The sequence below is a fragment of the Marmota flaviventris genome, chromosome 3, assembly GCF_047511675.1.
Source record: "Marmota flaviventris isolate mMarFla1 chromosome 3, mMarFla1.hap1, whole genome shotgun sequence".
NCBI lineage: Eukaryota > Metazoa > Chordata > Mammalia > Rodentia > Sciuridae > Marmota > Marmota flaviventris.
This window is the reverse complement of record NC_092500.1, coordinates 28,961,692-29,033,780: the sequence shown is the minus strand read 5'-3', so window position 1 is coordinate 29,033,780 and position 72,089 is coordinate 28,961,692. Positions and strand designations below refer to the sequence as shown.

Sequence of the window (72,089 nt, the reverse complement as noted above, 5' to 3'; positions counted from 1 at the left end):
ATACTTTTAATAACACAGACTGGAAGACTTAGATTCCTATGTATGCAAACTCTGCATAGTTTCACATCTGTCCTCCTTTCCATTTTTCCTTCCGCAACTTTTCACGGGTCTGAAAACTCTCTCAGTAACTGTATCCAAAACCATTAAGTGTTCTATGTTTCTCCTCCTGCATATTGCCATGAAATGAAACTTCCTAGAGTGTTGTTCATATTATTCCCTTGCTCGAAAACTTCCAATTGCATTGAAGGGTACAAGTTTTTCTATACACTTTTTCTGCCTCTAGTCTTCCCAAAGTTTATAATGAAATCAAAATGAATGCTCCTCTTTTTTAATAAGTATCTTACTTTCTTAACTTTGGGCATGGCCTTTCCAAATCTGCTAGTACAGTATATTTCTATGAAGTTTTGCTGATTCTCTTCTCCCTATCACCAAGTATGATTTCAATCACCACTAAAACCCTAAAAACTTTAATCTCTTCTTTTTTACACCTCATTATTTAATTTATATCATGTTAAATAATTATCTTAACCTCAAAAAAATTACTGGACTGTAAATTTCTTGTGGGCAGGGCCTATATTATCCATATCAAACCAAAACCATGCATGCAAAAGTCTTTGAACAAAGATTGGATTAAATTGAACTGGATGTGCCCTATGTATTCTTTCAGCTTAAGTTGCAGCTGCTCCATTACAGATGAGAGTGCACAAGCAAATTTCTGCCTGCACAACCACCACTGTATTCATCATCTGTAAAGATTCAACAACTACTAACAAATGCAAGATAGGCCCCATTTGGTAGACATGTATGTAGTAGGCACAGATTCAGTGTGCAGATAATAACATTTTTGTTAAAACTTCATTAGCTAAAATGGTTAAAATAAAGTATGGCTTGGAAATACTGACAATGCAGTTTAATCACATCTTCTGTTACCCTTCATATTGATAATTTGGAAGGTTAGGTTGTATCATGCTTTTGTTTGGAGATGCAGCTCACTTCTTGTTAGTCTAGCATTTTGAATTGCTTTCTTGTTTACCAGCTGGCATATTGCACAATATGTGGTTGATTTTCATTATTCATGGTAGTTATGTTCAATAAATTTACCCAAAATACTGAATTAGTAAAAGCTTAACCATTGCTCCTATTTAAGTTTCTGCAAATCTGGTCAGAGCATTTTTGGCAGCCAATCAGTACATAACCTTATGCTGTGTGTGTCACTGTTCAAAGATACCTTATTTAATGTACATTGTACTCACATTGCACTGCACTTTAACATTTGCATAAGACAAGCCTATCTTGCATTAACATTTTCTCCATAAAGAAAATCATTACCTTCTTGTGCTTATTAACATAATACAGCATGTTAGAACTATTAGGTGCCCTTTTAAGCCCAAAAATCATTGATGAAAAAATACAAAAATACAAAAAAGAAAAATAAAAGATGGCAATAAATAAGTGTCTAAAAAGATATTTGTTTACCATAAGAAAACTGGAGCAAAGAGGCAGAATGTGCAGGTTGGGTGATCAAATTTTTCACTGCTCTCTGCATTTCTGTGAATGACACAAAATTGCAGAGAGTATTGTTTGGGGGATTAAAAATAAATTTTAGCATTTAGAAAAATTTGCAAATATGAAATCTATGAATAATGAGGATTGACTGTACTAAGAACACTTCAACCAGACTACCAAAGATTATGTAATATTAGTTCTTTAGTGAAGTGAAAATGGTGTTTATTAAATTTCTTACTATTTTTCAGCTTGCATTTTGCATATGTATTAATATAATTCTTTAGTTTCCCAACATACATTTATTCTTAAATGTCTCTAAAACTTTAATCGAATAGTTCCTTCTGCCTAGAAGCAGTACCTCCTATCTTCCTCTATGGAATTTCCATTTAATCCACGTAGTTCAATTTAGCATCATCTCTACCAGAAGCCTATCTTTGCCTGACCCAGGAAAGTCCTTTGAATTAATATGTTCCTCTATCTGAGCACGTATGATTCAACACATTTTATGTCACTTCTATATTAATAAGGCTGAATTTACCATTTAACAGCCTAAAAATCTAGCACAATTTCTGTTTCATAGTCGGTGCAAAATATTGTAGTGAATTGAACTGAACTAAACTGAACTGAACTAGGAAGGGAATATAGGAAAAATCACTCACTTAAAAAAGAATGAAAATTTGACTCAAATTTCTAAAACAAAAACAAACACAAACAAAACAGACTTTCACAAAACTGGAACTGAATATATTTTAGATGAAAGATGAATATATTTTAGAAGAAAGAATCCAATGAGGTACAAAGTCCAGTTCAATTGTTTTAAGAAAGTAAAGAAGTTGTATGCTCAAATATTGAAAGGGAAAATGCTTTAAACTAATAATATAAAAGAAATCAGATGATTCAGCAGTATAAAGTAATTATTTTAAAAGCTAACATTATTTTGGAATGTATTAATAGGAGTTTGACTACCTTATCATAAGCAATAATCTTTCTTCCATATTTGGCAATAATTAAGCCTTTTCTGAAGTATTTATGAAAGTTGTAGAGAAATTGGAATTCATTCAAAGAAGAACAACAAAAATGAAAATAAGACTATTAGAAAAGATGAAAGGGACTCGGGGACTCCAGGGAGGTCAGAGAACACCAAGGAGGATCATGAATTAAAACTTGTCATCAAGCCCAACCCAACACTTGGCATAAGGCTCAATAAAACACTTTTTGATTAATTAAAGTACTTAAATTAAGTCTCAAAGGACAAAGATCAGTAGTCCTCCGTTAGTGTACTGGCCAAAACTGGATAAAATAAATTAGAATTCTAGAAATAGATTAAAATATACTTAAAGGAGAATCTCCTGATTTTAACAAGTGACCAAACACTAGAATAAATTTCAGTGGGAGATCTTGAAGCATTCCTGTATTCATATCTATTAGAGTCATTTGGATGGTAAATTGCTTTGAGCTACTTAAATTCAGCCTAGATGCTGGGGCCTGGGTTTGTTGCTTGTTAACCACTTTACCAGAATGATAATGCTTGTTAGCAAATTTCATTATTAGTATCTTCTGATGCAGAAGTCTGTAAGAATAGTTGTGTTTGATCTATTTAAACTGTGTCTACCATGACTATTTTCATATTACTCACTTTTTTCATATATATTTTCCTAGGAATGATGAAGTGTATCCATTTATTTTCTCTTCCTTATTCTCACCTGATGATAGATTTGAATTAAGCTACAAGAAAGAAAGAACTCTTGATATAGAAAACTTTATCACATATCTTGCATCAAAAGTAACAATAATTATTTCATAACAATTATTAAGAACTTAAATTTCAAACCTTATGAAAGGGCTTTTCATGATTTATCTCACTTCATTCTCCCAAAAAAATCTGTCTGAGAAAGGTAACATAACATCTTTCATGGATTAGAAAAATTGATTTTTTATTGTTCTAAGTCACAAAAAGTAAGAGGGAGAATGGGGATTCCAAAACAGATCGTTTGGACTATCTTCTTTTGAACAATTATTCTATTGTATTCATTCAATCATTCCACTCTCCCATTTTTCAAAAGGCATTTATTTATTTTTAACTTTTAGTTTAGTTGATGTACCTTTATTTTTTATTTATTTATATGCAGTGCTGAGGATCGAATTCCGGGCCTCATACATGCCAGGCAAGTGCTCTGCCACTGAGCCCAAGCCCCCAAAGGCATTTATTAAAACAACCACTGAGTGCCATGTTTTCTTCTGGTGTTGAAGCTTCAACTGGGTTCCCCAGGTAACAAAGTATGAGGTGAAGATTTGCCCGTAAGAAGTTCATAGAGTTGTGCTCACAGGAACATTTGGGAGTAAATAAAAGAAGCAGAACTGGGCCACAAGAAAAGCTCAAGAATAATTCAGTAGAAAAGAGTCTTCAGTGCATCTCTGGGGAAATCTTGAGCTCAGTGGCTCTTCAGAGTTGCCTCAAATTGTGGCAAGGGGTCAGGACTTTCATACTTCCATTCACCAACTTCTGAATGGAGTCTCTCCTAGGAAACTCACCTTGGTGAGACAAATCCCCTTTGGACAAGGGTAATTACAGAAAAGGGACTCAACTATGGGTCATCATTGGGTAAAGTTACACACAAATACATGAGTACCTTATCCTCATGATGGTCACATAGCAGTAAGGAAATAGTAGGAACTATCAATACTTTACTATTATTTCCGTGGCAGATGGTGACATAAAGAGAAAATTAAAGCAGAGATGAGGAAGTTTCAAGGGTAAGGGTAAGATATGGTACCATTTAAAGAAATCTTCATTAAGTATGTGGATTTTGAGCAAAGTTGAAAGAGATGAGGAGGAGATACGTGATAACATCTAGAGCAAGACAACTTTGGGTGGACAAAGCAGCATCATGCAAAAGCACCAATGACGCATTGCAGAAGGGGCAGCTGGCCACTGGATCACAGCCTGCAAAGGACAGGATAATAATAAAGTCAACGACAGAAGTCCAGATAGAGCAGAGGCTCTAAAACACATTAAGGACTTTGACATTTATTCTGAATGAGTTAGGAATTCATTTGAGGGTTTTGAAGAGAGGTGTGAATGATCTGCCACATGTTAAAAGCTCCCCTTATGTGTTAAGAACAGACTGTAGTGAGACAAAGGCAAAAATAGGGTAAGAGCGAAATCACTGCAATAGTCCAGACAAAAACTGGTGGTAGTTTATTTCAGGATGGCAACTAAAAGTGGTTAGATCCTGGATACACAAGGAAGATGGAATCAACAGAATTTTATAATCAAGTCTTCACAACTTTCTATTTGTCCTCAAGAAAACTCCTTAATTTTGTAGATCTTTTGTATCTTTTTTTTTAATAAGGACAGTATCCCTTTTCTACTGAGCAGATTGTGAGAATTGAATAGGAAATGTGATATGTTTGACCTCTCTAGAACATAAGAAAGACCCAGTAAATACTACATCCTCTTGTCTCTTGCTTGTATTTGAATGTACTTTTATTTTTGTCACTTCATGTTGTCTTTAAAACCTTACTCTAATGTAACAGGGAAAGCAGTATTAATATTAATTCTAAATGAGAAAATATCATACCTTTAATTAGAATAATTTATATCAAATTGCATCAGAAGATAGTGAAAACATCTCTGGACTTAGCTCCTAATGCAGTGTACTCTCAAGTGTAGCGTGAAGTCCCTTATTTGATGACATCTGAATCCTTCCAGATAGCTCAAAGTCTCATAAGAAAATTTATCTTGGTGGATTTTTAAAATATGCTCTCCAATTTTTAAATTTAAAGGTTTTTTTTTAAAGAAACATATGCTATCCCAGCTGTCTCTGTCTAATAAAGCAGCCACTGACATAAGGGAATGGAATATAACATTTCAGAGGTTCGTCAGACACACTGAGGACTTCTGAATAATATGAATGCAGTTAAATCTGGTTAACATGCAAATGTAAAAATCATGGAAGAATGAAAGTCCCTGTAAGGCACACAGGATCCCAGATTTTCAAAGGCAATACTGTCTACATCACAATTAACCAGCCAGAAAAATCACGGATTACAAAACATATTTAGTGACATATTTAATCTTGCTTTGTTTGTAAGATTTTTTATGTAGGATTTTATTTGTAACAAGAGTTGACATCTTGGTGCTCTAATTCATACTCATAATGTGAATAATTATGGAGAGTAATCAGTGCCTGTCTCCATGTGTGCCTCTTGTTCATGTGTAGTACTAAAAAGTATTGTCAGTACTGTTGCTCACTTAAAAATTTTTATTGAAGATTTCAGTGGTCAAAACTAATGAAATAAGAAAAAGCATTAGACTTGCTAATAACTGATACTGTGCTTTCAAACTGAGTCACTAACTTAAATAAAACTACTTCATATAACTGTATAATCCGATATTTTACATTATTCATTTTGTGATTTATTTTTCAAATTCACTTTGGTTTTGGAACAAGTAAGTCTAATCTTACTTTGCTTGTCAAATGACAATAGTAACAGATTAACATGAATCTTGTTACAACAAAGTCTTACATAAAAACCTTATAAATAAACATATATGTTAAGCACATCACTAGTAGGAACAACTCATATATATTTTTTTAAATAGCCTGCGATATTTCTGTCTTGTTAATTATGTGTGAGCAACAGACCCCCCTAAAATAAAATGGATTCTCCAAGTTGCCTTCTCCTTTTAGAAAGTCCCTCCTCTAGCAGGGGAAGTTTGAATAAAGAACAAATAAAAGGATGGCTATAGAAATCTCAAGTGTATCTTGCTTTCATAGTCATCTGGAGAATTTGTTTAACTGTGCCAAATGTAATCCTTCCCAAATCAGAATGTCTGGGGTTGACCCAGAAATCTTATTAAAGATCTCTGGATGATTATTTTTACACACTAAATTGTGAGAACCACAGATTCTAACTTAAGAAATAATGCAAACAAATTATTGAATCATGTTGACCTTCACTTTCTTTATATGTAAACTGTATAAATTATATTTACATAGTCAAGTCATTGTGAAGATTAAATTAGATATAACTACAATGAAATATATGAAATAAACTATGTTTGGTGTTGTTTTTTATCATTATTTTTTACCTCTAGGGGTTATAGTTTTCTGGGCTGTTTCAAATGAAAGAGGAGGGATAGTAAGATATTTTCAAGAAAGCATTTCTAGTAATAGATCATGAAACTTAGACAGATTACTGATTACAGTGAAGCCAGAAAAGATTTAGCAGAGAAAAAGAAAAATGAGTGTTCGAGGATGATAATTTCAGTGAAGTTAAAGAAAAATATGTAGTGAGCTTACATGAAGTTTGGCAGGATAAAGAGTGGAAAAGAAAGATGGTTCTTCTGGGCATCAGATTCCCAGAATGGAAGAGTACATATGTGTGTGCATGTGCTTTGTGTATATAAAATTGTTGGAAATGTGATAATTCGATCAAAAGTGTATGAAATTAACTGTGAAAGTTGTGAAGCATACAACATTGGACAATATGTATGTGACAATTTAAAATCCCCAAGAGAAAATGAAAACTATGTCTACTGCATCCAAAGAATTCATTTTTCTACCCTAAAAGGTAATGTTAAACTTTATAAGGGGTTAGAGAATAGAATAATGGGAAAATGCTAAAGAATGCCTAGTCAAAACTTAAGATTTCATTGTTCTAGTGGCTTCTGGTTATGGAAAGGCCCAGGACATGCCTACAACATGGAGGGATCTACATGGAATTGAGAACCAGTGGGGTTGAGTTATGGGCCTGTGAGAGAGATTGCTATATGGGTAGTTAACACTCCTAGAGGATGGTATTGTTAGAGGATAAAGATGAGGGTTTTACTCCAGAGATGGTAAAATCATCAACAGAAGATGGGTAGTCTACAGGGACTGACAGATGGGAAGAGTAGGGAAGCCCCAAGCATGATATACACATCATTTATAGGAGATTGTGTAATGCCTTCTAAGTAAGGCAGGATTGTGGAGCTAGGAATTGTACCTCCAACCCCCACCCTAGTTCTTATGAACATGAAAAGTAAACAAGGTATGCTCAGCCAGCTTCAAAGGCAGACAAGTCCCTCTAGGAGCTCCACATTTCATGAGGACACAGTTCTGATCTTAGGTGAAGCATGTTGGTGAGGGCTGGTGAAACACGTAGAAGAGGGCTGGCCCAGAGTCAGGACTGAGTTCTCAATGTATTCCACTAGGACCTCAGTTTCATAAGGGACCCTCAACTTGGGGCTTAATGCTCCATGAACATTGTCTTGAAATTCTAAACAATTTTGTTTTGAATTTGTTTTGTAAGTGATGACATCTGAAGCCATGCTGGAGATGTGCCAACGCTCAAGCCTTGGCCCACATGTGCTCTTGCCTTGCCTCCTTCCCAGGACAAAATCTCAGCTACCTGCTTCTTAGCTCTTGTACAAGATCTGTCTTGGGCATGGGGAAGGATGGGCTCAGGATGTAAGCCTCTCAGTTGAATTTGTGGGTGAAACTCAAGTAGACATGAGGGCCTGTATTTACCTGATGCATATCTCCATACCCAAGGGAACATGGAATTAAAAAAATAAACATCATAAATTGTTTAGAGAGAAATCACAGAAGGAAGGACAAAGCTTCCTTTGTACAAGGAAATCTTCATTGTCATTTTTGCCCTGGGACCCATAGATTATATTGCTAGTCCTGACTGGAGATGTCCAAAGGTTTGAGCAGAAGGAATATTGAAGGAGGCTGAGGGTGAGCCATTAGCCAGGACATCAGTGAAAAGTTAGGGGAAAATGTGTGTGGAGGGGAGATAATAAGATGAGGAATTTCACATTTTGAGAAGTGGCCAAGGATACATTTGTGAGAGACAAAGAGGTTAGCCTGTCAAAGATCCAAATGGAAATCTGGCCAAAGTTTTAGTGAATGCCCTGAACTCTAGTGATTAACTTTATTGCTGAGGGCCTCTACTCAGGGTACCAAATAGAAAATTGATCAATTGTCATAAGTTGGCTCAATAAATCATTTCCAAGGAGCTCTTTAGAGAAACTTTACTTCAAATTTGAAACGGCTCCTAATGTTGAATTGAGTAGAAAACTCCTGGTATGAGTGTGCAGGTAGAGGCCAAAGCAAGGCAATGGAGACTAAGTATTGGGTCTCATTTTTTGTGTGTGTGTGTGACGGGGATTAAACTCACGGGTATTCAATCACAGGGCCACATCCGCAGCCCTATTTTGTATTTTATTTAGAGACAGAGTCTCACTAAATTGCTTTTGCTGAAGCTGACTTTGAGCTCCTGATCCTCCTGCCCTAAACCTCCCTAGCCCCTGAGATTGTAGGCAGGCCCCACCATGCCCGCCGTGGGTCTCATTTTGAAGTTATAAAAAAAAAAAAAATCATTCACAAAGAAAAAAAAAGAAAAGTCTTTAAATCTTCCTTTCCATTGATGAATTTTTTAACCCTGATGAAAGACTTTAGTGTCTTTGAGGTCTATATGTAAAATGGGGATAATTGTAATTCCTGCTTTCTGAGTGCTTAGGGTCTTTGAAAGCTTCAAGGTGCATACCAAGTACATAATTAATGTGAAGTTTCTTTGCAAATAGCTACATTAATATTTGTACTTTAATTTGATTTTTTTTTTCCTTTTCAAGTATTTATAGGATGCCTCGAAATACTCTCTACGTGCACTTAGGAAAGAAGCTGCCATCATGCTTTATCTTTGCCAGGTTAAAATCTTAGGGTGGAGCAAAGGAAAGTTTAAAAACAAAGAAAAAAGCAAAAGGTGAAGTCCCAAAGCAGAGAAAGGCTAAGTTTATGTTCACATATATATATATATATATATATATATATATATATATATATATATATGGTTTGTATGGGTGAATATCTTAGGAGACTTACATGTTGGAATAAGAAGACTATGAAAAAGGAAGAAAGGTCTGATTTTTCTGAATTGTTATGGTAGTTTTCAATCCGTATCATTCATCTACATCTAAGTAGTCTGATATTCTTTGTTACTGTCTCCTTCTTTCAATATATTATAGTTAAGTGTGAGAAGTATGTGGGCTCAGCCCTCCCCAGTCACCTCTCCTCATTTTCTAATGAAACGTCCCCATGTAACAGATGTTACAAAAGAGCAGCTTGATTAAGCATGAAAAAAAGTGATTGTCGGTCTAAATAGACTAATGAAGATTTTCATTAAATAACATTTTCACGGTTTTACAAAAGGAGCTATGGAAAATTAACCCAGAAACTAACTTTTGAGTATAATGTTTCACAGCTACTTCCATAATTAACAAAATTCCCAAACTAATGATTTTGAAATACCTTTTCTCAAATATATATTTAAGTATTTAAAGTAGATAACATCCATCTCTCCAGTTTTTGAAAACTTTGGGAACAGACCTTAAAATCATATTGTGTCTCAAAATTGAAGTTTCCTCTGCTGGGGAGATTAAAAAATGTAGCTAGAATAGGGTTTACTTATGAGCTCAATTCTCTTAGGCAGAGGAGCCCTGCCTGGCTTCTTTGAAAAGATCGCCACCTAGGGGAAATTGAGAGGTGTCCACGCAGCATCTGCTATGTTCCACACTTTCTGCATTAAACCTAATGACCTGTTTAAGAAGAAAAACACACAAACTGTGTTCAACTTTCAGCAAATGAGTTGGGCTACTGAGGAAGATAAACTACCTACTGGAACTAGAAAGTGTATTTGTACATAGTTCAATTTTATTCCTAACATTAAACCTGCATATAGCTTTGTTTATGCATTAGGGATTGACTTCTACTTTTCTTCCTACACAGCTAGAAAATGTTTTAGAAATAGATAATTTTAGAAAATAGACATATATTTTAGCATGAGACTAAAACTTATATTTTATCAACTTTTTTAACTTAAAAAACAATCACTGCTTTTATTTAACACCTCCCAAAATTTAGCACCCCCCAAAATATAACAGGTAGAAGAATTTCTAGCTGAATGAAGTCTTAGAAATTAACAAAATTATTTCCTCTTAAACTCTATTATTTGTTTCTAAGAATTCTTGACTATGTTTCCAAATAAAATGAGGTACAGTGAAAGATAATTTAGTTGGCTGACTCAGTTAAAAATAGGCTATTTTTCTTTGCTTCCATTTCTGATGTTTTGATAAATATCTTAGAGAACCATTGCATTGTCAGAAAGCATATTTCACATGAAATATGATCTATGTAATCTTTACATGCTGTGTTATAGATACAGGAACTTTACAGAAAGCAACAAATCTTTACATGGGTTTAAATTAACATTTTGTCAGTAAAAAAAATGAAATAATTTGTTCCAAATATAACAATTTTGGGTTAAATAGATGTCTCAGAATTGTGAAATTTTTATGCATCAAGAATTATGGAATAGGGAAAAATCTAAATCTACATGAGGAGAAAAAAACATCATGAATTATTTGTCAAAGAATTCTATAGGTTGTGTTTACTCAGTATGTGTGTGTGTGTGGGGGGGGGTGCTCGGGCTGGACCTCACACATGCTAGGCAAGTGCTGCACCTCTAAGCTATACCCTAGCCCCTGTGTTTAATATTTCTCACTCTCTCTCTCTCTCTCTCTCTCTCGTGTGTGTGTGTGTGTGTGTGTGTGTGTGTGTGTGTGTATAAATTTTAGGCCATGGAATAGAGAAGATTAGATGAATTGAAATGAATCTATGTATTTGAATAAGTAAATCTGACATTTCATCACTGTCTGGGAAAGCGATTTGAATTACATAGCAGTCCATCTTTAACATGCCAAATTTAGTAAGCACTGATTATCTTTAGTGTTCAAGATGGATAAAGATGTACTACAAGTCTTAACTTTAGTGCTCTATAGTTTTTGCATAAAAATGGCTAATAATGAACACCCTAAATGCTGAAAAACTCTTGATTCTGAAATACATTGGCTCAAAGATTTTACCAGAATCCAAGAGGGTGTCCCTCCTGTCCATTGCCTGGACCAGCCATCTTCCTTTCTCCAACTCCTGTCAGCAGTGTGGCCTCACACCCAGATCTCTATCAAATTTTATCTTATTCTGTTTCTTAAATTCCTTCTTTACCTCTAGGTCAACAACTTTGTTAAACTAGATAAATTAATTGATGCTAATATATTCATTGGGCATTAATTTCTCTTGATAAGTATTAAATCTAATAGTGTCAAAATAAACAAAATCTTGAACTAAAAGAATGGTATGCCGTTGGCCATGAGAAGAAGAAAGAAGGACTTTAAGATCTGCAAAATTTGTAGCTGGGCCCAGTGGTATACAACTGTAATCCCCAGTGGCTCTAGAGGTGGGAGGATCAAGAGTTCAGATTCAGCCTCAGCAATTTAAGGAGGCCCAATTTATCAAGGCCCAGAGCAACTCAGCAAGACCCGGTATCAGAAACAAACAAACAAAAAGGACTGGGATGTGGCTCAGTGGTTAAGAGTCCCCAGGTTCAATCCCTGGTACCAATAAATAACTAAATTATTAAAAAAAAAAAAAGACCTGACCAAATTTAAACTGTCTTTTACCAGTACTTATTGCTGGGAATGAAGGTAACCTTGGGGATACTGGAGATATATTTTACTTAAAGTTATTACTAGTTAAATTCTTAAGTCATCTATATTTTCCTACTCTGTAATTCTTGATGCTTTCCTTATGTCAGAAAGTTCTCAGCTTTTACATTTTGACTCTTCATTATATCATCATTTTCCTACCAACCTCTGAATAGTAGCTATGACTTCTATTCTTTGTACTACATATTTTTTTTCTAACTGTGATTGCCATGTGGCAGCCCTTAGGATCCTCTCCTATCAGTATACAGCAATTTTCTGTCTCTGTCCACTTCCATTAGTGACAGCTGATTCCTAATTTAGAGAATGAAGATTTCTATAATCAGACTCACCTTTATACTTTTACCTTAGAAGGAAAGCGAAAGGGGCCAGAAAATTGTTCTAATGATATGAATATTCTAGCAGTTTTGCACTCTGCCTCTTTTCTCTGTCTAAAGTATCTCATCTATAAATAATTTATCACAAAACTTTTGGACATCAATTACTGAGGCTCAGCACTTTTCTCAGGACACTATTTCAATTTGCAGGATGACTATGAAAGCTTGGCTTTGATTATAGACTCAGAATATGTCCTTGAATAATCTGAACAAATTAAAGATTTCATCGTACTCTCTCCATTTCAAAACGGAGTTCATATTACAAAGAAACATACTGTGTGGTTTCCAACCCAACATCTGTTAGTTCTGGACCCTGAGCAAGTTACTGGAGAGCTCTAGGTCTTCATTTTTTCACTGCTTACCTAAGAATATGTGCTTAGTATAGAACCTGGAATGGGGTAATAGTTCAGCAAAAGTGAACACAGGAAAAAAAAGTGTTGCTTGTTTCAAATTTCTAAACGAGTTTCTTTAAATTGTAGAAAATAATAATGCTAAAGATGTACTTTGAAAGGAGGAAGATTTATGTGAGATTGTTCATACTCAAGGTGAGTCTGTGGCTCCAAAATGACCAAGACTGTGGAGGCAAGAGCTGCTTGTCATATTAAAGACATCTGTGTTCAGTTCTATGATGAGCTGTCTATCCACAAGGACCTGACTACAGAGTGCGAGAGATGTGACGTTCCTACTCTTCCCTAACCATTCCTTCAGAAAAGTACACAGGGATAAGTCCATAGGATCCTGTTAGAACTACCTAACAACCACCATTTATATCATAGATTTTGTTTTATTCATTTTTTTGTAATATTGAAATTATGGAGAGTTTCTTGTGTACATGACTCAATACAGGATGAACTGTTCTTTGTAGACTTTTCTAGGCAGAAAAGAATCACAGACAACTATAATTTTAAAAGTATAATGACAGTATCAATAAATTGAAGTGTTAAGTAAGTACAAAGTAGGAGTAACTGTTCTTTCCAGAGGTGTTATGATGAAAGCATTACTAAGAAAATTGTAAATGCAGAAATTGCCTCTCAGGTTAAGGAGGAGCCCATCTTTACCAATGTTTTTTGCATTTTTAGTGGGTGAGCAGCTGGAAAGATCTGGAAATAGGGCAGTAATCGAAATATTAATTATTCTCTAGATCCCAGACCCACAAAAATGCAGGTTTGTTTCTTTCCCTAATAAATTGTTGCTCTAATTAGTGACTTTAGGCATTAATAAATTAAATGATGTTTAAGTCCCACAGCTGACTATCACATATCCTGTTCTTAAATGGAGGCCAATGAATACACACTCTCATTTTTGTTTCTTAGGATTAAAGTATTAAGTATTATTTAGTTTAGCAATTTGAATTTAAAATTTAAGAACATAAATCACAAATTTGCAAATTGTCTACTGTCACTAGTAAAAGCAAAATAAATATATTGTCCATGTGGATAGAGGTGTTAATGGCAAGAGGAACTCAAAATATTGTAGGTGTGCATTAAGATAAAATATAATTAATAGTATAATCCAAAGACATCCAAGGACTTGGGGGGGGGGGCTATCTTTTCCCTCTTTATATGCTTTGATAGTTTATATTTATGACTCAGGCCTGTGGGTCATTAAAATCTGTATTTTAAACAGAGAGCTGTATACCAACACATTCACATAAATAAGTAATTATCTTATTGTAGTTCTTTGTGCCACTACCATCATAATAGACTTTCACATGTAATAATGTATACTTATTCCCCCCAAAATGTAACTATAAATATAACACAGACACAGCCATCATGATTTTACATTTAATTTTTTATCTTTGCCACTAGGTGGCATCTAGATATTAATAAGGCAAAAAAAAGAGAAATTAGAGGTAGTTTTGCTACTTTGTTTTATATTTAGATATTTGTGCAGGATATAGTGTGAACTTTAAAGAGAAAAGAAAAACATTGCATATTCTATTTTAATTTTTTTAAAGATGAACACTGACTTTGTAAAACACAGAGGTGGAGGAAAGGACATATAAAATCAATCTTTAGCTTAGTTTTTCATTCTATATTATAATGTCCCAGATCAAAGAATTTCTACAATGAATAAAAAATCAGCAAAAAATAAAATTCTGTTTTGATTAGTACCACTTAGTGGCAAATGTCACTTGAAAAGATAATCTATAATGGGTATTAGCTTATTATTTCTTACAAAAACCCATTATAGATTAATACCATCTCAAAGTCTTAAATTACTAGAGCCAAAAGTGTCATGCTAAAAATCTAAACATTCTCATTGATGAATGTGTAATAACGGAATTGTAAATAATAAAAACCCAAATGTCACTGGAAAACATCATAAGATGCCAATATTAATAAGAAATAATAGATAAAAATTCCAGTTAATGTCAACTAAAAATTTTAAAGAAAAATATACACCTCTAGATATTAAATATCATAAAAATAATTTCAAAGAAACACAAAAATAAAAGAACATGGCAGCAATCACTTTGGTACTAAGCTCTCTTAGGTATTGCATTGCAGTTTTTAAAATAACAGTACTGAATTTCTATAGCACAGGCTTTATAGTTTAACACAGCTGAATAAAAATAAAGAATCAAAAATAGGAGAGGAGTGAGTTTATAGTCTGGGACTGGAGATATAAATTTAGAATAATCTAAAAAGCAATTATAAGAAAAAAGGATTTAGAATAAAGTAGCCTAGCATGATTGTATGTACAAAACCAAATAAGAGAAGTAGTGGTATAAATAAAAGTGCTTCAGCAAAAGGGAGTTCCATAGCTTCTCTGACCTGTGTTTGAAATATAATACCTTTATTTTCCCATAAAGAAAAACTAGAATTAATTGGTAGTCAAGGGCCCATTTTTGAGAAATTTTAAAATTGGAATTCTCATGGCTGGAAATAGGACCATGTATTTTCAGCATGTAAAAAATATTTCTACATGGGATCTTCACATATGAAATATTAACATATTGTTTCCATAAAATGAAGGAGAGATTCAACTGATAATGTTTCAATACAAATTTTTCAAGTCTTTGATTTAAAGTTATTTGTATTTTAATATTCTACAGTAGTTGGAATTCAGAGTTAGAAATACTTTCATGATCTTCAAGTTGGACATCAGTTCTCATACTAATGTAGATTCACTCTACAAGTGGAGAGATGGCCCTAGAAAATTCTTTAAAAGCACTAGGGGCTACAAATTCTAACTATTCTTACGTAGAACATAGGTTCTAGGTAAGAATAATGGGCTGTATCAGCCCATTACTCAAGGAGGGCAACTCTCATTTCCTCCTGTGGGGCATCCTTGTGACTATAGGGTTTTTTCTTTTGGAGGAACTCTACTGTGTACCTATATTTATATATAGATGTAAGTATTAAGTAGATTTTCTAAAATGGTTGGCCACTGAAAGTTAAATTCTGTAATTATTATATGGAAGGTATTCGTCAGTGCAAGTATTCTTCATGTGCAGCATTTCTAAAAAATTATTTGAATGTAGTTTGTTTCAGGAATGCAATGGTCTCCAATACTCCTTCCCTGTCCCCAGTAATAGAACAACTGCATATTACAATGGAACCATGAATAAGGAGAGTAATACATCCTAAGCTGTACTTCTGGGTCTTGCTTGCTGCAAATAAATTACTTTTAGCTCCTCTTCACCCATTAAAAACTACTCCCATTTTAAGACATTTGATCCCAGATAAGCAGCCTGGCAAGAGTGAGGTAACCTTACATATGAGCATATGAATTATGACACAGGGATTTCAGTATCTCTTTTTGCAGTGCCTTTTATAAATTTCACATTGAAGGGATCACAATCTTGTTCTATCCTACTTGGAATTCCGGTCAAATATAAATGAAGTTTTTTTTTTTTTTTTTTTTTTTTTTTCTGGATAGGCTGTTTTATGTAAGACCACAGGAAGATATGTTCAAATGACATGGTGAACCCATAACCTTGACATAAAAATAGAGAACTTGGGTCATGAAACAGTTTTCTTCAAATTCCACATCCTTCATTTGTAAAAGGTAAATAAGGAGTTAGTTCTCAGAGTGGTTATACATTTCAAAAATGTTAATGTATGGCAAAAATGCTTGTTGTATATGCTCAGAGGTTTTTTTGAAATCCAAGGTCTGTATTCTGAAAGTTTAAAGTGTTCTATAGATGACTTATGGCAGGTATTTAACATCATTTTGCCTTTATATGTATGTTTATAATTAGCTTACTTTAATTGTAGCATGAAATATAATTTTAATTAATTTGTAAGATTAATCATATCCAGTTATACATTTATAAATTGCCTATAAATTCTTATCATTACCTCCCTAACATAAAATTCTGATTTTACTTTTTTTAATATATGACAAGTACCACAATTAAACCAATTTATTCCAATTAGGAATTTTTATCAACCAAATATATGTATATTGATACACATATACATAAATATTAATCAATGATTGTCTTCTTAGGACTTGCATATATTAACCTCTAATACATGATTTCTTTAAGTATTACAGATAGATGCATGCATTTCAATTTTGAAAAACTAAATTCTAGTATTCACTGCTTATTGGGGGAAAATTATAACTCTTAGCACCAGCCATTAGGACATTAATGTCAGCTGTCAGCTATAAGAATAAAGGACACTTAATTGACCTCAAGGCAAGAATGATGGGGTGTTTTAAAAGACATAAAATGTTATGTGGGAAAAGAGTACAGCTCTAGAAATTTAATTGTTTCTCATAGTTTGATGTAGCTCAAAGTGATGTAGCTCAAAGTGATGTATCTGATTGCAGTTATCCCAGGGAAAACAGTAGAGTTCATAAGTAATGGTGTTAATTATTTTGAGAGATTTCTAATTTATAGTTGCTATGTAGTCATTTATAGTCACTAACAAATAACATTTAGGCACCACATATCAATGTACATTTGTGCATTTACTGAATACTTTTAACTAATAACTGTTGAATGTCACTCTTCTGAGTCCTTGGTAAGTATCTGCTCATTTATTCTCATGTTGTAGTTACTATATATAGATGGAAACAAAATGCAAAGAAAAGAATTGGGGTAATATCCTTGAGGTCACATAGGTTGTAAATGACAGAACCTTGAATGCACAAACTACCATCTTAATCATTAAATTCTCATGAGGTTTCTAGAATAGACTTAACTGTAAACCATGTTTTTTAGGTCTTCAGTGGCATGCCTGTGTCTTAGAGACAGTTACAAAGCATATCCTAATGCAATAGGTCTGGTGAACCTAAACTTAAGTATTTCTAACAATTTCTCAGGCGGTACAAATTCTGCTGGTTTGTGGACCTTACCTTTAAGCATCAAAGCAGTAGGACCCTGACTGCATTTGTACAATTTTACCAGAAATGAAACTAAATTTCAGGGTTCATGCTTAGTTCAGGGTTTTCACAAAAATATCTGAATATCTCAGTCCAATAGAATTGCAATGAGATGAGATTTCCTAGGCAGTGCTATTGAATCTAAATTGATCTTGTTCTCAAAATTGCAGGGTTTTCACAAAAATATTTGAATATCTCAGTCCAATAGAATTGCAATAAGATGAGATTTCCTAGGCAGTGCTATTGAATCTAAATTGATCTTGTTCTCAAAATTTAATTGGGATAATTTATTATAAAAAGCAATTCAGAATATAATGATTAACACTGATTTATAGACAGTAGTACAGTTCTTCATCAATATTGGGTACCTGGTCTTGACATAGACCCAAGTGATAGTGAAGTGTTATTTGTTACGTGAGAGGAAACAGACTTAAGGCAATTGGCTACTGCCACAGGGCACTTGGTCAGCAGTGCAATACACATCCTGGTCTTCCTATCACATGATCAAATCCTCCTCTTCCATCAGCTGACCTTGATATTGAACTTTGTTCTGTCAACTATCTAAAACTAAGGGAATACAGGGAAAAAATGCTATTACCAAAGTAGCTAAAACGCAGCCACACTTTGATTTTGATAATACACTGAAAATCAAGGCCTAAGGGATTCAGAAGCATTAAAATTGTTTTACATTAATACAAATCTGTGTGATACCCAACAACATAGCTGAATGCACCATTTTTTATACCACTAAAACAGCATAAAACATTTAAGGAAACTGTTTCCTTCATATTTAGTCTGACTCAAAATTACCTTTGAGGTGAAGTTTATATCACCTATTTCCCAGATTTGTAGAGTTAGTATAGCTGGCAAGAGATTGGTTATTTTACCTCTTGTGTTTATTTTAATGGCACTAAATAAGATAGAAATACTGTCTTCTTTATTTACAGATGTTATAAAATTTTATGAAATCATATTCAGAGCTCAAAATTGATCTCTAAATGTCAACTATATTTACCATCTTTAGAGGGTTAATATTTTCACAGAAAAAAATCCAAGTTACTGTGGAGACAAAGTAAAGAAGGTAAATTTAAAAAAAATGCTGTCAGTCACAAGGAAACAAAAACCCTCAGAAAAGTAGCAAAAATGCTTATCTATTTTAGGCCTTCTAAACCTTATTTTTTGAAATACCTAAGTGGTACCTCTGTATCACTGTATCCACTCCCATCGACTTTTGAATGACTTTAAGAATAATGATTCTTTTGGAAAACTGTTTCTTCTTCAAGAGGATACTTACTTCTAAAACTAAAGACTGGGTTTATTCTGAACCCATACTAATATTTCAGTGTCTACTGAATTATCAAGTTGTACCAAATAAGCTTTGCAGAGTTTTCACTAGGAGCTAAGAACTAGGTGCTCCAATCATGCTAAGCATCAAACCCTAGGATCCCTTCATTAAAGATAGTGGGAGAGAAAGTAACTGAGAAGGGTAATGATGGGGATACTGAAATGCCAGTTCCTATGTTCTGATTTGGATCTGGAATGTGCTCCCAAAGCTCATGTGCTATGCAATACAGCAATATTCAGAGGTGAAATTACTCAGTTGTGAGTGCTCTGACCTCATCACTAGGTCAATCCATTTGATGGATTAGTAAATTAAATGGATTAACTGGGAGATTTTAAAAGCTACAGGCAAGCCAGTCTTGGCTGAGGAGGTATGTCACTGAAGGTGTGGCCTTGGAGATTCTCTGCTTCCCAGCTATCAGGAGCCGAGCAGCTTTCCTCTTTGGTGTCCTTCTGCCCTGATGCTTCTGCCTTAGAACTAAAAACCATGAAATGAGACTTCAGAACCCGTGAACCAAAATAAACTTTTCCTCCTCCAAGTTGTTCTTGTCAGGTATTTTGGTCACAAAGATGCAAAATTGATTAAAACACTCTTAACCCTTGTGATTTAATCATTTCATAGTCCATAGGATCAGGAAAGGGATCATAACAATATTTATCTACTAAAAAAATAGGTGATGAATCATCAATGACTTCTTTAATTTTTGCGAGTGTCTATTTCAGAAGGCATGAGTAGCACAGGAATGAGAAGATATGGCTTCTGCCTACCTCTCTTACTTTTCATTGGCTGCTCCTTCCAGAGACTCTAGTCTTTCTGTCCTCAGTTCCTCAATGCCCCCCACTCTCTCCCAGCTATTGGCCTTTAGATTCAGTGCTCCCTCTTCCCACAAAGTAGACATCCCAGATGCACTGTTGGATTCCCTGTGATTTATGCTTTCATAGTGGTTTGCTTCAGAATTATTGCAATGGCCAATTTGTCTTATTTTAATGTCTCTCCTTTCTATTTTGTTGATTTACCGTTTTCTCCTTATCACTATTCATAGTACTTGGTCCCTAGCAGTTCCATGTATGTTCAATCATGGTCAATGGTAAAAAGTGTAAACTCCTGCAGCATTGTTAATGTTTATATCCCTTACAATGAATAATGAATAATGCTTTGTTATATTTTTACATTTTTTAAAGTGGAATCTTTTGCCAGAAGAAACTGAATTGTCTACATGTGACTGTTAAGAAATTCAATCATAAATTAAAGGGCTTCATAAGAACATACTTACATTTAACCTAGTGATTATTTTGGTGTTTTGAATATTTGTTAGGATTTATTGACCAGTATTATCAGTAGCATCATTCTTGGATTGCCTCTATTTGTATATATTAGAACAGTAATAGAAAGGCACTTTGATGGTCATTGAAAAACTGAACATTGGAAAATATAAAACTGGTCATCCACTGCTTTAATTTGGAATATTTAGTGCAATTGTAAGATTCCTAAAGTATTTTAATTTCATTTCTTTTGTTCATCCTGTTGGACACCAAAGCACTGCTACATAGATTTTTGATAAAATAAATGAGAATGTGTACTTTATTTTTATTCAACAGCTTAAAATTGTTTTCTTGAAAGCTGCAAAAAAAAAAAGTGAAATATATGAGTGAAAATCAACATCTGGTAAATATCAATGTAGTCTTCTCTTCAACCAGCAATTATTAAATGTGGTTCCAACTAAGCAGCATAGTTCATCATGGTATTTGAGAAGGCAGGTTCAAATTCTTCATCAAGGGATATTCTGGAAGTATGCTATGGATAGAACATTTTATTAAGTGTCTAGGAAGAAATGTGTTACTTCCTACAAGTGTTTGGGCAAAAGATATCTTTATGATATATTCTTCACAAGTAATTGTTAGATATCAGAATCTAGCTCATACACGTCTCATTTTATTCATCATTTTTTTAAACTGGGAAACAAAATAAGGTATTCCACCCCCAAAAGGTCGATAATCTTTTCTTATAAATCCATTCTGCAAAAAACCTAGTTTTATGATTCCTCTGGACTTAGGCAAGGAATATATCCAGGAACAAGGTTTCAAAACCAAAGCTATGTTCCATTGTTTGCAGTTACCTTGGATTTTAACTAGATGTGCAAGTTGACTTCTGACCATGGGGAATCCTCTCCATGCATGGATTATGGATTGTTGAGGCCATGGCAGATAACCAGTTCCACAGAAGCAACTTCATGTTCTTCTGAGGAAGATCCATTGCACTGTTGAATAAGGAATATAAATGAGCAATGCCACAAATGACTGAAAATGGGGTTACCAAAATACAACCCTCAAAAGTGAACTCTGAAGGTAGAAAATCTACAAGGAAAAATAATGTAGAAAAATTGGGTTTTAAAATGTCTTTAAGAGCACAAGTAGACATTCAATAGCCATCTTATGTGCTTAACCACATAACAGTCGAAATATTTGTTGATACCAAGGTCATTTGATACCAAGGTCATTAAATTGCATGAATCAGATCAGCATTGCCATAATAAAAACACTCAATTGTCTAGAGGAGAAAAGAGCAAATGAAACTATTCAAACTGTAGCAATAAAATATTTGGCCTTTAATCACTTGCAATAAAATATTTGAAAGCTCCCCACCCCCACCCATAGTCATACACCAACACACCAATGTTTAAGCATTTTATAGTGGCCAAAGAAGGGGTTTACATAGATATGTTTATTAATGGAACTCACTTTTAAATTAGTTTTTAATAAGTTGCTAATCGATCTTAGCCTCAAAACTCAGTTCCATCCCATTCCTCAATTCCCTTCCAGATGTCTAGTGGTTAATGTCTTGTACCGTGAAGAGAGCTTCCTGTGGCACTTTGGGAATAATCTGTTCTGTGCTTAAATAAGTATAGTCTATAAAATTCTTTCTCTCTTCTTCTTCCCCTACTAGGATTGACAAAGGCATTTCCAGATTCAAGTGATTTTCATCCTCTCTCTGCTCTTCCTCCTCCAGGCCCTCCTCTTCCATTCCCTCCTCTTCATCCTCCTCTCCTTGTTCAGACTCATCCACCTCCTCCTCATCCACCTCTTCTTCTGTCTCTCCATTCTCTGCCTCCTCTTCCTCTTCCTCCTCCTCTTCACTACCCTCCTCCTTTCCATCACACAGCTCCTCGTCACACTCCTCCTCATCCTCAATTTTCTCCTCTTCCTCTTCCTCCACCAGCTGCGCGTTGGGAGACTGCTTTTCCTCCTCTGGGGCAGGACTGAAGACTAGAGAGGGATTCTGCATGAAGCTATACAAAGTTTCCTGCAGCTCCGAGTCCTCCTCACCGCCGCTAGGGGGCGCGTCATTTCCGGTGGAGCCGGCCGGGGACGCCAAGCCTTCAGCCTGGGCTTGCTGCACTCGTAGCGCCTCCTGCTGGCGCTTCATCTTCTCTTGCTGCCGCATGTCCTCGTAGATCTGGTTCATAATGAACTGGGTGGTGTTCCGTGGCGCTCTCATGCCTGGCGCGCGCCACCCATACAGGTTGACAGGCCGCAGCAAAGTGCTCGCATCGGCCGGCGGGCTCTTTGGGGAGGAGCGGCTAGGGTGGCGGCGTAGGCCGCGGCCTCTGCGGCCCCAGCGCTTCTTCCTGCCTGGAGGCCTTGCCCAGCCTGGATTCCAGGGCCCACGCCAGCAAGAGCAGCAGCAAGGGCAGAGTGGGTGCAGACCATACACCCGGATCATGTGCATCTGGTAGGGGGGCTTCCGGAATCCTGCGGGAGGTGGGCACCAGGGCCCTCCGCAACGCCCCCAGTTGGAGTACATGGCCCAACAGGGCCGTCGGGGAGGTTGGAACCACGGGCCTGGACCGTAGTGCTGCTTGGGCTTTTTCCTGGGAGGCTCATACTCGGCCTTGGGGCCATAGCGGTACCGCCGCTTGTAAATCGGAGCGCCTCGGCGCCTTCCATGGCAGGATGACCAGGTGTGTAAGGGGGCAGGGGATGACCAGCCGCCGCCCAGGTTAAGAGGGTCCTCCTTGTTGTAGAGGGTCTGGGTCATGGTTCAGGGAGCCCCCAAGAGGTCTAAATAGTAGCGTCCTAGAAGCTGCCAAGTTTGGCCAGATCCGATGGTTTGAAGAACCTCCTCAGCTTGCGTCTGAGGATGACCACATGCCTGTGGCTGGGATCCTGCCTTCGTCTCTTTCCAGGAGGCCCCCCCTCTTCACCGCTTGCTCGTAGTTATCTCTTGTCCTTCGCACCTGGGTTGTCTTGCCCAGGTGGGTTGAGTGGGACTGGGGCTGGGTAAGGATGGTGGGGGAGGAAGGTGTTGGTTGGTGACACGCAGTGACAGCTGCTCCCGGGTCCCAACACACACCCGCCTCAGCAGAGGCCTGGGCTGGGGACCGGGGAGCTAGTGGTTGCGCGTTACCTTGCCACTCCCTCTCAACCCAGGTGCTTCACCGTCGCGGTCCTGGCCGGACTGAGAGGCCACAGCCAGCCACAGCCTTTAAATACCGGCTGGGGGGCCCTCACGGCCCACCGCGTCCTCGGTTGCCCAGGACGACAGCCAATCGGGATCAAGAGGGCCATCCGTGCGTGTGGAGGCGGGGTTCCGGCCTGGACTAGGTGTGCCTTGAACATTCGCAAGGGGCTTGTGACGCAGTGTTTGAGGGGTGTTGGGGGAGAGGCTGGGACTGGTTTTATGCTGCCCAACCCAAGCAACACTTTAGGGAGTTTGTTTGATCCTTTTGTATCATCTTGCGGATCAGGGATGTGGAAGATGGACTTTCAACTGAACCTGGGCAAGGGTGGGAGAACTCGGGTATAGACAAATAAATATTTTTACATCTTTTGGGGGTTCGGGATTCATCATATTTGAACAGATTACAAACATGTATTGAGTGTGTGTACTGAGTGCAGGTGTGCTTATGGCACTTAATCTTCTTGTCTTCTGATACATTGTTACCATATTTCAAAGATTAGGGAACTGGGGGGTTATTTTACCCCAGGTTGTGGGGCTAATGAACTTCAGGGATAGTATTTAAGACTAAATCTTTTTTTAACTCGGAGTTCTTAATGACATGGCTATACTACCAACCCAACTTAAATAGGATTTTTATGAAAGTAAATGTAAAACGTATTGGAAAGTATTTTGCGAATTGTAAAATACCATATGCATACGTTGACTAAAGAAACATTGTTACATCATGGGTTTGTTCTTGAGAATAGGAATATTCTGATTATGTCTCCGTTTGTCCCTTCACTGACCTTATAGTATACTTTGGGAGTTTTAGAAGTATTATCGTTAAGCATGTGAGTTTTGATTTAGCTAGATGTAATTCAACTTCAGCTCACCTTCCTAAGGCTCAGGTTCTTTGCCCATACCATTAGTCTGGTTCTGTTATATTAACAGGATTGTGTGAAGGATTAAATAAGGTATTTCGTTAAAGCACTTCGTATAATACCCATAAATACATCATTACTTAGTTATCATCATTACCATACTTAACTACTTCAGGGCTACTTCAGTATATGTAAGAACACTTATCTTTGTGGATGATGTAACAATAGGCATCCCTACCACCCTGTGTTCTTTCCTTGTCCCACTTTGTAGAAATATCAAGGCTCACTAAGTGTGATCCTAGAGAAAACGAACCCAGAGTATTTATCTCCCTTTATTACTTTTCTGTAGTGAATAAAATTGTGAAAAATAGAAAACTGATTACTGGAACTTCCATCCATTAAATCCTAGGGAAGCAAAATTTGTGAAAGTCCTGAAGCTTGCAAAGGTCATTTATGCACTGCTGGCTGGAAACTGAGAACAGTATGGGGGTTCTTGGATCAGGAGTCCAGAGTTACCTTGGGACCTCTGGACTCCACAGGCTTCACTCAATTGCACTTGCTCTTTGGTTTGCTGAAGATAAAACTTCTTGACTCAAATGCAGAGTGCTGACCCTAGTAGCCTTCAGCTACCCCTTCTAAATGCAGACTCATACCTTTGGCAGTTTAACCTGCTCTACTTACCTCAAAATGAATTGTGGTTGTCTGGGCTTATTTTTCTAAGGACATATGTCATACTATAGGGGTTTTAATTGAGACCTTTAAGAAATTGACCATATTACTGTAATGAAATTCTCATTACTCTCTTTTTGTTTTTTAAAAATGATGATTAGGGGCCTGGAGTTGTGGTTTAGTGGTAGTAAGCTTGCCTGGCATGTGTGAGGCCCTGGGTTCAATCCTCAGCCCTCATATAAATAAATAAATAGATAGAAAGATAGATAAATAGAAAGATAGATAAAAATAAATAAAAGATCCATTGACAACTACAAAATATTAAAACAATCATGATTGATTGATTTTACAGATGATTAAGTGCATCATGTTTTGATCAGCTGACTTTTCTACATACAATATTGGCTTATCTTTGTTATTCATTTTCCCTATTAAAATCAATATTGTCATACTCAACTCTTCTTATGTGAATCAGCTAGGTGTGATTTATAATTTTTACATTTTTATAAGATTGGGATTATACTACAGATTTTTTTAATGCTCTGCTATATCACAGTTTACCACCAGAGTATGTTAAATATAACAGAAATCCAATTGAAGAATTTTTAAAGACACACTTTTAAATGACCTATATTCTTATTATACTGTTAAATGAAATATTCTAATTCAATATCAAAATGAAATATATTTACTATGTTATTATATTCTGTATTAGTTTTCTGTTGCTGCATTAAAAGTTACCATAAACTTAGTTGCTTAAAACAACATACATTGTTTATCTCTTCCTTCCCAGAGGACCTAGAATAGCTTAGCCAAGCTCTCTACTCAGGATCTCAAACAAGCTGTAATCAAGGTGTTGGCTATTTTGGGTCCTCTTCCAGAGGCACAGTTTGGGAAAATATACTCCCAAGATCATTCATGTTAAAGGAGAATTCATTTACTTGTGGATCTATGATGAGGGCCCTTCCTTTTTGCTGTCTGTTGGCTGGAAGCCACATTTAGGATGCAGAGGCCACCCACAAGAGATCAAAGTTAGATTCTTGATATTGCCCATAGTTCCTTTCTATAGGCTTCTTTAACACAGATGCTCACTTCATCAAGCCCTGAAAGAGTATCTCCCTAGTTCTTCTTCGTCAGATGAAGATGCACACATAGATACTGTGTACGTTTTTATCATAATCATGGATGTGACATTTATGCCATTCATCATCTTTGCCATTCTTTTGGTTCAAAGGAAGGCTCAGAGATGCCAGCACAAAAGGTGCAAAAGGTGGCATGGGTGATTGCTGGGAAACACAAAACTATGAACACTGGAAAGCAGAAAATCATTGGGGGCGGTGACCTTCTAGTCAGTTTGCCATATATGTAAAGTAAATCCAGTAAAATGTCTAAAATATATCCTTTATAGTCCCCAATCACCAATTTATTTGGAAACTTTTAATGATGTTGGCATTGTGAAATTCCAGTAAATGCTGTATGTTGATATAGGTTATACTATGCTTTATGATGTGCAAAGAGAGCATTAAGCTCATGTAAGTTAAAAACATTATAATCTTGGTGTGGTGTCTTTCTTTTTTTTTCTTTTTTGAGAGAGAGTGAGAGAGAGAGAGAGAATTTTAATATTTTTATTTTTTAGTTTTCAGCAAGCGAGCTCGCTACCACTTGAGCCACATCCCCAACCCCTCTTTCTTTCTTTTTTCTTTTTTTTTTCATTTATGTGACTTGAATGAATTCAAACACTTGGTGGCAGTAGTAGCTCAGTCAAAATTCAGCCAGTAAGCATCCATACCCAAAGCAAACTATGACAAGTGAACTCCTCACTGAAAAATTTTATCACAAATTCCATTTTTAAAATATTCTATATGGACAATAGTAATTATCATTCTTATGGCAAAGTGAAATTGGGCATACCTATTAGATTTAAGCATTTTAAATTTGACTTTCAAAGAAACTAACCTCAGCTGATTAAATCTATAAATGAAATTCTCCAGAAAGAAATTTGGTATAAGTGATATATTTTGTTAGATAATGAAATTCGATAAATAATTTTTAGATCAACCTATGCAACTAATGCTGCTCTATGTGATACAAATATAAATAAGTGATTAGAGCATATTATGCATGGTCAGAGGCTTACCTTTTTCCACTGCAGCCCCATACAGGAGTTTTTAAAAAGGTTGGCCCCATCTTGTGGTCACAGAGACTAAGTGCAAGATAGTAAGCTTTTCTAGCTTTTCAAAGGTGAGCTAAGGAATTTCAAAATTTTCAATTTCTTTCTCTTGTTAATTTGGGAAGTAGAGGGGCTAGTTTGCAATACTATGAAGTGTTTTGTCTATCAGGGAACACTATTATGATATCTCCCACTAATGAAACATCAAATCATTTTAAGGAAAATTTTAAAGAGAAAGTTAGTTTTGTGATAATTACAAAGAGTGTTTTGACACCTTTAAAGAAAAATGAAGAGGTCAATTTTAAACTCGTCATATTACTGTGTGTAGGTATTATTTGCTGGCACCTTCTGATATTAGTAATCCTACAGCAACTCAAGATTTTCAGAGAACTGACAAAAATTATACTAGTTATAACACCTCAAAACCATGTGTACTCAGTAATGATTAGATAGAAATTGTAACCTGGACAAGTTTGCTTAATTTTAAAGTATAAAATATTCCGGAGCAGTAGAATGCACCTCCTCCCCTTGGAAAAAAAAGTCTGCAATATATAAAGGAAAACTGACATGTAGCAATTTAGGGCAATAAATAGTATTATTAAGACACATACATTGTGTTTGCTTAGAGGTCAGTTGTAAAGTTAGAGCTGTCAAGGAACAATGTGATATGTTTGAAATGGCCACTTAAGTATGATTAGTTAGAAAGATTGCTAAAATATAGTCATTTCATTTCAAGGCTCTAAATAAGCACTTCTCCCTTCTACAGTTCTTGGTAAACAGCAACTGCAAAGTAGCCTTGTGAGTGTGTAATCACATAAACTTGATTCATTAAATGTTACCAATGTTCCTTATTATTGACATTGCTACCATTGATATTTTCTGTGCATTTCTAGGAAGATTTAAGGATAGAAAAAGAAGTCATCACCCACGGGGAGTTACCATTTGCTTACTACTACTACTAGGACTTGGAGATATGATAAGCAAAATTTTAAAGATGGCTATTTAGGATTCCTGACCTCTGTTCTTCAAACATTCATCAAAGTATTCTTAAAATTTTTTTTGCAGATATAAAGTCCCAAAGCAGTTGACCTTAAGTATGAAGGTTAACCAGGTGGGTGTAACCCTAACAATGAGAACTTTAAAGAAAGATTTTGTCTTTGAATAGAAGAGTACATCAGAGAGATTAGAAAGCTAAGTAAGATTCAAAGTGCTATTATTAGATTTTTGAAGATGGAAGTTACCTTGTAATTAGGGATGGGTGTCCTCTAGAAGATGGGAAGTGCCTTTGGCTGATAGCCAGGAATTAGGAACCTCAGTCCTGCAACCACAGGAACAAATTCTTCCAGCCTTTTAAATGAGTTTGGATGTGGGTTGATTCCATATCTCCAAGAAAGAGCTCAGCCAAGGACACTTGCATTTCAGTGTGATAAATTCCCAAGTAGAGAACTTACACAAGTCAAAAGGAACTTCAATCAAGAGAAGTGTCAGATAATAAATGGGTATAGTTTAAGCCAAGAGTCTTGTTGTACTTTTTGTTATATAACATATAACATATATATAATTTTGCTATTTTTAATTCTTTACGGAATTAATATTTTTTATTTATTATTAATATTTAGTCTGGTTCACAGTAATGTAGCTATGAGGGTGTGTATCTAAAATGACAAAGCAAAAAATCAGTTTTTAAATGTCACTGGTTTGTGGTACTTGATGTTTGGATTGTTAAGATGTTCAGTTTTGGGGGTATTCAAAGTCTGATTAAAGTCATGATTGGGCTGGGGATGTGGCTCAAGCGGTAACGCGCTCACCTGGCATGCGCGGGGCACTGGGTTCAATCCTCAGCACCACATAAAAATAAATAAAAGAAAGATGTTGTGTCCACCGAAAACTGAAAAATAAATATTAAAAATTTCTCTCTCTCTTCTCTCTCTCTCTCTCTTTAAAAAAAGTCATGATTACTTTTCCTCCCTAGGGTTCAAGAAAATTTATCACATACTTTTTCATTATTAGACACATATTGGCACCATACTTTTAGATTGAATCAAGAAAATATTTATATACCTAAAGTGGATATATGTTAGAGGAGTATTCTCTAATTGTTACATTATAGAAATTTTGGATTTAGCTCCAGTAACTATAAATAATGACATACAGCAAATGATGTTGAGCAATAAGAAAAAATTCAGATAATTTAGATATTGTAAAGTAATTGATTGAAAAAGAGACAATTGAAAAAATAGGGTATTTTTAAATGTTTGAAGGTACTGATAATTATCTCATTTTAACTATAATGTATTAATTCAGAAATAAATTATGCAGTGGTAGAATAGTTTGATATTAAAGTATTATAGTAAGGTAGTACAGAATCAGGTATCATTCCCACACTGTAGATGAAAATGTGGGTGTAATATTTTAAAGGAAATTTAGTAACATTTGTTAAAATGTAAAATAATAATATTTGACTCCAAATTCTACTTTATGTATTCTTACATGTGCACAAAATTATTTATTTTTAAGCAAAGAGAATTTTGACAGTTTTGATGGTTTTAAGTGCAAATACATATATTTCTGTAATGGAATTATGTATAGTTTTCAGAATCAGTAGAGTTGTGCTGATATGGAAATATCATCAAGAACTATTTTAAAATGAAAATAACAAGGTTCAGAATAGTTAGTAGTTAGTATCACTTGTACTTTAAATGCATGCTTTCATACACACACACACACACACACACACACACGTGCCGTGGATATATGTATATTCAAGTGGCACATACACATATCTATTTGTGTACAAATGAAGATATTAACTTCTATATAAGTTTTTGTTTCTCAGGGAAAACTTTATAAGGGATACAAGAAAACATTATTTTCAGTAAGTGGAACTTAGTATTTTGCAGCTGAAAGGAAGCTCACACTTTATAGATATTTTTTTGTTGTGTTTCAGATACCGCTTGAGCCACATCCCCAGCCCAATCATGACTTTAATTTTATAGAAGCTCAACTCATCTTGCAAAGTATTCCTTATTTCCTGGTGTGATTATCATCTCTTTTCCATTTTCTATATTTTACTTTTTTGCAGACACAGAAATAGACCAAATAACCAGTCAGGTGGGCAAAAGTCTAAAACGACTTAACAGAAAATTTAAATGAAAATATCACCATTCAAAAACTGGAGTTATATGTATTATTTATGTATATAATTGGAGTATAACAGCTATTTTCCCACAAGGCCACTGTAATTTTCAAACATATTTATTATTTTTCTTTATGCTCTTTAACAAAATAGGAGAAAGCATGTGTTAGTGAAAACTAAAAAAGGAATAGAAGAGTTTAATGAAAAAACATCTAAATTCTAGCTACATAGCTAATGTTCAATTTAAAAATTTTCTTTATTATATACTTAATTTTGAATTAACATATGCATTCCTAACACTTGTAAGTTATAATTGATTTTTAAGAATATCTATAAAATTGGTTCTGTCATTTAGTTTTGCTCTTTCTGAATAGTTTGTAGGTTTATTCCTTATCTGATGTTTTCTTAAATTACTAAATTTTCATCATATATTAACACTTTGAGTTGCATTTTGTGTAATCATATCAGCTTTTGGAATGCAATTTGAAAGTTTCATGCTGAGCTTTGTTTCTGAAGAAAGCAGAAAAAAATATTTTGTTGTGGTGAGCATCATAATTATCTGAAATCACACAAGGCTCCCGATGGGCAAACGAGGTAGACACATGTATGCCTGAGGAGTTCTGCTCAGGTTGATAGGGTTTCCATCCAACCGAATGTCCTCTAGTGCCTTACGGATGTAAGTCAGATTTTTAACATTGCAGAAGGTATCTTCATGCATCTCCAGAATGTTATTATTCTAAAAAGATGAAAATAAATAATATATTGCATATCATTAGTATTGATTGATATCATAGTCTATTTTGCCTCACCTTTGTTTTTATTCTGTTCCTTCCCTCAGTAAAATGTACATATTATGCAGTTACTATATACAAGCACTTTCTAAGGAATGAGGATGCATCAAATAACAAAGGAGATATTCTCTTGTCCTCATCGAACTTATACTTTAAAAAGGATGCTATAAGTAGGTAAGAGCAAATTTTTAAATAAAATTTTTTTCCCAAAATGATGAGTACTATGAAAAAAGGAGAAAAATATATTCTCAGAAGTATCAATTGAACTGAGAATAGAATGACTAGAAGACATAGGAGGAACCAAGCAAAGGAAATTCAAGAGAATATGTGCTGGGAGCCATTAGCCAAGTAGGTATGACAATTTCCTTGCCAGCGTACCCCATGTTGCTGACATGTTGCAGCGACATTGAATGTAGGTGACCTTGCTCAAGGACCAAGGCAGATTAGGGTGTTCCCGGTTTTAAGATAATCGTGTTTAGGGCGTTCCCAGTTTAGGTTCCAGGTTTAAGGTTTAAGATTATTCCTCCTGGGAATAGGGCGTATCCTGCTGCCTGAGTTCCCCTTGAGTTCTCACGGGATTCAGACAGTATATTTTGGAGATAGAAGCACAGTGGAGGTGGATTTGGGCAGAGAACGTGGATTTGGGCAGAGAACGTGGATTTCCCCAGAACGTGTTTGTAGACGGCTGGTGTGAGTTCGGGAATAAAGAGTTGCTGTTTGAATCTACAAGCTGGGAAGACATAGGAGGAACCAAGCAAAGGAAATTCAAGAGAATATGAAGTTCAAAATCCTGAGGAGGCAGCATGGAATGTTATTCTTAGCATTTTACCTTTAAGTCAGCTGGGCTGAAGGTAAGTAAAGGAATGGGAAAGAAAATAACAGAAGGATGCTCAGGGCCCAGGACTGAGTTTTTAAAATAGTTTTATTGAATGTATTTCATATTATCTACACTTAAAATGTTCACTTGTATGATTTTTAATATATTCACAAAGTTTCACAACCACCAGTTCAAACAAATTTAAAAACATTTTCAAGATTTAAAAAGAAATGTCGTGTGTGTGTGTGTGTGTGTGTGTGTGTGTAGATTTTAAAACGTGTTGCAGAAATACTTTATTTGTCAAAAGTTTAGTAGATTTATAAGGATTTGTTGAATTCAAAATCTGTTGCCCAATTTGGGGAGCATTTTCATCTTAATATTAAATCCTCTGATCCACCAATATAGGCCCATTTATACTTGAATCTTTTTACTTCCAACAATGTGTTATAATTTTAACATGACATGGCTTGTACTTCTTTTTTATATTTATTTTTAGGTAGTTAAAATTGTGATTATTATAAACAAATGTTTCTTAATTTCACTTTCAGATTATTTATTGCTTCTCTACAGAAAAACAATTGATATTTTATGTTGATCTTATAACTTGCCACTCTACTGAACTCATTTTCTAGTTCAATTTTTATTGGATTCCTTAGGATTTTCTGTGTAAAAGATCATGTTATTCGAAAATATCAAAACTATTTCATTTCTAATATGAATGGCATTTTATTCATTTCTTGTATTTGTTTTTCTTCATTGGTCTAGCCCATGTTTGAGGTGCATGTTTAATAGAAGTAGAGAGATTAAACAGTATTTTAAACTTCTCTTGTTTCTAATCTTAAGGGGGATATATTCAGTATTTCTCCATCAAATATAATGTTAGCTGTGGATTTTTTTTACAGATGTTCTTTATTTAATTGAGGAAGTTCTATTCCTAGAAGCTTTTTAATGATTTTGTAATAAAAGGGTGCTGTAGTTTATCAAGTGGTTTTTATGCATATATTGAAATAATTATGTTCCTTTTATCCTTTATTCTATCAATATGGTATATTACATAGTTCCATTTTTAAAAACTGCTTTGCATTCTACTTAGTTTTGTTGTGTATTCATTTTTATCACTTGGTGGATTCTGTTTGTTATATATTACTGAGAATATTTGTATTATATTTATAAGGTATATTGGCCTATATTTTTCTTTTCCAATTATATCTTTGACTGGTTTTGTTGTTGAGGTAACTCTGGCCTCATAGAATGGGTCAGGAAATGTTTCTTCATTTTTTATAATTTGGAATAGTTTGTAAAATATTGGTATTAATTATTTAAGCACTTGATACAATTAATCAGAATCATATGTGATTGGACTTTTCTCAGAAAATCTTCACAAATAGCTGTGTTCATATATTTTGCTTTTTATATATTGATTCAGAATTGCTGTTTATTCTTTAGTCAATTCTGTGTCTTTTTTGAGTTTTTCCATTTTATTGATCCAATCTGTTGACATTTATAGTTGTTCATAGTATTTCCTATTACTCAATTTCTGTAAGATTGGTAATAGTGTCTCCTTTTACATTCCTGACTTTATTAATTTGAGATATTTTTCTTGATAATTGTAGTTCAGATATTAGATAGTACTGGTACTTGAAATTCAACCCAGAAAATGTTTTTGCCAGAAACTTCAGTTGTAATTACTATGCTTTCAGCTGACCAAACATTTCCAACTTTTAGTTTTGTTTATTTTCTCTATTATTTTTCTGTTCTTTATTTATTTCTGCTCTAATTCTTGTTATTTTTATCTTTTTTGACCAATTCCCTCTACTTATTCCAGATGGAAGAGCTGGTTTTTCTTAATAATCATTCAAGGCTAAACATTTTCCTTTATGCACTGCTTTAACTTCATTCCATAAGTTCTAATATGTTGTTTTTATGTTTTTATTTTCTCAGATATTTTCCTAACTTCCTGAGGATTTCTTTTTTGAAACATTGTTTAAGGAAAATATTATTTCATATCCAGATGTCTGAAATTCTCAAGTTATCTATGAGATTGGTTTTTAATGTAACTCTTTGGAATCAGAAAATATTTTGTGTTATTTTTAATTCTTTTCAATTCATTGAGATTCATTTTGTGGTCTGTTAGTGTTTTATCCCAGGATATATTCCTTGTGCACATTAAAAGAATGCATATTATGGGGTGGAATGTTCTGTAAATGACTGTTAGTCAAATTGGTTTTTAGTGTTGCTTAAGTCTTCCATTTATTACTGATCTTCTAGATAGTTGGTCAGTCAAATTGATTTTTAGTGTTGCTTAAGTCTTCCATTTATTACTGATCTTCTAGATAGTTGGTCAGTCAAATTGGTTTTTAGTGTTGCTTAAGTCTTCCATTTATTACTAATCTTGCAGATAGTTGGTCTTTCCATTGTTGAAAGTAGAATATTGAAGTATCTATTTGTGTCTTCATTTCTGATAGATATCATTTGATGAATTTTAGGGTTCTTTTGCTAGGTGAATGTGTGATTCATCATACCTTCTTAGTGTATTAACCACTTTGTGTTATAATATATTTATGACTAATTACACAGATTTAGTGTCTGTTAGTTCTACTGTTCCTTTGATAGGCATCAGCCGGCAGCTGGATTGCTGGCAGCTGGAATTTACACTGTTGGAAAACGCTTCAAAGAAGCAAATAACTTCCTGTGGCCCTTCAAATTGTCTTCTCCAAGAGGTGGAATGAAGACCTTACATTGCATGGGGGTACCCAAACCTGAAATCAGCTAGATGTTGCTGGGGCCGAGGAGCCAATCAGCTAGATGTTGCTAGGGCCGCTGTGAGCCAATCATCAGCCGGCAGCTGGATTGCTGGCAGCTGGAAGTTTGCTGGGGCCCCTTCGGCTGTGGCTCTCAACATCAGGTTATAGACATGTTGTAAGTAAAACTTATGCCTCACATTTAAGTTTTAATCATGTACCAGTAATTGCAATACTCACTTTATAAACTGTATCTTATTTAATCCACCCAGCCTTCCTACACAATATATTATCTCTATTTCAGATAAGAAAACTCAGAAGCAGAGAAGTTCAGATATTAGATAGTACTGGTACTTGAAATTCAACCCAGAAAATATGGTTTTGCCAGAAACTTCACTTTTAATTACTATGCTTTCAGCTGACCAAACATTTCCAAATGCATCAAAAGATAATTTTTATGAGTATTAAAAGTGCATGTAGATTGGACACAAGAGTAATCTAAATTAAAAACAGCTATATTCTTGATGTTGCTGAAGTAGTCTTTATAGTGAAATATTTTAAAATGTGTACTTTTACCTTTCAAAACGTCAGAATGTGAAAGTAAAGACTAGTAGTTTAAAACTTCATATCATCTTGTACATATAAGCACTCTAAATTCAAATATAACATCAGAGATTTTGATTACTTTATAGGGTCATTATCATCTCAGACATTAGCAATAATATTTAATTAATAATTGGAAAATAAAATTCAAAATTTATTTTGAGGCTTCCCTTGAAAAATCATACATTTTATCACAAGGCAAGAACTCTTAATATATACAGAAATACACCTTTCAAGAGGGAAAGAAAGAAAGTACAGTCATCCAGAAACAGAATGAGGGCAAGAAAGAATATACATTAAATGATATTGATTATAGAAGAAAATGATTAGACAAACTGACAAAAGAGAAAAATATAGAAGACCAAGACAGATATGCACAAATACCCTAAAATGTGGAAAGATTATGTAAGTATATATGTATATGATATACAACACACATATATAATAGATAATATATATTAATAGAAAAAAAAGAAAGAAATGGAAGTAAATATTTATAGAATCCATAGAGAAAAACACAAGAACTAGACACTTATTCTTGCATAGCAAAATCTCTTCTTGGAGTGGTTTATGCTTTTTGTGCTAAAAATTTATAATATTGGACTATGACATTTATTTGAGCATTTAATGGATGTCTTCTCTGCACATTTATCCTATGGAACAGATGAAATTATGAAAGAGTATTGATTATACTGTAGAGTAAAAGTCATATGTGAATAAGAAATAATTTATTTTTAACCAAAAATGTTTCATTACAGCAAATTTTAATCACTTAGATGAAAATGAAGTATATTTAGAAACTATTAGATCATAATGTTTTGCAAATGTGTTTTCACTCATCCCTTCAAAGATCAAATATAACATAATGGGAGTAAAAATAATCCAAACTTTTAATTATGTTAGTTAAAAATGAAAGAAAAGTACCAACTATTCTTTTTTATGCAGAGAAATGGATGTTTGTGATTTCTGAGTGTATGGGAATGCCTAAGGATTGAATTTAATATATTAAATTTAAAAGCTAAAATTCACATTTTCCTGAAAAATAGAAGTCAGCTTCAATTTTTCTTTCTCTCTTTTCTCTTCCATTTCTAATCCTTACACATTCCTTTGTTCAAGGTCAACCTCAGCAATGTAATGAGACCTTGTCTCAAAATTTAAAATAATAATAATAACAACAAAAGGCTGAGATTTAGCTCAGTGATAAAATATCCTTGGGTTCAAGCTTTAGTACTGGGGGAAAAAAAAAGAGGAGGAGGAGAAAGAGGAGCAGCAGTAGGACCACATAGAAATCAAATGGGATAGATAGGGCCATGGATGTGTAAATACTTTGTGTTCAGATATAGGACACATTTTTTTTTTCTTCTAATTGTGCTCTCTAGAAAAAAAAAAAAAAAGGTTAAAAAAAAATCACCAGAGAGTGTCAACAGGCCATTCGGGACAGATTTTTGTGTCCTGACTTCCTTCTATTTGGTTTTCTCTATGGAGCTTTGAGGCTCACCTTACTGTCAGAAGCCTACCTGGAGATGAAGGGCTCGCAGGTTTTCTGGGAGTGGTAGAGGAATGTGGTCCAAGTTGTTATCAGTGAGGTAGAGATGGTGGAGTTCATACATATCCTGAAAACAGTCCAAACAAAGGGACTTAGTAGAAATTAATGGTGTCACAGCTGTACCCTTCATTCCCTCTCCAGGCAACTGTTGCTAAAATAGCATGTGCCTATTCAGGCCTTGTTAGCTGAGGTGGTAGGAGATCCAGTCAAATTTTAGAAAAATTGGCTGTGAGCAAAGATTTCTTTATGAAAATTGAGAGTGTTTCTCCATCTCTAGGAAGAACCTCTCTCTTGTCTGCTTTTCTCAATTTAAGCAAGGTAGTGATTCCCATGGAAGACATTCTACAGTGAGACTCTGAGACACAGCAAAGACTTGTCTTGATTTTATAGGCATGGAGAAATAGCATTTCTCTCCAACACAAGCCCAAAACTTAGACAATATTTCATCTCCTCCAGCCAAACACCCTTGAAGAGCTGAGGCACCACCACACAGGCCAACTGATTTCAACTCTTATAGGAATAAAAAAGATATTGACAGCAAAAGAGATGGGAAGATAAAAGTTCTTCATATGAAACCTAAAACCTACTTTAAATGCTTCTTGCTTGATCCCTTTCCTTCCAAGTCTATTGTTGCTAATATCAATAAATGTCAAAGTGGTTGGCAGTTCTGGGAGCTGCCTTATTTTGTTGTCACGCAGGACAAGTTCTCTCAGTTGAGGCAGCTTTCGGAATGCATCTTCATCAATCTCAGATATTAAATTTGATGTTAGATCAATCCTTTTTAAATCATCTAGATGAAAAGAAAGAAGGAAGTAATCAAATTATCTTGAATATGATTTTCCTCAAGTAAAATATGAATGTAAAATTTCCCACATATTAAAAATGTAAATATGAGCTGAGCATGGTGGTACAGGCATCTAATCCCAGCGGCTCCAGAGCCTGAGGCAGGAGAAGGTTTTCAAATTCAAAACCAGCCTTAGCATAAGTGAGGCTCTAAGCAACTCAGTGAGACCCCATCACTAAATAAAATACAAAATAGGGCTGGGGATGTAACTCAGTGATTAAGTGTCCCTGAGTTCAACCCCCAGCACCCGCCCCCCAAAACGTAAATGTGAATTTAATTAGTAATAGAGAGTTAAAAACATAATTATCTCTCTACTTATTTTATAAAACTTGTTTGTTTCCTCCAAACACAATGTGTATTCATGTGCTTATAAGAAATTTTGACTTTAGCAATGAGATTTACATGTTATATTTAAAATAACTTTTCTATCTCTTTACTCTTCAAAAACTTTGGATTTTACTACTAATGATGTTTTTCTCAGTGAAGAGTGTCAGATATTCTAATAGCCAAAAATACAGGCATTGAAAAAAATCTTCAAGTGATTAAAATGTTTTACAACGACAAGTACAGAAATTCTTCTAAGTTGGCAACAACCGTAAAGTCAGAATTTTGGCTTGCATTCATCAATCACAAAACTACTATGCTTTAATGGAAGCTTTGCCAAAACCACCAAATCTTCGTAAATACACAGCCATGACATTTTATTCTTAATGTCACAATGAAATACATTCTAGCACATAAATATGATTACTCATGATTTATATTTAGTTGAAAATGGCTCACTTGAAAATATTAACAACTATATAGTTTTATAATAGCCATTAGTTATTCATTTTTATTATCATTATTAAAGTAATCTCTCAAATATTTAAATGGGAAAAATAATTGACTTATGAGTCATATTTTGGCATTCAACTTTCATTCTCCATGCCTACATTTTATATTATCAAAATCATCAGGGAAGTCTGAAAAGAAAAGAAGGACATTAATGCTGTCATCCATACTTAGGCTTGCAAAGTCATTTTTGTTGATCTTTTTAATTCTGTTAAAGCGAGAGTAGAAATAGGCAGTCTTCCTGGGCAGTGGAGGAATAGCATCAAGTTCATGGTCATCACAGTACACTGTGGTGCTTATACAGGTACACAGAAGGCAGGTTGGAAAGTCTAAAAGGTAAAGGTAAATAATTATATGAAAGTAACTATTTTTCCCCAATAACGTGGTTAATTATATTTAGTAAACAAGATTAGAATCTCACACAGACCATTATGTTCCATTTTATATTTTCTCTCATAATTTTATATAAAGGGAATATTAAAGTCAAGTATATCAATTAAAGCTGTGCCCAACATATTTAAAGTATATTTTAAATTATGGAGGATTTGAAGAGTATTTTTTTAGGTAGTGGGCATTTGCCAAATATTTATTATTTATGAAATTAAATTTAAAGACCTCTCTTATAGAATACCAAAAGTCTTATTATCCACTTTTCTAGCTGTGAGTAGGAAGTAATTATGTTCTAATTTTTTTTATTTCTTTAAATTATAGTGAATTTTATATTTATTAGAAATTCTATTTTCAAAATATAAAGATTATATTTTACAAAGTTAAAATCACATATAATATTTGTATTAGAGTTTGAATTCCATATTTAAGTATCCCGTTGAAACAAACGTGCTGCAAAAAAAGATATAATAATTAATATTTATTCATTCGATACATATTATCGAATCCTTTTTGTGTAAGTGGCACTGTTCTAGCTGGTGAAATAATGGTAAGCACAGACACAGTTCTATTTTATATCTGCTATGTGAGATGAATGTTAATAATACAAACAAGCAAGATTATAATGGCAATGAATGGGATGAAATGTATGAGCAAAATCTAGGATGATTTGCCCTAGTGGGGAGTAATGGAAGGAGGTCTTGGAGGAATAATAATTGACTTGAAACCTGCAGGAAGAGAAGGAATTGGCTGTGCAGGAAGGGAGGGAAGAGTATGCCAGGCAGAGGAAGCATCATGTGCCAAGTCCTTCCACTTCGGAGAGACTGAAAAATGGTCCACGTAGGCACAGCTCAGAGAACAAGGGAATAGGTAGGCCATACTATGCAGGGGCCTGGTAGGTTGTGTTGCAGGTTTTATTCCTTATATTAAGGGTGATCAGGGGCATTATGCAAACTGATTTGCATGTTTAGAGATCATTGTACATGAAAGTGTGGTGGAAGACTGAAGCACAGCAGATGGGAGAGTGAGCAGAGTTGTATTCTACACAAAACATGATGGTAGCTTAGAAGAGTGACTATAAGGAAGGAAACAGACCCGAAGATGGCTAGGTTGTGTTATATCTCAACACACTGGCCAATATATGTCTGTCTGTCTCTCTCTGCCTATCTATCTATCTATCTATCTATCTATCTCTATCTCTATTTCTATCTGTCTCTCTCACTGCCTCCCCTCCTCTACTGTTTGTTTAGTAGCTGTGTAGAGAAGGCCACACTTCTTAAGGAAATAGAGAAGCTGTGACAAGCGGGATGGATGAAACTCGGGGAAGGGCACTATATGGGGCCACCTGGACAGATGTTTGAAGTAAATGAAATCATCAAGAGTCTAAGGCTGCTGAGATGTCAGTGAGTTATGGACTGAGAATTGTTCTTGGATTAGCTGTTACAGTAGTTATGAGAGACTTTATAAAATATGTTGAGTGATGAGGTTGGAAAGAAGATGGTGGTTTATTCATGAGGACGTTGGAGGGAAGAGAAAAGTGACAGCAACTGTAGATAATGCTCTTGATGTTTGTGGTGGTATAGGATAAGGAATGAGAGTAGATGTAAGAAATATTTGGACTTCTTTGGATGCAGGGAAGTGATTAAAGTGGGAGGGACTAGAAGGAAAAGTTCCCAAAGAGCAGAGGTAGAATATCAAAGGGATCCTGAGGGAGAAGTGGGAATGGTATTGAAAGTACAGTGGGAAGATCTCGCACATGTGGGAGGATAGACAGGTCCTCAGTTCTACTAGGAGTAGAGGGAGGTAGGCTATACAGATGTTGTCCTGGAGATTATAAATCATCAGACAGAAACCCCATGGAGCTTGAAACCTGCAAGAAGAGAAGGAATTGTAATCTTAAGGTAGAAAAACATCTTATAATAACCCCAGGAATTAAAAAAAAATTTAACAATGGAAAGTCAGAACAAATTCCTTCAAGGGGGAGCTGTAAAATATTTGATACTTGCTAATTTCTCCAATCAGTATACATTAACATTTTCCACTTACCACATTTTTTTTAAAGTAAGGCATTTGATTTTTTTAAATATTTCTTGGCCTTGCTAATTTATCAATAAATGCTGAGGATAATTCATATATAGTCACACCTGTTATAACTTAATTTTGGTTTTTCCACTCACAGTTTCAGCCTATATGGATTTAAAATATTCCCACAGAAATTATTAATAGTAAAATATATTTAGATTTTTTAATGTTCTAAATATTCACTAGTATGTAGTGTTTCTGAAAATCTTCAAAGAGATCATGTACATAAAACACCTTAAGTGGCTGACATATAGGAAGCATTTGATAAATGGTCACTTTTTATATTACTTCTTAGTGAAGTAGTGTTTAGGAGTTAAAAACTCGTAGAGGCAGAGAGTAGTACAGTAGTTACCAGGGATTGATGGGAGAGGGGAGGGGAATGAGGAGCTTCTCAACAGCTGTAAGGTTTACTTAAATAGGATTAGTAAGTGTAGAGATACGCTGTGTGTCTAGTACCTGTACTTAACAGCACCATATTGTACACTGAGAAATTCATTAACAATTAAAAAATGAATCTACCCCTCTATCAATAAAAGAATATTGTTAATAACTACTATTTGGTGGATATATCAGAGGCTACAACTCTATAAGGTCAATTCTATTACTTATTAAATCATTTTTAACTGAGAAAACTAAGGCATAAAAACACTGAATGCCTTGCTCAAGACTGGATATAGAACAAGTTGCAGGACTGGGGTTTAAATGCATGTAACCTGGACATTGTATTTCTCCAAGACACTCTCAGTGCACTGCCTTGAATCTTGCCTTATGTCATTATGTTCTCCCCTCATTTCATCTCCCAGTGTACTTGGTACAGGCTTTTCTCAAAACACTTGTGAGACTTGATAACATTTATGTCTGTCTCCCTGTACTAGACAGACATATGTGTGAGAACAGTGGCCATTTAAAATTAATGTACAGAAACCCTCAACCCTTTCTCATTTTTTCCCACAGTCCCTCACTACAGAATTCTGTGTAAAATCTTTCTGGTGTGAGTTCTCTTGAGGAAAACCTTCTCATTAACTAAAAGTGAATGGTTCCACCTTCATGTCATTGTAAGTGGTGTCTCATGTTATGGAATGTTTCACTATCTTTTCCTCTCTCTTGTTTCCTAGAACTGAGTTGAGGAGAAAAAGCCTCTTTTCCAATAGTAAAGAATTCCAACAGTCTGGCTTTAAACACAGCATACCAAGAGCTAGGGGGCATGTGGCAAGTTACTATCCTGAGTTACCAGTTTCTTCAACACTAATGAAATAAGCAATGCCAGCATGTCCACAGAGGCAGTAATAGTCAAATGGGACAATATGAAGTGCTGAGCATCATGTGTGTTCAATTAGTGCAAAATGTTATTATTATAGTTTTTATCACCACCATCATCGTGACCTTATCACTCTGAACTGCATTGACTTTAATCTCAGAGTCATAGGTTTCATCTTGCTAACCCAGTACTCTTAGAAATGCATTCCACAACAAAGGTTTTCACTTATGATGCCAGACAAATATTTCCATCCCAAGTGTTTTGTTATTTGATCCTTTCCTTCAGGCTAGAGATGAATGATAAAAAAAATATTTTATATTTGAATAGAAAATACATGTATAACTCTTGATTCAAACTTGGTCTATCTCAGGCTTTGTCCTTGGGTCTTCCAGGCTCCCTGTGAAGTTGGATCTCGGCAGTTTTGAGAGATGATAAAGTGTTCTCAATTATAATTCAGCATTGATATACCCAACCTTCATTGGTATGGGGGCCCAGAACCCCTGTGAACTCTGGCTCCTGTGGGGAAGAGCCATCAATCAGCCTAGGGGTGGATTCCTCCTCTCCTTCCTCCTCCTGGAACTCTCCTGGCTGTGGGGCTGGAGTAAGGAGCTCTTTGTTCCCAGATGGCATCACTGTGACTCTTTCAATCTGTGAAAAAGCAGAATTTCATCAGGTAACCAGTCATCCCTGATGCAGACTCAAATTTCAGATTTGTCCATCCTTGCCACCAGATGTCACTGGTGTCCTAGGGTTCAGTGCCTTGTGCCCAGCCATCTCCTTGGGAGAGCACATTTGGTTCTGCTAGCGTTGTTTTTAATTAATTTTGTTCCTTAAATTCTAGAAATTATTTCCAATACCTTTCTTTGTTTTTGTTCTTCATACTCTTTCTTTTCTTTTAATATCTTATGTTTGTTCATTGGTTTCATAGGTTTAAAAAACTCATTTCATTGTTTTCTAATAATACATAGCATTATGAGACTGAATTACTCTTGTGAATGATTCAGATTAATACAGAAGTGTGCAAAGTAAAATTCAAAAGTCCCACTTCATTCTCCAGCCCTAATTCTACTCTCTAGAAGATAATACCTAATAAGAAGTTGAGATGTATTTTTCTCCTTTTAGACCTTTAGATGAATGATTTTTTAAAATCTATTTTATATTTGAATAGGAAATACATGTTAACTCTTGCTTCAAACTTAGTCTATCTCAAGGCTTTGTCCTTGGGTCTTCCAGGCTCCCTGTAATTCGATTCCTAGATTGAAATATTTTCTTCCTTACCAACAATTTATATTTCCTCTGATGACATTTTACTAAAAAACATCCTTTCTACTAAAATAAAATGTATAGTGACAAGAAAACTATATGATTTGATTGTGATATCTGTTTCTCACATTCCTTATATTATTTGAATAACAAGTACTACAAACAACATATTATTATATTAAACTTTACCTTTCTCAGATCTTTGACAATAGTCATCATATATAAAATTGCAAAAATATTTAGATTTTGTTCATATTACACTTGCTTTACTTCCTTCTTTACTGAAATATTTTATGTAATGAATTCTTGCTTGTAAGAATAGTGTTTGTTTTATCCATTCCTCTGTTGAAGGATGCCTAGGTTGTTTCCTTAGTTTGTCTGTTGTGAGTTGAACTGCTATAAACATTGATGTGGCTAATTCATGATAGTATGCTGATTTTAAGTCCTTTGGATATAAACCTAGAAGTACGATAACTGGGTCAAATGGTGATTTCATTCTGTTACCTGAGGAAACTCTATACTGCTTTCCACAGTGGTTGCACCAATTTGCAGTTCCTCTAGCAATGCATGAGTGAACCTTTCTCCCCTCATCCTCGCCACTTATTTATTATTTAATATTTATTGTTAGTTGTTATTCTTTATAACTGCCATTCTGACTGAATGAGATATAATTGCAGTATAGTTCTTTTTTTTTTGTTAGCAGTGTAGTTCTAATTTGCACTTCTCCAATTACTGTAGATATTGAACATATTTTATATATTTTTGACCATTCATATTTCTTCTTCTGTGAAGTGTTCAGTTCCTTTGCCCATTTATTGATTGGGTTGTTTATTTTTCTGGTGTTAAGTTTTTAGCAGCTCAACTCACAATAGCCAAGCTAAGGAAACAACTTGGATGTCCTTCAATGGATCAATGAACAAAGAAAATGTGGTACATATACCTGATAGAATATTACTTAGCCATAAAAAAGAATGAAATTATGGCATTTGCTGGTAAATGGATGGAACTGGGGAATATCATGAAGTAAGTGAAATAAGTCAAGCCCATAAAACCAAAGGCAGAAATTTTTCTCTGATTTCTCAGTGCTAACCCAAAACAGGGGAAGTTGGGGAGGGGAATAATAGAAATAGATTGAACTGGACAGTGGGTAACAGAGGGAGAGGAGAGAGGAGGGGAATAGGAAGGACAGTAGAATTAATTGGTCATAACTTTCCCAACCTTGTATTTGTATACACGGCAAGCGTGTATATATACATTATGTATGACTACAAGTGTGGGAATCTAATAGAGTAAGTTATGCTTTATTTATGTATATGCTGCCAAAATACATTCTACTTTCAAGGATAATTTTTTTAAAAAGAATAGTGTTTGTATTTAGAATAAATCTTCACTTCCAGCAACACACACTTATCTTGATGTCTATTCCTTTGCCTTCTTAATACAAGTCTTCCACTATTAGGAGGTTGTAAACATGGACTGAGAATTTGCTGAAGACATTTGGGGTGACAATATCTAGCACTCATTCACTTTGTTCAGTCCATTGTCCTCATCCTATCCCCAGAAATCTCAGATTGTCCTTTGACCATGCCAACATATAAACTCTTGCTTCTTTGAATTTTATTTGCTTTCATTAAAAAGGCAATGCATATGTGTGTGTGTGTGTGTGTGTAAATTACTTTCTACAAAATAGTGCCAAAATAATGTGCAAACTATGACTTTCATTTGTAAGTAGTTACTTAATTAGATCAGATATTTTCTAATGACTGTAGATAACCATAAGATTTTTAGGAAAGTTATTATTTAGTATCATTGATGAAAGATTTGAATATGATATCACAAATAAAAGTAATACTTTTAAAGAAACACTAAACGTTCTTTTGTGCTCTCATAGAATCTATTTCAGCTTTCCCTACTCTGTATTGTAATGGTTCCACCAGTTTTATGCATATCTGAGTCTCTAAGTGGCAAACTCTTGAGGTGTCTTTATTCCTTGTACCTCTAGGCTGTAGCATAATAGGCAATCAACAAGTACTTACTGAGGTATATTTTTCAAAAGAATTTTCTTATCCAAGATATATTTAATTCAAAGCTCTATGCTTAACTTTAGAGATTTTGCTAAGAAGAAGCAATAAATGTGTGAATGCTTACTTTTAAACATTTAAAGCACAAAATCAAACCAAAAACAGACTATGCTGTATTTGATACTTTGGACACCATACATGAAGATAGTCTAAAACTTGGCCAGAAATCTCTAGCTGAGAAGACTGGGCGCTTCTCCTTAAACAGAGACACATGGTTTCCATCAGCAGGGTCAGGATGAGGCATATTCAGAAGGAATGGATTTGCAGAGAGACCAAAAGGAGGCTCCAGCAAGGGCGGAAATTGAGACAGATGTTTGATGGAGTGGAGGCAGCCTAAAGGGAGAAGCACATTCCAGACACGTTGCCTTGAATCTTTAACTTTGTAGGGAAAAACGTTTGCACATACTTTCTACAGATAATTGTTTTTCCACTGATTTGATGGGAAGCTGTAAGATCTCATTTGTCATCCAACATAATGAGGCTACACAGCTTTTGTGTTTATCAGAAACTGTTCTGTTCATGCTTGCTTGAAAATAAAATGAACCTTTAAAACCAAGGAAAAAGAATGTGTTTTCAGTTCAGCAAAATTGCAGAACTGTAACCCCATTGTACTGTGCCCAGAGAGTCTTTTGCATTGCAGACACATTTATTCTTATTATGAATTAGAAGTTATTTGGGCTTCTGCCTTTTCCCCTTTTAACAATCTTCATACTGTGACATGAGTTGTGAAGCAATGCAAGCAAATCAAGCCAAGGAATCATGGCCACCTGTCTGTCCATGTGGCATATTTTTATGCTTACACAGTTTTATGCTGACACCTAAATCTGAACATAAAACCAATGACCAGAAAACATCTCCACCCTTTTTTTTTTGAAGCTACAATTGTGAATTCTCAAATATAAATAGAATTAACCCTTTTATATAAATTATCATGATTGGTTGAGCTTTTCCCTATCTTCTTTTCTTTACCTCTTTATTTTATTCTGAATTGCTTCAATGGAATTGACTTTTTAATCTGTCCATTATATTTCTCTGAACTTTAGAAACATCATACAAAAAGGTTCTTACTACATATGACTTTAATATGCACTTGTAGATTAGACCTTGGTATCCTCAAGGTATGTTTGATTTGTTTGTGGTTTGCAGCAAATTGTTGTATTCTTAGTTTCTTGTTTACCAGGATTTAGAAATGTAATTCATGTCATGGGGTGGAATGTTTAGGAGCACATTATGTGTTCATGAAATAAGAAACTTATAGCCCAGAGAGAGTGACCTGGGCAAAGTGAGATCTCAGCAAATATAAGCCTAGTGAACTAATTGCCAAGAAAAGAAGTCCTCAGTCTCCCCATGCCCCCAACACCACCCACCTCCAGCTTTTGTACCATGCACAACTGGGACTCCACATAGGCAGCCCAATACCTCAGACCAATCTTCAGTAAAGGAAGCTGAAAAGACCTTGAAGAGTCTTAGACTGCATTTCTGTCCTCTAAAGAAACAAACTTTTTCACAGAAAATAATCCAGTTACATTTCTTGTATCATATTCTACCACGATTTGTATCAGCAATATTTATGTTCTTACCAATATTACTGAAAAGTATTTAAGAATTTCATTTTTTAAAGAATCAATGTTGTCTGTGGAAGAATCCCTATAAAAGTACTCAGCACCATTGTGACAATAATATTTAGAATTATTTTATTTCAAAATAACTTGATCGGCTCCATTTATCCCTTAGCAAAAATCACATCTAAATCATCCACATACTCCTATCACTACCAATAAGCCTACTTAATTTATTTGTCTTAATTTTAGAATGAAACTATGGAAAACTAACACATGCAGTAATAGCACCTCGGCCTGACTGCTTGTTCACCAAAGTCCCTGCAACATAGAATTCCTGTTGGACCATGTAGATCAAAGCCCTTTATTGACAATCAGCATTGTGTTTGAATTAATAAACCTCAATGTGGTTTATTTTATTAATTTTTTCATCTCAGCTGCTAATGTGCAGCTAGCTCAGTGCCCAATGAGGAGCTCAGTGAAATGTAATACGTATGTATGATAAAAAATATACTAAGAAGGAGTTCAAGTCAGCCAATTTGATTCCTACATTTATAAATATATAAGTGAATTTGTACATTATGGAAAGTTTGCCTGTCTTTAAATTATCTAATCAACCAGACAATGTCTATGGAAAGCTCTATGCTTAAGTAACTACCAATTGTCCATGTTACTTGTTGATACTATTTTCTAAATACTAATAGCATTATTTTTCTTTACATCATTTGCCAGTATCGCCATAATCTAAATTGCCACCTTTCTTGCCTGGAATGCAGCAACAGTGACTTCCACCAAGGTAGGATATTCTCCCATGTAAATTGAGAATGAAGCTGTATAAAGACAAAACTGACCATGTCAACCCCACTGCAAATTGTTCAGTGCCTTTTTTATTTTTCTTAATAATCACAAGTGACAATGACCTTGCATAACCACTATCACATCTTGGTTCAGAGGAAGGATACAGACTAAGTAAACTTGAATCTAGCCTAATCTCTGAGATGTTGGGCAAATTACTTTACATCTCTTGTTTTCATCAACAGAATATATTGAAGTCATGATAGTTTTGAGGGGAATCTTCTTGAGACATTGCAAATTTCCATTTGCTTTCTTCCCATTTATCACAGAAATAAGGTAAAGCTGAATACTGGAAGGTGAGAAAAGGTGTGGTAGAGAGAAAAAATATCCCAGAGGAGGCTAACCCAGTCCATCAGGCCCTGAATCTACCCAGCAGCTGACTGCAGAAACATGAGTGAGCTTAGTGCAACCCAGAAAACCAGAAGCACAGAAGAGCCTGAATAGCTGAACTATAGAAATGGGAACTAAGTAATTATTTTAAGACAATAAAATTTGGAATTATTTGTTATACAGTAAAATTTAATTGTTAAAGAATTTATATATACATATATATGTATATGTGTGTGTATATATATATATATATATATATATATAATATATATATATGATTATTTGATTAACATTTATCTCTCCAAGAAGGTAAATGTGATATTTTTTTTCTATTTCATCATTAAATTCTCAGCTCTTACCCCATTGTACCTATAATTATAGACTTCCTGATAAATACTGCCTTATCAGTACAGAAAATAATGTAATTTTTAATACGTTAAAAGGTTGCTTGTAATCAGAGTAAGAAAATATTATAACTAAAGGAACATGAAAGAGCAGGTGTGAAAATAGATTAGTTATGGCTCAGGTGTCTCCACATTTGCAGGTGAACCTTAATTGCAGGTACAAACATTGCATATGCAAAGGTGTGCTTTGACTTCCTTTGATAAAACTAGCTTTCAATCCACTGTGGATCCAACAATATTGATTAGGTTTGTTGCATATTCGAGGGGAAGATGGAACTATACATCTAGGACTAGAATCACTCCATTGTGCAACTCTAAGAGGCATCATTCATGTGGTTTTCTACATAAAGGGTGTTCCCCTGGACTGGTACAATGGACTTGTACAATATGCCTAAGGTAATGACCCCAACTTAGGACACCTTAGGAAGTACTAACTCCACACCCCATTAACAGTCCTTCCCTATATTTCCCTTTATTTTCTTCATATTCTCTTTGTCTTAACCATATTCCCATAATTTTGACTTTTTTAGTCAGAAATGGTAAACATTCTTTTAATCTTTCCTTTGCTTGTATGTACAATTGGAAAATTAGACAATCCAGATAGCTCCTAAAGACAGAGAACGTTAAATCATGCATACACCAAAATCTTGTTAATTCTTTGATATTTGTTGATTAATGAGGATATAATTGTTCCTATCAGAGTAGGAAATGTACTGTATGTTTTAACGTAGATACACTTAAGATCAAGAATAGAGTCATCCCAACATCCCTAACCGAGAATCTGAAGTTAATTTAAGTTGTTCTTATGATGGAAAATTGATCTCAAAGTTACACCATGAAAGGAAATGACCCTTGCCAGGCCCATGGAAGCTATTTCTTAATGCTTGTCTCTAGGGCATTAGTGATGATAACACAGCTGAAGAAAGAAAAAGTAAACTGAAGAGAATGAAGCCTAGAAAAATTGGCTTATGGAAAAGTAGTTTGTTATTGTGGCCTGCACTGTCTGGAGGAAAGAAATATGAAATCTATTGAACATGAACAATATACTAAGGATATCGTCTCTGACACAGAGAAGAAAGGCTTCACTGAAATTCATTCTGTACTCAGCCAAGTAAAATTCTACTAAATAATCCAGCTTTTCATATCTCTTCATTCTGAGAACAAGTGAAAACTGTCATATTTGGGAAATGCCTATTCACATGATAAATTCACAAGTAGACTTTACTGTTTGTACTTTATGATTAATATTATTCTTGGTTGTTACCATTCATAAACTAAAATCTTATCCAATCACAACTGATTGTGTGCATAGAATTCAGTTGCTAAACGTGAAGGCTAAAAACCCTACCAAGGCCATGTAGCACTGGGGTATGGTACACTGGGCACTTGGTTGTTCCCTGAAATTGAAAAGTATGATAAAAATATGTTTTAATGTTGACCTAGGATGATTACAAAATACAATCAGAATCTATAATGACTTTATCTTATTTTTATGAGAAATGAATATTGTCTCAGAATGGAACTGCAGCTTGGTTCAATGTGATGGGTGAGAGAATTCCATTCCATCTTAGAATTCATCTAAATTACAGGTTCTGCTTTCTTTAAATCTAGGTTGGGTCATTTGGCGAGTTCTAGCCAACTGAATAAAACAGGAAATGATATGGCATATCTGGTCCAAGTCAGTGAAGAGCAAGTATACTTTTTCTACATTACTTCCCTTCCCTAAATCTGTTGGTGAAAGATACACTTAGACCATTGGACTTCAAGTGGACCCTGAAATCTGAAGTTGAAAATCGTCAAGTTATACCATAAAAGGAGTTTGGATCTCTGAATGCCTACATGAAGCAAAGTAAAGCTGTTTTCTTTCCCTGGATAATCATGATTTAGAAAGATATAAAATTTTATTATGCTAAGTCACTGATATCTTGTAGTTATTACAGGTACTAATGTAACTTGTCTGAATATAGACATTTCTAATTTTTGTTTTCTTATCCATCTCCTAGTTACTTTGAAAGAATAATTTTTAATATTTTATGGGTTGAATTATGTAGTATATATCATTCACAGTAGAAAAAAACAAATGTACCTCTTTTTTTCTATATCTTCTCTGATTTCTCATCTATAAGTACTATTCTATGGTACTAGCTATTTGGAGTAGTATTTACTGAAATACTATACCACAAAGTTGAAGTCACCATTATTTTAATTCAGTTCTTAAATCTTATCACTTATGATTAATACTATTCTTAAGTTAAAATTAGTGAAGTTATAAAATAAATGTCGGCAAGTTGAATATAAAAATTAGTTAATAGATTTTGTTTATATCAAATAGAATAAAACCATTATAATATTTGATGTTGACTTGCTAGCATTATTATGTATTTAGGACACACAAATGATTTCTTTTTAGTTTTTTCTTCAATCTATCTCAATTTATGGATATTCTTCATAAATTTGTAAATATAAAATGTAATACTTCTTTGTATTAAATGTGGTGTTTGAGTGAAAAATTCAATTCAGAAATAATAGCTCACTTAAAGGTTTTATTTACTTACATCCTCTAGTTTTGATCTCTTTGGGACCTCAGTAGTGTGTGTGTGTGTGTGTGTGTGTATGTGTGTATGCATGCACACATGTTTATTTTCTTATTCCTTTTCATTGTGTCAGAAAATGGCAATATTTCATTTCTAATTGCCCAGAACATTTTCAACTTCACTTTAATCCCAGATTTTTCAGCACTCCATTCGCCATCATCTCCTTAGGCTCTAGAAATTTAAAATGTTACTAACATCTTAGTTCTCTCAAAATATATTATCTATTTCTAATTGAATGTCTCCAAACAATATCAGTAGGGCCCTTTGGCAAATGCTTTAGAAAAATTATCTAATAGTAGAGGTAGATCATGTTCCCTTTTCCACGTACTGCCCTTGTTCCTTAAGTAAGGATGCCAAGAGGACAATTTAGACAATTTATTGTAGGCTAAAATCAGTAACCTCATTAAGATAGGGGTAAAGGAAGGAGTCAGTCACAGTAATTGAAAACAAAAAGTTGGACTGAAAAACCAATGTATTTGGAAACTTCCAAACTTCAACTCTTATTTCTGAATGGTGTAATTTAAAAACATTTTAAGTTTCAATCTTTCCAACTCTAACACAAAGCAAATTGTTCCTCCTGACATAGCCTTTACTGAGGCACAAAGTATAACAGAACAAAGAAAGGACTCTAGATAATAATCAGTCCTATGATACCATGAGGCAAAAGAAGGGTTATTTTACAAAGGGATCAGAATCTCTGCATTTATTGACTATTAGAAATTTTTGCAGTCATTAGCATGAAAGAAATCACCCTGCCAATGAGTGAAGATTGCTGAATAGTGATTTATTGGCCTTGACAACATTAGCCTCTGGGACCTTCCATTTTTCTTTATGGTACCTAAATTTACTGATCCCCTTCATTCTCTATTTTCTCTTTATATTTGTTTCAGATTCAATATAGTTATAGTGGAAGATTGTTTTTAAATATCCTAAATGCATTAGCCTTGATTTGTTTTCAGTTTTATGTCTTTAATCAGAGTTTTGTATCATAATTCCAAGGAGAATACATTTGAAAAAAATTCATCTACCCTTCTTACTATCTTTTAGATGCATGTTCCTTGTTTTTATTTTGTTGGGGTTTTGTTGTTGTTGTTTTGTTTTTGTGTGTGAAATGTGTCAAGGAATGGAGTATATACTATATATTTGCATGAATACCTTTTAACTCTTTATAACCCACCTTGAACATTAAAAGGGAGATTGGTATGATAGCACTGTCATTTTCTTTTTTGGTTCACCCTTCTGCATCTCTCATTGGCCATCTTGATATTACAAGCCGAAAATTATACAACCTGATAGATAAAAACCATCACCAAGCAATAATTTTTTTGAGTTATTTCAATACCTTTGTTAAGATGTGAATCTTAAACAACACAGGATAAGCCTCACTGTCTTTAGGAAACTCAAGGCAAGATTTACTAGAATTTGCCCTAGGGATGTAAGAAGAAGAATTTGGTGAATAAGGCAGATTCAATGGAAATTGCTCAGATTAATGGAGAACTAGGCAGGTCAATGGTAGTCCAATCCTGGACTAGAAATTAGACCAATGAGAAAATACATAGAAGAAGAATTATCTTACTTAGATATATAAGAATTTCCTATTTTTTAATAACAAAACTTTTGGCACATTCTCAGCTATACTTTCTCTAGAGGAGGTGCCACAAGACAACATCTAGAGTACTATATTAGAAGAACAAAGGTGTGGACCAAGAACACAAGAAAAAATGAAAGAAAGGAAGGCTCCTACCTAGCAAACAGTACTAGAAAAGTAAATGTCTGAATTAAGATGCATCTTAGGAATTTGTAAAAGTTCAGTTAAGTGACACTAAAGGAACAACTGAAGGAAATCAAACACAAACCTGGGTCTCATCCAGAAATATTCTGGTTTCAGTGTTCTAGGATGTGGATTAGGCCTTCAGATTCCTAAATGCTCTAAAAGTGATTCAAATATGTAGTCAAGGAAGAGAATAATTACAACAGAGAAGTGACTTATTCTACAGAATAGGATACAGGAGGGTAGAAATGCTAATTAAATGTTGGGACATAGAAATTCTTAGAAAAGACTTGATGAGAATGTGGTAGAGGGTTGTTTTTCACGAGTTCTCCCCAAGGCACTGACTTTAGAAATACCAACAGCATCTTTATTCAGGAATCTGCTGAGGTTGAATCCCTAACTGAAAAAAAAAAGAAAACATGAAAAGTGGGATACATTTTTGGTACGTAGAATTCTTTAATTCCATCACAGGAGGCAAGTGTGAAAGCTATCATGTCCATCTAGAGAATGCTCTTGGCTGAAAGTTCTTGACCACGAGTCTGTCACCTTATAGAATACACACTCAATGCAGCTTCAGGTGCCAGAAACACAGGACTTGCCAGGAAATTGGGAATTCAAAGACTTGGGATATGCAGAAAGAAAAAGAATCTTCAGGTAAGATCTGGTGACTGGATTGTCACCATTATATATTTATACACTATTAGAAATCAGGAAGAACTCGAGTACTACTCTAAAAGAAGAGAAATAATGTTGTCGAATCAGGGTAGGGGGTTCCTAGTTCAGTGTTTTTCAATTAGGGTTGGTCAAAATGACCTGGAGCCCTTGGTAAATCACTGGTCACTGGGTACTATCTCTAGCTTCATTCCTTGGTCTGCAGTGGGACCTGAGTTTTGGCATTCCTAACTAGCTCTCAGGTAATGCAGGTCTTCCTGGTCAGGGATGACACTTAAAGAGCATTGCCTCTGTCCAAAACCCATACACTGAACAAACTTTGGGGAAGTCAAAATAAATGATGACACCGTGTTTAACCAAAGTTTGTTGAGTGTATGGGTTGTGGACAGAGGCAATGGATATGAACTGATCAACATCTGAATGAAGCTAAACCAAGATTTTTTGTGTGTGTCTTCTGATTTTCCTCAGGTTTCATAGAGTCTCTTCTTGGTTCTCTAGCTACACTATCTACTGGTTTCTGGGATTATAATTTTGCCTAAATATAACTATTTTAGGGAATAAGGATTAATTTGTCCTTTATAATGATGAGGGTAGGGTTCATGTTATGGTAATATTGTGTATATGGTTAAGGCTTCAAATACGAAGGTTATAGACAACTTGGTAATGAAGTAATACAATTTGTGTACCATTGAATGAACTATAACTGTAGGAATCTACTCAGATAGTAGTTACCAAAAGAATCCAGCTTGACCTAAGCACTAACTGAGATGCTCCAACTGAGATGAAGCAAAGGAATTGAGGAAGAGGAATTATATAGGCAAGAATTATATAAGGCAAGAAATCTAATTTTTTGCCCAAATCCTTTTAAACTTGTACAAAATTAGTATATTTGCAAGATGTATTAGTCTGTTTTTCATTGCTATAACAAAATACTTGAAGTTGAGTGATATTAAAGAAACAAGGTTTATTTAGTTCACAGTTTTGGAGGTTGAAAGTTCAAGAATAAGAGACCCTATATCCTTGAGCTCTAGTGAGGTCCTAGAGGTTGAATGGTATTACACTGGGAGCATGTGCAAAAGAAAGAGATCACATGGTGAGTCAAGAAGCCAGAGAGACCACGAAGGAACATATCCTGCATTTTTATAAAAATTTTCTTGTGACAACTAACCAAGGTCTCACAAGGACTGGATTAGTTCTTTCTAAGGGTAGCACCTTCAGTGATCTAACTATACTCCACTGGGCCTCACCTCTTTAAAGTCTCTCATGCATCTATCAACACAGGAACTCTTTTGAGGATATGCTCAAACCATGACAGGCATTAATCTGTAGTCTTTAGTCTCTCCTCAAAAACTTCATAGAGGTAGAGATTAATTTATAAATCTGTGTTATCTTTACATTTCTGAAATTATAATGAAATATCGTTGTTTAGCATTTTATTTCATTGCAGAACTTCTCATAGGCTTTTTTTGTCTCGATATAATTGTATGTAGAACTTACACTGAAAGAATGAACTCTCAATCTTGTGGACAGAGAGGACTTTGAGAGATTCATTGATGTGTTCTGTGATCTATTTCAAAATCTTCTGGAATCAAAATCTACATACTTAAGAATTGTGATGGTATGGCCCTAGGTCAATGAATGTGGGAACATGACTATCCTAAAAATGGTCTGATTTCCTCTTTTGGAAGGGAAAGCCCCTCTGGACTTAGTGGCTGAGCCTAATGCCTTGATAGAACACCGTCCTGGATAATAGGGCGTCAAGGAAAAAGAATGACTATGCAGTTCATCTTCCTTTTTGGGCGAATTGCCTGCCTGCCAAGAACACATCCACCATGCATTAGATTTACTGGGACAGGTTTTGTCCTGAGACCCATGGTGGATCAGCACTTTCTCCCACTGATGGGAGTTTGATTTCTGGAGATTTCTATTGAGAATTCCGTACTAGCTTTGCACTTATGTCATATATTTCAAGCTAGCCTTTATCAATATTAAGGGGTATATTTTGAGATCTATTTGTCTGAGTTTCATTCATCTCAAACAATCCTGAAATGAGGCAAGGCATAGAGGAAGTATGTCTCTTAAAGTCTAACACTTATTTCCTAGAAAAACTTCAATATTATATGTATCTCTATGGGTCACAATATAAAACAGTATGCATTTTAATATGTGCCTGACTATTGGCTTCATGTTATGGTCCCAAATTTTATTTTTCCCTTGCTTTTCTTTCATAATTAATTTCCTTCTGTCATCTCATGATGTGATACAACATGTAATATATAATATAAAATATTATATTGTTGAGGTATAATACAATATGGTCTATAGTATTATACTTTCTCTGTCGTTTTATGTAATAAAACCATTGCATTCATATTTATATTTTTATCTTTATGTATTTGTGTATATATTACAACATGTGTTTCTGCAAAGTGCCCTTAAATGCTATATTTAGAGAAGGTAGGAGATAAACACACAAGCAAAATTCTTCATGTCTCAGATTAGATATCATGTCTTTGACTAATGAGAGATGCAGGGACACAATTCCCCAGCATGCATATTTTGAGTGAACCCTTATAAACATTCCAATACATAATTATATCTTGCTTGTGTATGTGCATTTTACATGTATCATTTTCCCATTTCCTCCATTGTATTAAAACAAAGACTAATAGACTGAGAGTAGAGAATAATAAGAGGGACTTGATCTAATGAATCCACCCCAAATCCTGGCTCTCAGCAGGAGATTGCTAAGTTCTAAACTGAACCTAAACACAAAGGGAGGTTCTCTTTCATGGTGGCTAAAATCCCACCCCATCCATTAAGGCATTTGTCATCACCAGTGTGTAAGCTTCAGTGGCTGTTAATTGAATGATTCCACTGGAAAGTTACCTACATATTAAAGCAAGCCCTGTATTAAACAGCTAGCATTCTTATCTTATTTAATTCTTAAAAAGTGTGTTATAAATAGGAAGCCAAGGCTCAAAGTGGTTGTATGACTTGTCTGAGGTCACATAGTTGGTGTGATCCGCTTGGACCCACATTTACAGACTCTGATTCCAGAGCCTGTGTTACTCAGCACTGTGACAGAAGGTTTCCAACAAAGAAATGGATTACACCCCAATGCAATAGTTTTTCCTGCCATTCTGTACATTGTACACGTTAACAGTCTGCTTGCCCAGGCAAAGTCAGATTTAGAAATAAATATCTTCACCTACTTATTTAGTTGAGGACAACCATCATGCCAGTAAAATTCCTGACCAGTATGCTCAAGTCTTTAGCAGATAACATTAAATAAATAAATAAATAAATAAATAAGTACTTAAATAAATAAATTAGAGGTCTGTTTTCCATTGTATTTATTTATTATTGGGGGGAAAGTATTTGAAACCCTTTGTATCATTTGCAGGTTAACTTAAGTACAGACCAAGGTTTTTCTTAAAGTAATGAAATTTTGAATTTAACTGTTTTTCCAAGTTGTTTTACACAGTTGAATAAGTCTTGAAACTATTCCTCATTGTTACAATTGTATCAAAAATTGGCTTTGAAGCTGTTAAAAGGCTCTATACTATTCAGCCAAGGTTACTAAAGGTGTACTCTTATGAGTTTTGCATGTGGCAAGTAATTATGTTAAGCACATGGAATTCTGCTTTAAACATGAAAGTGGTGCTCAAATTTATTTGAGTGATCTATATTAGTGATTTAAAAGTATGTGGCCATGAACACCTGGCCATAAAAGTTGTATTTTATTTTCTATTTTATCTTGAAAATGGAAGAAAAGAAATGTGTTTGGCAAAGATTGTGCCCTATTTCTGACAAAACCACATAAAGTTTTGAATGACCATCTTACCTCTCAAATAGTCTGACAGCTAAAGGATCTTTCCATATTGTATCAATTAAAATCACTTGAAAATTGCTGTTTTCTGATTGCTAGAAATTATATTGCATAATTTCAGAGAAAATAAATCTTAATATTGGAGACAGTTAAGAGATGTCAAAATTACAGGGAAAAAAAAGGCAGAAAAATAATGGAGGCTTTAGATGTCAAAGTCTGCTTTGGAGTGAAAAAAAAATATATCTGGCCTAAATTTTACTGTGAAACTGACTAGCTGAATAATCTTGAATAAAGTTATGGTCCTCATTAATTCTTAATATTATTAATAGTATTATAATAATAATATTATTTACTGGGTAAATAATATCTTCTTTCCAGGGTTAGTATGAATTCACTTATGATTATTTTCTCATAAATAACATATAATACAAATACAAAGAGGTCACTGAAAAAGTTTCCAGTGCCCCCCCCCCCAATGGGCCTTCATTATTATATGCTCTTTGTTGCTTCATTTTTAAAGTTTTCAAATTGTTTAAAATAAAAATCAAATGTTTTTAAAACAGTCACATGGAAGGTCTATCAGAAAGCAACATTAAAAGTGCATCAACAGGGGCTGGGGATGTGTCTCAAGAAGTAGCCAGCTCGCCTGGCATGCGTGCGGCCAGGGTTCGAAACTCAGCACCACATCCAAAGATGTTGTGTCCGCCGAAAACTAAAAAAAAAAATAAATATTAAAAAGTTCTCTCTCTCTCTCTCTCTCTCTCTCTCTCTCTCTCTCTCTCTCTCCCCCTCTCTCCCTCTCTCCCTCTCTCTTTAAAAAAAAAGTGCATCAACAAAATTCTTTTCTCACTTCCTCCACAGTATCTTTAATGATGAGAGATTAGCTTTTATTTTTCACTGTATTCAGAAAACAATATTTAATACAGATTGATAAGAGTTAAAATTTCTCCCTCCATTACGAGGTGACTGACATGCAAACCATATGTTTGATATGGTAAAATACACTGTATATATTGGCTGAAGTGAGATATAATTCTAAATAAAAGTACTATATAACCTTTGTCACCCAGGAAAAAATAGTAGAAATATTAGTAATTTAAGTACTTCTGTTCTTAAAGCATAGAGGTAAGTGTTGATATTGTGATTTAATTTTAATAAAGCTCTATATAAATTTATTAGATTCATAAAGTCTCAAGTGAAGATCCTTTTTATATTTAATCATGTAAAATGAACTTTGGAATTATAAATATTCCAGAATTAGCTTGATTCTTCTTAAGCAATTTCTGGTATTACAGTGAACCCATAAGATCATTTTAGTGATACCACATTACAATGATCACAGGAAAAAAAGGGACCATTCCTCAGTTATTGGTTAGTACAATGGATTTCATTGAGTTCTCTCCCATTCTTAAAACTGTGTCAAATTCATTTGCATCCCTTTGAAGAAACTTACATAGCTTCATCATTTCCCAGTGGTATTTTTTTTCAAATGTAATTTTTTATAAGGATGGTTTTATGCAATCTATTCACTTGTTCTCTTCATGAAGAAGAAAATTTGGCCTCAATTTGAAGATCAGTGGAGGAGTATCAGCCAGAAAAACATCCCTCATGCAATAAATTTTCTATAGCAATTTTTTAATTAAAGTTCCTTTATATATCGTTATTGTTATTTACTTGTGAATGCATACCCTATCACATTCTAGGAAGTACATGGGTCAGTGATAAAATAACTTCTTAAGATAATGCTTCAAAAACTATTCATGAGAACTGAGGGTGGTAAGAAAACAAAAGTGGAGGACTTTGTATGAAACCAGGGAAGAATGAAGTAAAAATTGGGCTCCAGATTCCTGAAAAGGCAAGGTAAAATGACGAGCACAATCAGTTACATGATACAGAGCCCCCAAAACAAACACCCTCTACCTCCGCCGTTACCATGCATATAATTGAGCGCTCCATAGAGCTCCATAGTAAAACATTTCTTGATGTTTATTAAAGACATAGGAATACTATAGGTGAAATTAAGTAAAAGTAACTATATAAGTCTAGGTTAATGTAGTATGGTTGAGGAGAAGTTTCATTGTATGGAGTCAAGGAAATTGTTCTGGAGAAATGTTAGTGCACATCTCTCAGAAGAGCTCCATAAGTTTTAATATTGGCATTGAGCACACTGCTGGGAAAAGACACTACTCATGGGCACATCCAGTGGTTTTCTTAGTAAACAATTTGAAGCCCTCTCCAACCTAAGAGAACTACACTATCAACATCCCATAAGCTAAACGAAGAAAATGGAATAAGCAGAGAATCTCCTCCATCAAATGCACAATCTCAACTTAAACCACTCCAAGATTATTGACTTTTGAAAACTATGACTTTTGACAAACCCCTTAAGACAAATAGAAAAAAAAATAGTGTTTCCTTAGATCACTTAGGCCATTTTCCAGAACTTAAATGTATCTTGGAGAATGCCTATTCATAATTATTCATAATGAAGTAGTCTTAAGTCATTCCTTCTTACAATAATTAGATAATAGTGTCAGTTATCTGAAAAGGTTACTTCTAGTTCATGTTATGCACACAGAGCAGAATGCTCTTCTTTCTCTTTTAGGACTGTTAGACTACATGGCATTCAGTTCAATTAAAACAAATTTTAAGTTAAAAGAGCAATTTGAAATGGTAGAAATTGGAGGGAGGATAATGCAGCCTTCATTACCTTTCTGGGAAATTATGCTCTGATATAAGAAGGCTGTATCACCATGACTGTATATCATTTATGTTTAATCTTAGTTAAGTTACTTAATTCCTCTTATTTTAAATATCCTCATCTAAGGGAATAATGGCAGCACTTAATAATTTTATGTAATAAATAAATGAGATAACATGCGTACTGCCCAATAGTACCTACATAATAAGTGTTCACTCAGGATTGTTTGTCAGAAAGAAAGTTCATATTTTGATCATATCATCTGTAACCAATTCCTGCATACCAGTAAATGTATCCCCTGGGTAGTATACAGCACTATAATGGAATTGTTCAATGGATCCATGATGTATTAGAAATCATTAAGTAGTCTGCATACTATTGCTGCATACAATTTTTAAAGAATGTAATAATTCACTGGCTTTTCCTGCCAACTGATATGGTAATGAATATACCACTACCAACAGAAATCAGAAAACCTCAACTGAGATTCTAACAGTGGTTTTTGGGTGCTAATAGGTTTTTGTCCTATTGACTAGTTTAAATTACTGGGCTCTCAAACAACAAACTTGGAGCAGTATAATTAAAATTTGATTTTGAGAAAAAATTAAGTTATTACATGGTATATTAATTTTCTACTACTGCATAACAAATTGCTATAAATTCAGCAGTATATAACTATATCCATTTTTTAGCTCACAATTTCTGTGGGTCAGAAGTCTAGGGATGGCCTGTTCAGGATCTCAAAAGGCCCAAATTAAGTAGATGTCCATGGCTGGGATGATATGTAGAATTCTCTATCTCTCCTCCATCTCTAGAACTATGATCCAGATAGGATGGCTGCCTATCAATTTTATTCCATCATCTAAAAGCCTTCTGCACTCCTTACCTTTTATCCTCAATCTATCCATCTCCAAAGCCAAAAATAATGTCTTTCTTTCTTGTGCTTTGGATTTTGTCCCTAATGATCAGGTGCTTACTTAAAGGGCTCATGGGTATGTCAGGCCCACCTAGGTAATCTCTGTTTCTTAAATTCAACTCCAACATGAACATATCCTAATTACAAGTTGTAAATCTCAATGTTTCCATGATGCTAAGTACTATATAAGGAATAGACACACCATAGGATGTGCTTTCTTAAGGGACATCTTAGAATACTGCCTATGATATATTTCAAAGGTCTTAAGGATTAATCAGCCAATGCCTAAACCAAAGGGCCTACCTACTACTTTGGCCTGAGATACCAAGTCTTATAATGTATAAGAAAAAAACTGGAATATATTTTAGAAGCATTTTTCAGTTATCCCATTAATTAACAATTTTAGCATATAAGGTTCATTTTCTATAGATAAGACAAATTCAAAGCTAAAATAGGCAGAAATATACCTTTGACATTAAGGATAAAAAACGAAACAATATGATAATCCCATCATTTCCCATGTGCTTTATTTACCATGACTTTCTTCACCAACTGTACTGAATATGGGCATATTATCATATTGAGGCAGAAGTTTCATATAGGATCAAGAATATCTGAAACAAATAGCCTTAATTCCTAAAGATGAGATAAATTAGCTTTCCAGGAGACAGAAAAATGGATTTCTAAGACTAGATTCAAGAAATTCATGATAGGAATTCTATGTTCTGGAATCTATCCATATGATTACATACATTGGCTTTATTTCACAATCTTCCATATGGAATTTTATACTAGCTCTTTGCCTCCAAAACAATATATATTAATACTTTGTCAATATATAAACTGGAGTTCTAAATTTTGTTCTGCAAGTCATTTATGTACCTCTGACATATTGCTTTACTATTGTTTTCCATAGGTAGTGGGTGAGAGGTTCAGTTGCTTTTTGCAAGATTTTTAAAATTCGAGTTTCCATTTAAAAACTTATGTATAGTTTTTTTAAAAAAATACATTATTTTATTATAGTATTTGTATATTCATATCTAGTTCTAGATCATCATTTTTCTATAAACCAGTTTTCTGTTGATGAATTCACCATAAGGGATTAACTCAAGAATAAATAATATATTTTGTTTAGCCATAAGGAATTATTATGACGGTCTGGAGCCCTCAACTATTAAGAAAACTAAATTTTACTAGAGCTAGGATTTTCTAGGAAGAATTCTGTGCCAATTTAGGAATGTTTGTACAGGGTATGGGCTGGGGCATGTAATGATACACTGCCACATATTTAGTATCTTGCAGGAATTTGTTATTTCAGAATATGCAAATACCAAGGAAAAGGCCTATAATAATTTTCTTTGTATAGATATGTTTATTAGCTTCAATTTTTTGATAGCAACAAAAACAACAGTACCTCCTGAGAATATCTGAGGCTTGATGGGCAATAAAATTGATCTTGATAGCAAGGCAAGGAACGGGTTAAAAAGTTCTGAAGGCAAAGCTCAACTGCTCCCCAGTTTTGTCTAGAAAACTTTGGTCCCAAGCAGTATTTCTTCTATTGTGCATTTGGTCTACTGAAACAAACAAATAGAAACCTTGAATCCACTTCTCATCTCTATTCAAAGGATCCATTAATAGTAACCATCAAACAAACAGCTTTGAACTTATGGCTTACTTTTTCTATAGAATGGTAAATAAATTGGAAGTAAAATATATAATGTGGTCAATAAATGCATACATGCACTGAAGGGTTTTTTAGATGAATAATTATAAAGGAACAAGACAGATGAGTTGACTACATTGACTCCACATTGATGCTTTAGTTTAGAGATATAGAAGCCACATAGAGAAAGATTGGTGGTAATGACCATAAATCTCATAAAGCACTTTGACATAAGAGAAACCAAATGGTGGAGTGAATTCAACAGGGAGAAGTATTAATAAATATTTAGGGGGAAAAAAGAATCACAATCAAATATACAGATGAAAATTGATCTGTTTTTGAACATAAAGTTTTATTAAGAAGAGGAAGCAGACCTAAGAGATAAAGGTTGGGTAGGAGCAATAATAATCAGAATGAAAGGAACAGAGAAGGAGGAAGAGAGAGAGAGAGAGAGAGAGAGGGAGAGAAAAGAAAAATAAGATGACTCATAAGATCATCATATTGTGAAAATCTGACTCACTTTACAAGGCAACATAAACAATGTTGAAAATCCATATTATCTCTTTTATAAAGATAAATCTAAGTTCTGTGTAAGTTAAACATGATGATTTTTAAAAAAATATTTTATCCCATGTTATTAAAAGTAATTTTTCTAAGATGTACACTTGAAAAACTGCCCACATTGTGTTATGATTCTTTAAAGGTGATGTAATTTCCCTTGTTGTTTAATGATAGTTTTTGTCAATGCTGTACATTAATCATACTCCAGGATTTCAAGGTCTGTTTGCTTTCTGATTCACAATAATTATCCTGTATCCTTCAGTTATGCAAAAAGTCCAGAATTTAATTATAACATGTCACATCAGATTTGCGCAGTGGGTTGCAGCCTAGCTAGTACCTACACGATTTGGGGGGAGATGGTCAGTCATTCAGAGAAGCACATACTCCTGGGAGGCAGTGTAGTTCCAAACCATGGGCCTTTCTCTGTTTTCTTTTTATTTTCTCATTTGTTTTAGTCTCACAACTTCTTTGCTCCAAACTCTCCTCTAAACTGCATGTATGTTATTGTAACCCTTCTTACCCTGGCTTACTATCTTTTCTTCCAATTTGTTCTATTATAATGTGACAGAAACTCCTTTTTAAAAAATATTTAGTGAGAAGATTTGAAGAAAAGAGAGTAAATTGCAAGAAACTAAGACTGTCCCAGTGCTAATCCTAAAAGAGTGAATATATTCTATGGAAAATATTCCTATGAAATTATTAAGATAAAACTTCTCCACTTAAAAATTAGCACAAATCTATTTGAAGAGAACAAACCTCAATCATCCCTCATTTGATGCCTTTACAAGTCTCAAGGGTGGGAACAACCAATTACCTCTACTTGATCAATAGGAAGGTGTTCATAATTGTATAAGGTTTCCAGGTCTTCCAAGGTGGCATCATAGGTTTCTGAGTCATAGTTGATGGGCTCTGGAGTTGGGGCAGGCACAGCAACATCAAAGATGACAAGTCCCAGAACAAGTCTTGCTAACATTTTCATCTTTTAAATTCTCCTAGTCATAAAATATTAAAATGCATAAATATTTAATTGATAATAGCTTTGAAAGGGTTTGTACCAAATAGAAATGATAAATCAATGTCAGCATCAAGGAGCTCAAGCTGGTTGCTTTCTTTATATGGATAATTTATAAACAATTTATAAACATAATACATGAAATTGCATGGCTTTGGAGGACCACTGGTACCAGCTGTTCAAATTAATTCAAAAAATTACATTTTCACAATGGATTTTTCAATTGTAGAAAGACTGATTTTAAGATGTGGAGAAAATATGATGGAGAAAGATTGTAAGACACTTATTCACTAAATACTTTACAGTATCTCAGAGTTTTATCATTTCATAAGCATTAAGACTCCTCAACTCTGGTATATAGAGTTGATGATGAAGATAATGATGATGACTACAATGGTCACATCATTGACAGTTGAGGAAAATGAGGCAAAGTAGTCTATAGATATATAATGCAGAACTCTTTCTTATACATTTGAGTCTAAATCTTGTTCCAAAACAAAATAGTAAGAAAACTTTCACTTATTACTTCTCTGTTGATTCTGAGTATCTGAATACATAAATTAATACTTAATGCAATAGCTTTCAAATTGTTTTTAACTAAATGGAGCAGAAAATTATTTTTCCTGCCATCCTTAGAATTTTATTTAAATTCTTAGTAGCTATCAAAAGTTTTAATGTGGAATCAATTGGAATACATGTCTAAATGCACTATTTGGCAACATTCCCTTAGAGAAGGATCTGCACACATATAGGATTAGAAAAACCTTTTTAAAATTCTTTGGTAAGCATCATTTTTATCTTCCATGATAACATGAATATTAAAATTTTTTTCAGGGGGGGTTCAAGATTTAATAATTTTAATTATTTTAGTTCTGTATGTAGTCCTTTGAATGCATTTAGTTCAGGCTTCATTTTAAACATTTCAGTTGGGTCTATCAAAAATGTTACCTATGATCAATTAGTCAGCAGGCAAAGTATTGTAAAACTTTTTTCAGTCATGTCTTAGTTTTAAAGAGTTTGTATTTTGGATACACTTCTTGAGTTCACTGTAAGAACAGTGCATGTGGTGTTAGTACCATGCATGCGTATAAAAGGGAATTCATGATAAATATTACTTTCAAACTTGAATGCATTGGCAGACAAATTGACCTTCAGTGACTTGAAAGAAAGTCTTTATGAAGCAGGTTTAGGCAGAAGGATATGAAATTCCTCTGAGAATAAGAAGCAGTACAAGGAGCTCCTTTTTATCCCTCCTATACTTTCTTCAAATAATTTTTTTTTTTACTCACACTGGATAAACTCAGCCTCTATTTCACTGGCTTTCGCAGGATTGCAGATTTGGCACTGTTCAGTGATTACCAACAAAGTCCTACTTAATAAAACAGTATGATTTACAAATCTTCCATGAACTCTTCTCTAGTATTCAAGTAGGAAGCACTAATAGTAGCCACTAACCTGAAACAATATTTTCCTTGTATATTTCTGGCAACTTCCATTGTTCAAAGAAATCATGCACTTGCTGATATCATTTCATACTCTATGTGTAATTATAAAAGGTTGAATATCAGAGTTGACTTGCATTTCATCTGTCTCATAAAACTATCAGCAATAAGGCTATCTGGATGAATCTTAAATATATGAGGGGCATCTATTTGTTTATTTAAAAAACTACATTAATACTTAATGTAGTTTCTTAGTTGGAAATTTGAATTTGTTGTTCAATTTGAACCATTCCTGATTAATTTGAAAATCTATGCTTATTTAAAGATTTAGAATAGTTAGTTAAAAAATCATTCTAAATACATAATGCTATATGATCACAATAATATCTTCAACACCTGAATTATCATTGCTTTCTCCCTTTGCATAATATTTCAATCAATATTAATCAGTAGTGCCTGTATTTACTGCCAAAGGTTGTGGTCTATGTCAGAGCTCTTGACTTAAGGCATACATTGGAAACTACTACAATTTTATTGGCATCTGTTATGAGTATTAAGGTAAACAATTTTCCCCATGTTATTAATTCCTAACCTAATTCAGAATTTTGGATTTTCCAAGAATAATATAAATATAAAATCAACAGCAAAACAAAACCATATTCATTGGATCACAGTTTACAAGGAGATATTAAAACAAGGTTAATTATTTTTTAAAGGTTGTTATAGCAAGGGGAAAAAGTCTCTAACCCAAGAAGAAAGCAAGTGTGAAAACTTACCTTTGGCTCCGACTTGGTGAAATGGCAGAGTGACTGAAGATGTAGAGCCAGTGGTATTTGCCCCTGACCAATGGATGTGAATTCTGGTCTGTGGGAGGTGGAATATAACACTCAACTTTCTGTTTGGAAAAGCTAACCTTGAGAAATCCTTCTCAGTCTTTAAAAACCCCAAATTAGTTTATAGTCACCCAAACTAAGCAGCAGAATCCAAATTACATAGTATATAAAGCTCCCAAAATTATGCTAATTAAGTTATAATGCTCATGTTTTACCTTTTAAAATTTAAGTGGAAAACGTTGGTTTTAATATGTCTCATCTATAACGAATTCAACAATTATGAAAGGAAGTTAATATATGTAGGGGTACTATAGATAAGCATTTCATAAATGTTCTAATGAGAAATAATTTTCTTAAACCTTGCATGTTTTCAGTTACCTTCTTCACTTTTCATTAATGTTAGCTGAAATTCAGTAAATGTTACAAAAGCTTTACCTGTTTAATTTTGGGTATGTAAAAAAAGATATCTAAATTAGTTTGATTGCCTGGAATGCTTTGATAGCAATGAACAATGAACCTTTTGCATAAGATTCTCAAAATATGTAGAAATAAAGGCTAAATATGATCCCAGTGTTCTGAGGGGAAAGAAAGGCTCTTTTTTTCTTCACTCTTTTATCTACTAGAGCCAAACAAATCAAATTACATAAAAAAAAATGTCCTCTCTGAATTCAAGACTTGTTATAGGTTCTTGATACCTACTGTGGTTTGTGAAACTGAGTTTTATTACTGTTATGGAGAAGGAAAAATGTGTATTGCATTTCTATTGTTCACTTTTACACTGTTCTAGAGAAAAATGAAATCTGTATCATACATTCTGGTGTATTTTATATAAATGTAGGATTCAGGTACTTAACTGTGCATCAGCTCATTCCCCCAGGACCACAATGAGTAAGTACATTGAATTTTGAAAGCAAGTTTGGTTCTGCACAAAGTGTTGGGTGAGAAAAAGTTGGTCTTCTGGATTCTCTCACTCCCTTTTCTACTTCTCTTTCAACTTTTCCTGTCCCTAAAACATCTTTATCCATCTGGTCTATTCTAACACTCTGATTCATTGATACCCATCAACGAATCCTGCTTCCAAATGATCAGTTCTCAGTGTGCATTAGTGTTTGGGGGACCAATTTTATTTAGAATGGAACCAGTGATAGTGAATAGGGTTTGAGGCTTACCAGACATCTCAAAAATTAACGAGGAGGGCTGGGGATGTGGCTCAAGCAGTAGCGCACTCGCCTGGCATGTGTGCGGCCTGGGTTCGATCCTCAGCACCACATGCAAACAAAGATGTTGTGTCCGCCGATAACTAAAAAAATAAATAAATATTAAAACTCTCATGCCATCCATTTCCCTGCAAAATCCATGATTTTGTCATTTTTTAGTGCTGCGTAATACTCCATTGTGTATAAATGCCACAGTTTTTTAATCCATTCATCTATTGAAGGGCATCTGGGTTGATTCCAAAGTCTAGCTATTGTGAATTGTGCTGCCATGATCATTGATGTGGCAGTATCCCTATAGTATGCTCTTTTAAGGTCCTCAGGGAATAGACCCAGAAGGGCGATAGCTGGGTCAAATGGTGGTTCCATTCCCAGCTTTCCTAGGAATCTCCATACTGCTTTCCATATTGGCCGCACCAGTTTGCAGTTCCACCAGCAATGTACAAGTGTACCCTTTTCCCGACATCCTCGTCAGCACTTATTGTTGCTTGACTTCATAATGGCTGCCAATCTTACTGGAGTGAGATGGTATCTTAGGGTGGTTTTGATTTGCATTTCTCTGACTGCTAGAGATGGTGAGCATTTTTTCATGTACTTATTGATAGATTGTATGTCCTCCTCTGAGAAGTGTCTGTTCAGGTCCTTGGCCCATTTGTTGATAGGGTTGTTTGTTATCTTGTTGTTTAATTTTTTGATGAATGGATTAAAAAACTGTGGCATTTATACACAATGGAGTATTACGCAGCACTAAAAAAATGACAAAATCATGGATTTTGCAGGGAAATGGATAGCATTAGAGCAGATTATGCTAAGTGAAGCTAGCCAATCCTTAAAAAACAAATGCCAAATGTCTTCTTTGATATAAAGAGAGCAACTAAGATCAGAACAGGGAAGAAGAGCATGAGGAAAAGATTAACATTAAACAGAGATGAGTGGGGGGAGAGAAAGGGAGAGAGAAGGGAAACTATGGAAATGGAAGGAGACCCTCATTGTTACACAAAATTACGTATAAAAGTTTGTGAGGGGAAAGGGGAAAAAAAAAACAAGGGAGAGAATTAAACAACAGCAGATGGGGTAGAGAGGGAAGATGAGAGGGAAGGGGAGGGGGGATAGTAGGGGATAGGAAAGGTAGCAGAATACAACAGTCATTAATATGGTATTATGTAAAAATGTGGATGTGTAACCGATGTGATTCTACAACTTGTATTTGGGGTAAAAAATGGGAGTTCATAACCCACTTGAATCAAATGTATGGAAGATGATATGTCATGAGCTTTGTAATGTTTTGAACAACCAATTAAAAAATATATCTCATTAAAAAAAAAACTCTCTCTCTGTGTCTCTCTCTCTTTCTCTCTCTCTCTCTCTCTCTCTCTCTCTCTCTCTCTCTCTCTCTCTCATTAAAAAAAAATTAACGAGGAAGTCCTGGAGGCAGGGACTTCATGCTGACATCTTTAAGTTCTCACCGCATCATACACAAGCCACTGTTAGAAGCATTGCTGGAAAGAGCCCTAAATCTGTGTTCCTAAATTAGCCAGTTCTAATTAGCAACAAGCTCTCACATTGAGTTAAGTGACTTCATATATTATTGTTATTTTTCTCAACACATTCTTAAGCAGAATGAATATCACTATTCACAGATTGTAAAACTTAGACTCTGATTTTAAATGATCCAGAATTACATGTGACACAAAGTAAAAGCCAAGTTGGGTTTTCTGTGGGTTGAATCCCCATATGAGGGATATGGTGACTAATAAAAGTTCTGGTAGCTCTTGGCTTCTTGGATTCTATTTCAAGGCTTGTTTACCTGTCACTAGCTTTTAGGAGTTTTTGATAGTTTATAATAAAAACATCTAATAGAATATCCCTGAAATACCTGACACTTATTTTTCTTTCCTCTTTCACTAATCTAATTCTTTATGCATACTTTCAGGTGACAGAGAAGTGGGATATATGATATGTCCCATTTGCTTTTTGCAAGGCTCTGGTTTATCCTATAAAATTATTTCCAGAAATATTTCCTACTATCCTTTGTTGAATTTTTGGTGTTGAAATGATGTCTTCCTTAGGCTTTGAAACACTATCTACTAATGAAATTGAAGTCCCATTTTCATGTCAATTTAAAAGTCAAACTACTTGTCTTATTAAAAGATTGAAAACAAATTATAATTCCTCAAACTTTTGTTCTTCCAACTAAATAAGACTTTCACCTTTCTTTATGCAAAATGATAACTTCTTACATCATTTCTCTTAGTCTTACTTGGACTCTCTCCAACATTTTAAAATCTATTTTGAACTGGTAGAGCTCAAGGTTCCAACAATCTCATGAGGACCTAATCTCTACTGAGTGGTAAAGAAGGATTAATGACAAGTTCCAGCTTATTTTGTCCCTGGTAAATATCTTCCCTTCACATGATAATTTTCTTACTAGAGCCCAAGCATGGTTATCAAAACCCTCAGGGGATCAGTTATTATGACTAGTGATATTATCTATGGTTTTCTTGTCTCTTTTTATTTATTTTTTTCCTTTTAAGTTCCCAAATGTTTTACAAAATCTTTTGGTTGCACCTCTTTACAAAATTCCTGTAAAACTGTCCCATTTGCTGCAACAAAATTAATTGTAAACAGAACAGTTTTCTGCTAATGATTCTTCTTTCTCTTCTGGAGCAGGGATGAGCAAAGAGCAACAGTCATGCTGAGAGAGCCAACTTCTTCCTGCCCTTGTCCCTGCCCCCAAAACACCACATCATTTAGAACTGCAGGAGGTGTAGACAAATCCCACCCTAATGATGATAAGTAATAAAATGGCTGCTTGCAATGTTCAGTTTCCTTCTTAAAGAGACTTTTAGGGTGACTCCATATTGCCCTGGAGGCCCACTCACCAGGTGGCCCAAACCTCCAGGCCTCCATCATCACTACAAACCCACATGTGCTGTGTGGCCACTTCATTTAACCCAGTCATCTTTCAAACCTGGTATGCAATCAAAAAACTCACCTTGTCCTCAGTTTCTTTAGGAAATTATTCCTGCACTTCCTTGACTTTGAGAGAATCTGGCTGCCTCCTGACAAAAGCTTTCCTCTGCACTTCTTTTAAAGCTGTGTCTGTTTGCTCCTTCTCATTCACCTAGCTCAAGCATGTGGAGATTTTTCTTCTCAATATTTTCTCTTCCAAGGGATATCTTCTCTTTACTCTTTCAAAAATTGTATCTATCTTAGAAGACATGAAATGTGGCTTTGTTACCCCCAGTGTCGTCCCTGTCACTGGCTGTTTGGCCTCTGTTTGACAAGACTTCTTCTTGTTGATGATACTTGGACCCTGCTCATTCATCCCCTCTACAAACACAGCTTCTATTCTCCCCAATGATGAGACCCTCCAAGTGCATGATCTATTTATTATGGTGGCCAGGCTCTTCTATCTTTTCATGTATGGTGAAATTAGCACATTTCTATTTTGCTACCTGCCATCATTGCCACACCCTCTAGAGTATCCTTACCAGGCATTCCACAACCTTTGCTAAGGTGGTGCTGAAACTGTTCCTTTTTCTATCTCAGGCGATCTTCACTCCATAGATGCTACCAAACACTTGCTGCCCTTTCTTCTTTTTCCTTCAGTCCTACTCACTTGGGAAAACCTCAGTCTTGGCTGAATGCAACTCTTATTTTTTTTTCCCTCCTACTTCTGAGAAGCTATTTATATTAATGGTGAAATTCACACATAGTAGTGGATGGTTTCATTTTAAATTCTTGAAGATAAGCTTCTTATTGTGGTAGATCTACTTTGTTTCTGATGTTGATTCCCCAACACAAAGATGACTATTTTATGACTTGAGTTTTGCCCTCAACACTAAAAATGGAGAAGCCATCAAAGAAACAATTGACTTTCCACTACTCAAACCACCTTCACTAAATATGCCTCTTCTTTGACTTCCCTTCTGTACTTGTGCAGAAATTTAAAAATATTTATTCTCCAAATGATGCTTGGGATATTATTCTCTTTCATTTTCTCAGGGTCTCCTCCTTCTCAGTATTCCCCCTCCACTAGATCAGTTCTGTGAAATCAGTTATATTCTCTG

The 72,089-nt window shown here is 34.7% G+C and overlaps 2 protein-coding genes across 2 annotated transcripts; both read right to left on the bottom strand.

The window, feature by feature from the left end:
- Positions 1 to 21,940: 21,940 nt before the first annotated feature.
- Ccer1 (coiled-coil glutamate rich protein 1) lies at positions 21,941 to 23,152 on the bottom strand. The gene has a single exon (XM_027927257.2). It carries the CDS (start codon positions 23,150 to 23,152, stop codon positions 21,941 to 21,943), a length of 1,212 nt encoding a protein of 403 aa, XP_027783058.2.
- A 7,823-nt stretch (positions 23,153 to 30,975) lies between these two features.
- Positions 30,976 to 64,494, bottom strand: Epyc (epiphycan). Its single transcript, XM_027932786.2, has 6 exons — positions 64,330 to 64,494; positions 42,787 to 42,961; positions 38,757 to 38,915; positions 37,496 to 37,698; positions 36,880 to 36,975; positions 30,976 to 31,146 (listed from the first exon to the last, which is right to left on the bottom strand). The coding sequence occupies exons 1-6, from the start codon at positions 64,492 to 64,494 to the stop codon at positions 30,976 to 30,978; spliced, it is 969 nt and encodes a 322-aa protein (XP_027788587.1).
- Positions 64,495 to 72,089: the final 7,595 nt, after the last annotated feature.

Excerpts from the sequence above, each read along its gene's own strand:
- Epyc (XM_027932786.2), bottom strand. The coding sequence starts at position 64,494 with ATGAAAATGTTAGCAAGACTTGTTCTGGGACTTGTCATCTTTGATGTT. Across the intron at positions 42,962-64,329 it reads TTCCTATTGATCAAGTAGAG|ATTGAAAGAGTCACAGTGAT; the intron begins GTAATTGGTTGT and ends GCTTTTTCACAG. Across the intron at positions 37,699-38,756 it reads AAATGACTTTGCAAGCCTAA|ATGATTTAAAAAGGATTGAT; the intron begins GTATGGATGACA and ends CTTTTCATCTAG.
- Ccer1 (XM_027927257.2), bottom strand. The coding sequence starts at position 23,152 with ATGACCCAGACCCTCTACAACAAGGAGGACCCTCTTAACCTGGGCGGC.